This window comes from Suncus etruscus, chromosome 6 (assembly GCF_024139225.1).
Source record: "Suncus etruscus isolate mSunEtr1 chromosome 6, mSunEtr1.pri.cur, whole genome shotgun sequence".
NCBI lineage: Eukaryota > Metazoa > Chordata > Mammalia > Eulipotyphla > Soricidae > Suncus > Suncus etruscus.
In genome coordinates this window covers 110,024,556-110,085,503 of record NC_064853.1, presented here as the reverse complement: position 1 = coordinate 110,085,503, position 60,948 = coordinate 110,024,556, and the positions used below count along the sequence as shown (strand labels likewise).

At 33.8% G+C, this 60,948-nt stretch overlaps 1 protein-coding gene across 1 annotated transcript; it reads left to right on the top strand.

Moving 5' to 3' along the window:
- The first annotated feature begins 897 nt into the window (after positions 1-897).
- Positions 898-26,614, top strand: LOC126012158 (interleukin-1 receptor accessory protein-like). Its single transcript, XM_049775987.1, has 7 exons — positions 898-995; positions 3,523-3,594; positions 5,335-5,461; positions 7,680-7,828; positions 21,231-21,380; positions 22,719-22,862; positions 26,022-26,614. Exons 1-7 carry the CDS (start codon positions 908-910, stop codon positions 26,387-26,389), a joined length of 1,098 nt encoding a protein of 365 aa, XP_049631944.1. The 5' UTR covers positions 898-907; the 3' UTR covers positions 26,390-26,614.
- The last annotated feature ends 34,334 nt before the right edge of the window (positions 26,615-60,948 follow it).

The window sequence follows — 60,948 nt, the reverse complement described above, 5'->3', positions numbered from 1 at the left end:
AGGGTTACTAATAGTCCCATGACTAGAACCTTTCTCCCACTAAATTAAAAATCAAATTTATTTGAAAATGAAATTGGAGATAAATAATGAGTTGCTGATTTTATATTTATTTTAATTTGTTTTAGTTTTAATGTCTTTGAGGTCAGAGAAATAGCACAGCACTAGGGTGTTTGCCTTGCGCGAAGTTGATGCATAACGGTTGGTGAATTCTGCATCCCATATGGTTCCCTGTACCTGACAGGAGCAATTCCTGAGTGCAGATCCAGGAATAACCCCTGAGTGCCATAGGGGTGGACTTAAAAACGATATATATATTAGAATCTAACAAAATTAGAAATATATTATTTGGATTTATTCATATAGTTTCAACAGAATTTTCAAGAAACTCAAAAATTAGACACCTACATTTGATTAGTTTTTATCAAAATCTTGACAAGATTTCGAATTAAATATAATTAGCAGGAGGAAATGTGTATATATGTTTAATAACTAAGCAATGCTATTGCTATGCTCTTTTATTCAAAAAATAAGCCTTATGTCACAGTTAAATGTAAGAGTCTTAAAATTCAAAAGACTGAATCTAATATAGAAGCTAATATATTTAAAATTCATTTTCATTATAGTTTAGAAAGTATAATGAAATTACTACATTTAATCTTTGCAGAGCACTACAAAATACCTCATCAAAAGTAGTTTTGTGTGAGCTCAGCTATCTTAAATACCTGCATGTTCTGTGCAAAATTAGATGAGCGTGGATATCTTTGTATATTTTCAATAACAGACACCTAAATAATATTATTTTTCTTTTCATTTCTTGTAGGGATGTCATAAAATACAGATTTTTCATAATGTTTTAACCTGAAGGCATGCAATTGGTTTTTCTCACATTTCCCTTGGTTTTCAAACAATGGAGCTTACACATGTGGTTCATAACATATTCAGAAAAATGGGCGTATTTTCCATCTCACCAGAAACTCTGACTGTAAAGGTGGTAGGTAAAGAATGAAGCTATCGGATAATCACACATGTGAAATGAAATCGTTCTTGCTTCAATTCCAATATTTTCAAACAACTGTGTCAATTGATCAAAAGTAGTATGTGATACATATTCTTTTTATTTTATAACCTCTCAAGTTTTCATTGGTTTCCTTATACTAGAATAGTATAAGTTTGGTCTAATGAATGAATGAATATGTGAATGAATGAGGTAAAGACACTTAGTGAGCAGAAGTAGGTAGGAAGATCCATGTTTAAGTGATACCATTGATACCACTGCAAGTTATTAACAGCATGAATCTGATCAAGTCTCAGGCTTCTGCTTGTACTAAGATGATATTACCCAAGATAGTTGAAGGTATAAATGATACACATAATATGCTGATGAGGTTCCAGGCAAATAATATAGATTCGATGCATAGTAGCTTATATTTTGTCAAACATAAGTTTTTTTACTAAGCAAACTGTCCTCTTGTGCCTTTCTAAGAATATGCAACAGGGGGCTAGAGAAATAGTACAGTAGATAGGATACTTGCTTTGCATGAGCTGACCTGAGTTTGACATATGGTTTCCGAGTTGCCAGTTAATAATTTCTGAGTGCGTAGGAGTAAGCCACTGAGCACTTCTAAGGTATTATCTAAAATGAAAATAAAAAAAGCAGTAACAAAAATAAAAGCCCTACTACCCTAGGAACAAAATGCATATTCCAGAAATACTGGATTGATCTTGTAATTCATTTGCTAAGAGATATTGTTATCCATGTTTCAAGTTTTCCTTTTTTCTGAGAGCAAAGGATGAGAAAGGCAGAAATTGGAAAAGATAACATTTCAAGAAAGTCAATAGAGTCCTGTCAAAACTAAAAATGAAGGGAAACAGTAGAAGGTCGAAGAGTCCTAAAACATCTATAACTATCTACCACAATATAGTGTTCTTGAGCAGTAGCATATCAGGGCTGAAGTAAAAACATATGGTCCCATGAGCCTCACCAAGAGTGATTCCTGAGTACAGGGCCCGGGAGTAAGCTTGAGTGTCACTATGTTTGTACCACTCCTCCCCCTCTGAAGAAATAATTTTTAAAAAATAACAGTATATTAAAGTAATATTTTGTCCAAACTTATCACTTAATAGATAAAAACTTTAAGGCACCGTGATCAAAAGAAATCTTAGAGATACTCCATATGTAGTGAAATAAACAATTGTAGTCCCAAGGTTCTAGCTAGTTGCTTGAGATATATGTTTACACTAAATCTGTCTGTCATTAGATGTAATGTAATCTAAGAAAAGATAGCTTTGATCTAGTGGTCGATACAAATAAGTTTGTAAAGAACAGTTTAACTCATTCATCGAATATAAATCCATTTGAGATCACTTCTCTTTCTGTTTACTTCCAGAATAATCCAGAGTTTGTGATTAATTCAGAAATAAACTAAGACCAAATTTAGAAATTAGCATAAATGGATTTTTAAGTCATGTTTTATACACATATTGACAAGTTTTTTTGTTGTTATTTTGAGGCCACATCTTGGCCAGCGCTCAGAGGTTTACTCCTTGCTCTGTGCTTAGAAATCGCTCCTTGAGAGGCTCTAGGGACCAAAAGGAATGCTGGGAGATTGAACCCGAGTCCGATCCTGGGCGTTTGTGTTGCAAGGGAAAAGTCCCCTACTGTTGTGCTATCACTCTGCCCATGACAAGTTTTTTTTTTTAGAAGTAAACACACATATTTTTGAAAAATTGAAATCAGACTGCTTGCTTATCCTGATTTTATGAAAAGTGGATTAGCCCACTCTCAGACATTCCTAGTTTATTTTTTAAAGCTATGACTTGAATGCTTGTTATATATCAACAATGAATATTTTATAATGCATTTGTTAATTTGGTACTTATAATGAATCCATGAGGTAGTTTAATTATCATTTTAAAGTTTGGGATGATTTTCTTTCCAAAGACTTACTAAAAACAGACCATGTGATTAGTTTCTGATTCAGTCAAGATTGAACCTTGATCATTAGGTGGCTGAAGACCATACATTTAACTACTAAACTCTATGGTCCTTTAGGGACATTATTTTATTATAGGGATACAGACTACCATATAAAAAGCAATTACTACTAATGAACATTTTACTGATCTGTCAGTCTGACATTGTTGGTCTACAATTGTCATTTTAGGTTTTCTTATTCATTATTTAATGTTTAGGTAGTAAACACATAGGCATTTCGAATAGATATATAGTAACAATTAGTTAATCTTGAAAGAAATTAATTTTTAGGTTCTAGGTGAAGTCTACCCAAGTAATTTTTTGGAAAGGAAATACTTGGTTAAACATTCACTGGAGAATGCTAATTTATATTACAAATTTGAAATAATTGTAATTGTGCATATATTGAACTATAGGTCCCTTCGATAATTGGTGAACGATAACAGAAAGTAGGGCAAGGCTTTACAGATCATGTTTTTAAGGTGCTTTTTGTAAAATAAAGACAAAATAACTCAACATGATTTACCATGTCTTTTTCTTTCTCACAGGTTCTCCAACAAGGGCATTGCCCCCTCAATTCCGGTCACCTAATGATCATGTGATCTATGAAATAGAGCCTGGTAATTACTACTATGCTTCTGAATTTCAGTTTGGTTCTCTTAATTACAATAAGTAAAGTGTCATTGAACATAATAATAGAGGACAATGGAAAGCATGAGTTGAAACAAATGGATTGAATCTGCAGTGTCTGAAACTAAGGCAGCTATAGGAATGCGCAAAATTGTTCTTTCATCTCAAGAGCTGCTCAGGCATCATCTTTCTCTGGGAGTTGTTCTTCTCTATGACCATTAGTGGATTACTTCTCTAGTCAACTCTTTTTATTCAAATTTGACTTGTGTGAGACTTTCATTTTTCAAGGCTAGTTCATTTTAGTCTCTGCTTCACTAGAAACCGGCAGTGAGAACTCTCTAATTAAAACTGTATTGGGAGGTCAGTGTATGTCAAACCCTTGTCTGCCCCTTAAAAACTGGATGTAAAAGTGAAATATAATATCTTTGAGCTCCCTTTCATCAGCAAATTGTGATATATAAAAACTTCTACAAAAACATTTTATTTTTAAAATATTAAACAAAGCAAGTATTATATTTAAATATTTAGTGCAATGAATTATAGGTTTATCAGTGAATGTAGTCCTAAGGTAATGATATTGATGATGATGATGATGATGATGAGATGATAGGGACAGCAAAGACCAATTTTGCCTCGGTTCTACTTTGATATCCCTCTCAGGAGAATATCATGGAATTCTCTTTGGACAAATTCTTTTTAAAGTTATTGAATGCTTCCTCAGGGCATGAAAATGGCCTATCCTGCCATTTTCTGCTTCTTCCTAGGTCAAGGCACAAAGACTCAGTCATTATAATCTGTGATAGAAATAACAAAAGAGAAGATTAGAATGTGGAGATTTAGTGCTAAAAGAAATAATACTACAGGGGCCAGAGAGATAGCATGGAGGTAGGGAATTTGCCTTGCATCCAGAAGGACAGTGGTTTGAATCCCAGCATCCCATATGGTCCCCCTGAGCCTGCCAGGAGCAATTTTTGAGCATAGAGCCAGGAGTAACCCCTGAGCGCCGCTGCATGTGACCCCAAAACCAAAGAAAACTGCAGACTTATTATTTTGAAGAAACATTGTCATTTTAGGTTGTGCCATAGATAAAATTATAACTAAGGCTCTTAAATCAATTATATTCAGATACTATTTTTGCTTATTTTATAAAAAGTGCATGACCTATTTTTTCTTTTGTATTGGAATGACCTAACTATAAGTGCTCTGCCAACAAGTGAACCAATACATAATGAATTGCAGTCATCTTAAAAATAGTCGATTATGGGGCCAGACTGATAGCACAGTGGTTAATGCTTTTGCCTTGAGCTAGGCCAACCAGGATTCAATTTCTGGCATCTCATATGGTCCCTGGAGCAATACCAGAGTAATTTCTGAATGCAGAGCCAAAATAATTCCTGAGCACTATTGGGTGTGGGCCAACACAGAAAAGAAAAGAAATAAAATGGGAAATAAGGAAGGAAGGAAGGAAGGAAGGAAGGAAGGAAGGAAGGAAGGAAGGAAGGAAGGAAGGAAGGAAGGAAGGAAGGGAGGGAGGGAGGGAGGGAGGGAGGGAGGGAGGGAGGGAGGGAGGGAGGGAGGGAGAGAGGGAAGGAGGGAAGAAAGATCAAATATAGGGTTTAAGTATAAGTAATTATTGTTTGAATTTTTAAGTCTCAGTGAAGAATCAATATTATTCTATGAAGATTACAAACTAACGGTTTAAGTTGTTTTATTTTGCTGTTTGCTTTTAGGAGAAGAGTTACTCATTCCATGTATTGTCTTTTTTACTTTCCTGAATAATTCTCGCAATGAGGTTTGGTGGACCATTGATGGAAAAAAGCCAGAGGACACCTCTTTTGACGTAATTGCTAATGAAAGGTAAAGCTGACACCGTTTCAGGAGTAAATACCCATTGTATGAACATTTTGCCCCCCCACAAAATTTTCAGTCTTTAGTGTTCATCCAAGAATCACTTTTAATAAAATACCCAGAATTTAATGAGTTTATTTTGAGACTGGAAATCTACTTCAGAGACTGCCCATAGAGCACATCATAATGTTTTTTCTAAGCCCAGTAAGATTTATATACTGATACACTTAGAAGTATTTCCTGTAGACAAGTAGATGGGTTGATTATCCTATGTGAAAAACAAGTCACTATGAGAGGTTGTCACAATAGTGTATGTCAATGAGGCATTATTATTTTTCTCAAGTCTGAATCTGGACTTCTGATAAGGATAGTTCTTTCCTGTTTTACAGTGAGCTTGTGGTTCTTAGCTTACCCTCTTCCTGAATTCATGCAAGATATAAGCAACATTTAAAATAACATTATTTAAATATTTTCTAAATATAATCATGCTTTTAAGTTTTAATTTTAAAGTGTCTGGGATATAACAGTAGAGTTAAATGCAATAATTTAGTTAGATGGTATAATACATAACCTACTTATAACTTACAGTGATATATTGAAATAGTAAGCTGAATATTCTTATTCCGAAACAAGCATAATAAACATTGAAATGGAATATATCAGCAAGGTAACTATAGGTTTTCTAAATGCAAATGTTCTCTGTTAAAGGAAGCAGACCACCATAAAAGAACAGTTGATTTTCTGCAATAATTAATTTAAAAAGAATAGCAAACCATGACTTGACAAAATAGCCCAAGATCGTAAGCATGAAAACAATGTGAAAATGCTTTAAGATATCTAAATTTCTGGTATTCCAAAGATACATTTTTGTAGTAGTAATCTCAGATGATGCAGATTACAAAACATTAAATCTTCTTCAAGTACATGGTCTCTAACTAGAAAAATGTGATGAGTAACCAGTGATACAGATGGAATTTTAGTATTTTATGATAATGTAGTGACTGGTGTTTATTGGATGAGAAGAATAAAATTAGAGATTTTAGTTATTTTAGAAGATTAGAAAATGCTCTAATTGAAATGGTACTTATGTGATGCTATTAAGGATTTGTAAAATAAGCAAATAATATTCCGTAGAAGAATACTATGTGGAGAGGCTTACTGGTTAGAGAGCCAGAGGATATTAATAGGTAAGTATAGAAATATCTGAAATTGGAGTAGTTTCTGCAGAAAGCTTTGATGCATGATATAGCTGGAGGCATGGGGTCAATTTATTGATAATTTCACGAATTTTGAACATTGTGCTTCCTAACCTCTAAGAATAATGGATTTATAATAATGCAAGGCATATTATTCTTCCTTGCTGTTATTGAAATACATGCTCATTGTTCATAGTTGAGTAGTGCCAAATAAGTATAAGCTAAATTTTTCACAGCTGTTCATGAATTCTTATGACTTTGAGAGAGGTTCATCAGCATTAAAGAAGGTTTGTTTGATTTCTCTTTTGTACCCCCCCCAATAAGAGCTTCAAGAACTTGATTTTAGATCCAAAGACCTTAATTTCTTTCTTTCTCTTGTTGGGATTGAGATATATTTATTGAGATATATATATTGTTATTGTTTGCATGTTAGGAGTTTTTTCTTCTTTTTCTATGTTTGCCCTGTATTAAGAATTAATTAAGTATTGTGCATGTCTGAAGTGCATTCACTATTACAGTGGGATAATATTTATTATTTATCAAGTTGTTACCCAAAATCTGATTAAATCTTCAGAATTCTTGTTTGAAGTCAAAACAATAATTTATGATACAGGCAATTCTTTTTTTTAAAAGAAGCAAACTAATACATCAGAATATTATGCACTGTTCCCCAAATGAGTAGCTAATCAATGACAAAACACAGATCAAGACCCAAATATACTTGATATCAGAAATTTTTTTCCCATGCACACCAGCATCCTGGCTCAGAAGGAGGTAATCTGACAGACATGATCTATAAAGTAGTATTGTAATTTGACTTGGCCATGAGAGTTGTTTGTCCTAGAGACTATAACAGATAATATTTGAATTTAGAAACTATTCGTTTTAATTGATTAACAAGCAGCAGAGTATATCACTCCAATCTGCCCTCTCCCACAGCTTTAGCAATTGTTTTTTTTTTCCTATTTCAATCAGAGTACGCTATCTTTGAAGTTCACTATTGCTTTGTTTTATTTTTGCCTTATTTATAGTGTGAGTATTAATCAAATAGAAGAGGAAACTAGAACTCAGATTTTAATCATCAAGAAAGTTACTACTGAGGATCTCAAGCGCAACTATGTTTGTCACGCTAGAAATTCCAAAGGGGAGGCTGAAAAAACAGCCACGGTGAAACTTAAAGGTAATGAATGTATTCATCAGGCAAATCTGTGAATTCCAAATACATTATGGTGAACAAGGGAAAATGGGAACTTTATCAGAAGAACTCAAGAACAAGCAGAATGCTAAACAAGTATTCACATCTCAGTATTAAATGAAAAATTTGGACCAAAATTTTCAACTATTGAAAAATACTCAAGATATTGTTTCATATAATTTTAGCAATTTAGTATCCAAATATAGCTTAAAGCTGCATCCAATTGTAGTGATGAGACATGGAATCCTGTATAGTCATACAAATAAAAAAAGTATTCAAAGCACCAAAGATATAATAAAACTGCTATAGTAATGTATTGTTGCTTAGTTGTAAAGATTCTCTAATAAATCATTAAAGGCAACATTTGAGTCATAAAAATATTACTACATATGAGTTACTGCTTTTGGAATTTTTCCTAAACACAAATAACTTTAACAGAATGAGAACTGTGTACCCTTTGATATTCTTTTTGTTTTGTTTTTTCGGTTTTTTTGTTGTTGTTTATTTTAGGCCACACCCTTTGGTGCTCAGAGGTTGCTCCTGGCTAAAGCTAAGAAATTGCCCCTGGCTTAGGGGGACCATATGGGACACAAGGGGATCGAACCTCGGTCGTGATCTTTCCTTGGCTAGCGCTTGCAAGGCAGACACCTTACCTCTAGCGCCACCTCGCTGGCCCCACACATTGATATTCTTAGAAGCACTATCAATAATAATGAAGCACTATAAATAGCAACTGTGTATTTTATGTTTGTGATTAAGAAACAGTCTCAAAAAATAAAATTTCAAATTAAATATAAGTGCTACATATCAATAATTAGAAAATTTTATAATAAATTTATGCCAAACTTGTAAAATTAAAAATTCTATGTTGACATCACTATATATTCTATAATAAAAATACAAAGCTTTACTGTTTGAGCAATTGAAACACTGTGCCTTAAAATTTGAGGGCTGGAGGGTCTCTAATGTAACATTGAATGTCAGACAATTAATCTCCTGTGGGATGCTTTTAAATGATCTGGAGAAAGATAATGATGATTTATCACAGACACACTCAGCCATTTAGAATCATCCTGAATTCCATGGTCAGATACAGCCATAATTTTAAATCAATCGCTAAAAAATTAAATGTTGATCTATGACTATTTTATTTTATAACAGTATCAAAAATTTAAGCTGATAGAAATGCAGACATTTTATCATTTTTTTCAACTATATTGAAATAAACCTTAAAATTTAAATTCAATTTAGAGAGTAAAAGCAAAGGCCTGGTATTTGCATGTTAGTTCAATATAATTTCAGAAGTCATTCTGATTTAAGAAGATTAAAAATCTTGTTATAAAGTAGTGTTCCCATTACTAGTTCTTAATAATACTACAAAAATTCTTTAGGGTGTTAAAGTTCATTTTTATACATTAGACTCACATAGTCTAAGTTGGAAAACTGATTTCTATAATCTTGGAAAAGACACAAATTTATTGAGCTTTTGTTACTTTATATTTAATACAACAAAAGAATATTGCTACCTCATAAATATTTTAGTTATCTTTCAGTTACTGGAATATATATTTATTAAATCCTGAATAATATTAGCTTTATTTATTATGTTCGCAAGCTATCCATAGTTATTTGAAAAAAGTCAAGGATTAGGATAGAATAGACAAGATTTGGTCAAGACTATTTACCATAGAGTTTCATCTTCTAAGGTATATGCCAAGAATAATTCCTGACCTGAGAGTCAATGGGCGATAGAGAGAGAGAGAGAGAGAGAGAGAGAGAGAGAGAGAGAGAGAGAGAGAGAGAGAGAAAAGAGTGTTTGCCTTGCATGTGATTCCACCTAGCATTTGATATAGTCTTCCAAGCACCAGGATTATTCCCAATTATTCCAAATTATCAGGGGTAATTTCTAAATGCAAAGTTAGGAGTGACTTTTGAGCATATTCTGATATAATTCCCAAAACAAAAATAAATAAATAAAATATTTGACAGTATCACTGTAAGTTTACGTCAGTAGTTCTCTTCACAGAGAGCCCTGTTTGAATAATTTAATGCAAATGCCTATGATGTTAAGGAACAAGAGCATCTACCAAACCAGCTAACTGAGTGGAAAGGCAACATAATGCAGTGCAATTTGTGTCCATGCAATGGTTCCAGAAGATTTAGAGTTTATTTACTTGTCTATTGTTTTGTTTATTTATTATTATATTGAAAATAAGAGGCAAGCTCTCAGATCAGCTTTATTTATTATATATGTAGCTTTTTCTTCATTGACAAAGCATTTGTGCACTACATTGAGAAAATTATATAATGGAATTATTACCTAGAATGAAGAAAATTCATTGAGATAAATTTGTTGACAGTACAATTTCATGCTATTTCTTGATCAGGTCTATTGCTAAACTGGAGATGGGACTGTTCGTATTTGAGAAAGATGAGCTAAAAAAGTGATATCACAACCTCATATTTCAGGCAATGACTTTTCGTTTTCATGGGTTTATATAATCACTGTAAATTTTAATTATGAATGCATTGAAGCAGTATTATGATATTATGAATTGTGAATAGCACTATTGTTAAGAGGGCCTAGACACTGACCCAAGTTTCATAGATACTGATTCCTAGTAGCAGTTGTGATGTTGAAGTTGAGTGGCAGACCATGGCAGCATCTGGGACCTCATGGTTCTGAATGCCCTTAGAGCATGAGCTGCCTATGTAGCTACAAAGGAATTTACATTTGCCAGTGTCAGGCAACCACTGTAGTTCCAAGGTCAAGACAACCTGAATACATCCTGTGGAGTGATATTGGAAATCTGTGGCAACTCATTGTAGCAGGTCTAGACTGTAACCAAATATTGAAAATTAAATATGACTACAAGACATCCATGCAACAAATTTGAGTATACCTGGACAAAGAGTTTGAACTCACATATATCTGAAGGCCCCTCTGTATATAATATGAAAAAGAATGAAGACAGGTTTGTGTTCAAGGTTGCTAATGCCTATTTCACTTATACAAGAACTTTGAGCAGGACTGGATGAAAAACTCAGGTTATCTATGGCTATCCTCTGTCAAATTGATCACAATTCTTGGGGCAACCTAGTCATTAAGTTTCAGAGGGTCTAAAAACAGGATACAGAGTTTGAGTTCATGAGCTCTTGGTATAATCTGCATATTGAGTTTGCATATACCTTAAGGACAACCAAGTGTTCAAGATTCAAGGGTTGATAAATACTTACCTATCTTAGTACCAAGGATTCAAGGTAGCCAGTGTCAGGCTTGGTTATAATTGGGCAACTTGTATAAGGTGGGCTTACGTAGATACTGGGAGTGCAGTTACATAATATGCCAACTATATCTGAACAGGAATGCATTACTATAGAGGCCCCTTAGCTAAAGGAGTATAATTTAAAATGTCTGCAAAGTATTGATGGTAAGTGTGCTGCCTTTTTGCTAGCTGTCAAATATGGGATTCAGGGGAATGAGTCTTCTTTTTTTATTTCATTTGATAGGGTTTCATAAATAAAGCATTACAACCCCACATCCTCCTCTGGAGCAGTATTCCCTGCATTGGCTAAGCTCACTTTTGTTAGGCTAATTTTAATGATCTGTTGTCTTAGGCCATTTGCTTTTACCATGATATATTTCTTTGTATACCAGATATGAGAGACATCATGCTTTATTTTTATCCAACTTCACTCAACTTTCTAAATTCAATCTCACAGTAAAAAATTGCATGATTTTCTCTTATAGTCAAATAATATTCCACCATGTATATATGTATTATAGTTTCTTTATCTAGCCATTTGTTTTTAGACACTTGGATTGTTTCCAGACTGGCCATTGTGAACAGTGCTATTATGAATATAAGAGTGCAAATTCCTTTTCTGAATATTTTTTGCACTGTTGGGTTAGATGCCAAGAAGAATTGCTTGAGAATATAGAAATGCAATTCAGAATTTTTTGAATATTGTGTCCATATTGTTTATTTCGCAATTACACACATTTTGTTCTTCTAGTATAAATTTATGTAATTTATCCTTCAAAGAGGTTATTTTTTTTTACCAATTTTAGTATGTTTTAACATTGTTATGCATTTTTAAACAATGTTTCCTTATTAATATAGTGTATTTTTGCCATAAAATCTAAGCATTACCATGTTTACTAACATCTTTTTTTTTTTTTTTTTTTTTTTTTTGTTTGTTTTTGGGCCACACCCGGTGACGCTCAGGGGTTACTCCTGGCAATGCGCTCAGAAATTGCTCCTGGCTTGGGGGACCATATGGGACACCGGGGGATCGAACCACGGTCCATCCTAGGCTAGCGCAGGCAAGGCAGGCACCTTACCTCTAGCGCCACCGCCCGGCCCCTACTAACATCTTTTCATTAGCTTTTTGGAATTTAAATCTATTTTATATTTTACTCATCAAACTTGCAGCAGGGTGGGTTGGTTGGAAATTGACCCCAGGGCCATTATACATTTCAGTACAAGTGAAAATTTCATTCTATTACTGACAAATCCCAGCCATTATTTAGTTTTATTTATTCTCTTTCTCCCCTTTGATTCTTTCCATTTATTATTATTTTATTATTATATCATCCTAGCATAAAAGCTGCATTATCAACTTTATAAATTATTTTCCTATTAGTTAAAATTTCACTCATAAAAATGCTTTTCTCTTCTTTAAAACCATGGTTATAAAGTTGTTTATGATTGAGTTTCAGTCTTCCAATATACACCACTCACCCATGAACATTTCCCACCACCACTGTTCCAAAAATTAATTATTGCCTAAATATTTAATATATGTAATCAAAATTTTTTTATTTCTTTGTTTTTGGGCCACACCCATTGACAATCAGGATTTACTCTCGGCTATGCACTGAGAAATCGCTCCTGGATTGGGGGGACCATGTGGGACGCTGGGGGATTGAACTGTGGTTTGTCCTAGGCTAGCACTTGTAAGGCAGACACCTTACCTCTAGCACCACCGTTCCAGCCCCCAAATTTTATTATTTTTATTTTTTTGTTTTTATTTTCAACCACAATCGATAATGCTCAGGGGTTCCTTCTGGCTATGCGCTCAGAAATGTCTCCTGGCTTGAGGGACCATATGGGATGCTGTGGGATAGAACCATGGTTCAACCTAGGCTAGCTCACGCAAGGCAGGCAGACGCTTTATCACCTGCGCCACTGCTCCAGCCAGATGAGATCAGAATATTGACAATAAATTTTTTCTCCTCATAAAATATACTTAGTGATAAGTTTCTTAACTCAAATATAAAATTTGATTATTTTGAAAAATGAATAAATATAAAAATTGAAATATAATAGCCTATAAGGAGATATAGAATATCATTATCACCATAAAACATCTCTTTATTTGATTAATTTTTTACTATGATTTTTATACTCTCACTTTTGTCAGTTCATGCTATTTTAACTTCATTTCCTCAAAAACTGGTAAAGTAGCTGAATTTTTTGTCAGATATTTTTCCATATTCAAATTATATGCATATATTAACATTTAATGAACATTATAAGGATTTCTATTGTTTAATACATATACACATCTATTCTAGTCATGCTGGTGAAAGCATGTTATCTCATTGGGTTTAACTTGTCATTTTCCTGATGTAAAAAATGTTCTAAGTTATTTAATGAACTTATTTTATATTTACTTTTGTGATAAGTGCTTTAAATATTTTTCATTTATTAATAGGTTCCTTATGTATTAATTTTGACTCTTTATATTTGAAACATAGACAAAATATTTAAAGAACCATGAATAACCAAAAAATAACCAGTTATTCTTAATTGTGTTTTAGGCATATGCTGTTCCACTACCATTGTGCACTTCCCTCCACCAGTGTTCCAAAGTTCCTTCTTAAACTTACCCCTCCCAGTCTTCCATCTTGACAGGAAATTTTTTTTAAATTGGTGGTTAAAGTTTGTGTCTCTTGAGTTCAATGTTATTGACTCCATAGTTTGAAGATATAGCTCTCTGTCCTTCCTTGAAATTATCAATCTATGTGAATCCTTTGACTCCTGCCCTATTAATTCACATCTGTCTTTTATCCTCTCCACCCTATTTCTTTATTTCTCCTCAACCATACTTTGGGGATAAAAGTGTTCTAGTCAACCCTCTTTTAAACATTGCATTCCATTGTGCAATTGTTCTAAATATCACTTGTAAGTGATTTCATCCTGTAATTTATCCTTTTCAGGCTTCATTCGTTTAACATACCTTCCAATTCCATTCATCTTGTAGTGAATTGTATGAGTTCTTTGATTTTGAAATTTTTTGATTTTGAAGTTTTTTCAATGTCTGAAATGTCAGATCTTTAGTAGCATATTTTAATTAACAGAATTTTCATTATTGTGCTGTGCTATTTTTTAAACTTCTAATGGTTATTGAGTTTTGTGTTCTAAGAAAATTTTTTATGTCTCCAAAATATGCCTATTTACCTTTAGGCTTTAATTAATTGTCTAAAGTCAATTAAATTTATACCTAAAATCCTTGTCCAGCAGGTATCAATCACAGATAATAGATAATCAATATGGAGATAAACAAACACAGAAGGAGACAAACAAACATAGAGAGACAGTCCAAGTCATATGTCCCTTGGACAGCCATCAGTTGGCTCATAGATCAGTTAGTTACTTGATACAATATTGTTTTCTCCCTACTCCCCAATTACTAAGAGAGACATTAAGGAACATTAAGGAATATGTTAACATTCAGTAGGTACATGAAGAGAAGTTAAGGTATTTTACATAGCTATTAGAAGGCATCCTTAAAATATAGAGTAAGCTGGAGGAGAAAGGAGTACTGATTGGAAGTACCTACTACAGAGGCAGGCTGGGGAAGCTGATGGTAAATGAGGGCACTGGAGAAGGAAACTGGACACTGGTGAAGGGACAAATATTTGTTCATGTTATCATTTTATTTCAGAATTTCAGGTAAATTTAGGAGAAAATATTAATATAGAGTCAGTGAAAGTCTTTATATTTTAAACATTTTCTTTGTTTTAATTTGGAAAACACTAACCATTTCTATTCTGTTGTGTAAACTGCAGCATATTTAATTTCAAAATCACATTTTTCAGTTTTGATTTCCACTTCTCTATGAAACTGTCATTAAGTTTTCCTTTGTGCCCTCCATAATATTAATATTCTCTTTTAATTTTATGAGCATAATTATAATGCCCACCTTAATTTATACACTTATTTTATCAATTTTATTTTTAAATAATTTTATATACTTATTTATTGGATTTTTGGAAGCAACACCTGGAAGTGCTTAAGATTTACATCTGGCTCTGCTGCAGGGGTCATTCCTGGTGGATTTCTCTCTAATGATGACTTCTTTTTTTTCTTCATTTTTTTTGGTCTAGTTTTATTTTTAATTATATTCTGAACATTATGTATGTTACAATATAGAGTACATAAATTTTGTGAGTGCTATTTTTTTCTAACATTTAAAGTAACTACAGAACTGCTTTCTTTAAAAAAAATATGTCACTATCATATCACACCAATGAGAATGGCATATATCAAATTGACAACTAGTGTTTTGGAGGGTGTGGTTGGAAAATAATCTTTCCACTGTTGGTGGAGATTTTGCTGGTTCAGCCTTTATAAAATAAGTTTGGAGATTAAAAAAAAAACTAAGACTAAATTAGGTTACAGCAATAGTATAGAGAATAAGGTACCTGCCTTACTCTTGGCTAACCTGGGTTGGATTTTATACACTACATATGAACCCCTGAGCCCTCCGCAAGGTATCTCTGAGCACAGGGCCAGGAATAAGTCCTGTGCACTAATTGGTGTGGTAAAAACAAACAAAAAAAAACAAACAGAAACTTACTCCTTAAGAATACAACTTCCATATGACCCTGTGGTCCTATCTCTTCTCATCTATCTCAAAAATACAAAATCTTTAATTAGAATAGATATATGCACACTTACACTCATGGGATAATTTAATACAACAGCAAGGATGTCAAAACAGCCCAAATGTTTAACAAAAGATGAGTATATAAAGAAGTCGTAATTGAAATATACTATGTAGCTATATGAGAAGATGAAATCTTGCAATTTTCTGCAACTTAGAACTGGAGAGAGTTAAATATTAAATGTTAAGTGATAAAATCAAAATTTAAGGAAAAGTGCTGGATGATGTCACTTACATGTGGTATATTTAGAAACAAAGAAATAGAAAATATTGAATGTGGACAAACTCTTAACCTCTCCAAGATAAGGTAGAAGCTGTGTGTGAAGAGAATATGGGAGTGACAAACTAAAGGCGATAAAAGCTCCATGTGGTTTGTCAGGGCACTTTGGCAATAAAGATGCAGTGATTTTCATCTAGCCATAAACAGTTCAGACTATCAAGATTTTTTATTAAAATTACCATTTAATAAAGTGTATTTTTATTGAGGCCAGTGAGATATTACAGCAGATAGGGTGCTTTCCTTGTACATGGTTGACCCACTTCTATCCCCCAACACCCTATTTGTTTCCAGGAGAACCACCACAAATGACATCTGAAAATAAGGCTGAGAGTGTGAGCATCAATGCCCCCCCAATACACTAAGAAGTATATTTTGCATAAATAAATTTAGTATAAAATTTGTAATTTTTTTGTTTGTTTTTTGTTTTGGGGTCACACCCAGCAGCGCTCAAGGGTTACTCCTGGCTCCACGTTCAGAAATCGCTCCTGACAGGCAGGCTCCAGGGACCATATGGGATGCCGGGATTAGAACCACCGTCCTTCTGCATGAAAGGCAAAGGCCTTACCTCCATGCTATCTCTCCGGCCCCCAAAATTTGTAATTATTTAAGGCTAGATAAACTATTTCTAAGGCATAACCTATTTGGGATTTCCACTTAAATTGTGAAGTTAATTATTTTTCATCTAAACAGTCTTTTTTGGGGGGTGAATAGTGGGCACACTTGGCCCTGTTGGTGCTTTCTCTTAGCTCTGTGCTGAGGGATCATTTCTGGCAGTGCTCAAGGGATCACATATGCTGAGGTCTTTTGCTTGCAAGGCAAGCATCTTACCTGCTGTACTGTTTTTTGTTGTTTTGTTTTGTTTTTTTGGACATACCCGGTGACACTCAGGGGTTACTCCTGGCCCTGCGGTCAGAAAGCGCTCCTGGCTCGGGGTACCATGTTGGACACCTCAGTGCGCACAAGCCAGATGTCTTATAGCTTGTGCTACCGCTCCAGCCCCTGCTGTGCTTTTTCACCTTCCACCTGAGTGATCTTACCTCTTGTCTCTCAGCATAGAATTTTATCCTTTATTTTACTTGAACTGTCTGATCATTTTTAATTAATTTTATGGGTGGAATCATTTGTGAATTGTAAATATATAATATTTGCATTATTATATAATTATTATCCCTAAATATATACAAGGTTTATAGTTTCTCTACATTTGTGAAACCCATTGCAAATTTCCAAGTTACTTTTCTTATGCTCTTTTTTTTTTTTATTAATGAAACCTCTAGATTTAATCCAGCTTAATAGTGCTGAGCTCTGCTTTTCTCTCTTCAAGCTCAATATAACTACTGTACTTTGATTTTCTCCTCTCTATACTGCAAACCTAAAATACCTCAGGAAAAAAACAAAGTGATCAAGAGACTTACCTTGATTGAATAATTTCTTGTAAATCATATTTCAGTTCTATCTGTTGTCTAAATTTAAAAAAACTCTATTTCAGATATCAGAGAGGTTCGGTCCAGTATCAATTGCCCCTCTAAGGCCTAAAGCTGAAGTAAAAAATGCTTACATTTTAAAATGTCATGATAGCCACATAAACCAATTTCACTGTTAATTTACTCATATGTCTCTGGGGTACTATTACTTAAAGTATTCTCTGTTTGCTATTCAGGAAATTGGTCATTACCACAGACACAAGATCCCATTACAATAAAGAAAATAAAAAGAATGACTTAGGTTTTCACAGAGAACTTAGACTGCAGAACAAGAACTTAAATTGAGTTAAAGGGCAGAGATGCATTGCCCTCTTTTAACTATGTGTGGTTACCTGAAAATTTGACTTTTATAGTCAGTAATTACTATATAAACACAAAATGACTGGAGTATAACTACCCTTGGGTTTAATCCTGGTGTCCTCTAGCCTGCTAGGTCCATAAAGCACTGGAATGCTGGCCTCAGCTTTGAAAATCTGGTCCAACTAAATATTGCAGTGAGTGGCCCCCAAGACTTCTGAGAACTTCCTGGAATTTGCTTCCTGCAAAAGAATTACAATGTGTGGAAGAAATTCTAATTATTCTGATTCAAGGAACAATAATATAATTTAAGACTATATACATTCTCAATAACATTACCAAAGTAAAATTAAAGATAAGATTAGTTTAGAATTCCAATTTGGTCAAATTTCATCACCTCTTTTTGATTAGGAATCTTTGGAATGAGTTGCATTAGGGTTCAAGTAAAAACTTTAGAGGATGAACATACAGATGAGGCAGATGGAAAATGAGTTTAATCTAAATTATTTTTTATTTACAAGCCAGTTAAGCTTTATATAAAATTAGACTACTTGCATAGGAATCAAACCATTTTGTTCAGCTTTTGTTGTTAAAACAAAATTAAAAATGGGCTTATAATGCTGCCAGGGAGATGGTGCCATGACATGCTGGGAATATTGGTGACAAAGGTTGACACTGGTAGTGATGAGATTGGTCCTGAAACCTAACTATAATGAATTTCATAAAAAACAATGGTTCCAATAAATATAATCAGTTGTTAAGTGTCATTAGGTATGTTATGATATGATCAACAAAACTCCATGAAATACATTTTTAAATATGGTCATGCAATTATGTTATTTACAATTTGCAATTATTTACAAAACGTAAAAGCTCATTCAAGTAGGAAGCAATCCAATGAATGTATTGGATATAAGTTTTGAATCTTTTAGTTATTTAAAAATTTATTTATTGTAATTTTAATAAATCTATTGGTATTTTACAAAGTTCTGCATTTAATATTTTAAGAATTCCAGCCACCCAATATCCCTCACTCCCAAGTCCCTTCTTGCTTACTTAGAGTATCAAAAAAAAACCAAAAAACTGGTAAAATAACAACACCAACAACAACAAAAGAACTTGGCCGGAACAGTGATGCATCAGTAGGGCGTTTGCATTGTGGGCAGCTGACCTAGGATAGACCACGGTTTGATCCCCTGGAGTCCCATATGATCCCCCGAGCCTGCTAGGAGAGTAAGCCCTGTGCGTCACCGGATATGGTGCAAAAAACAAACCAACAAAACAAAAACTAACGGATAAAATACCAAGAATATTGATGAGAATTCTCTGTGCATTGATAACATGTACACAGAAATAACAAGGACTCAGTAAAATTTTTTGTTGTTTTTGCATTGTGACTCACACTCTGAAGTGCTCAGGTTTTTACTACCTCTGCACTGAGGGATCACTTCTGGTGGTGCTCAGGAGATAATAATTAAGACAAGTGCCCAGCTCTCTATCCTGTCTCTCTGCCATAGATATAGCAAATTTTGTGTCAGCTGCCTCAACTGATCTTATTAAAAATGTTTAATAAAATCTTTTTTAAGCAACATGATTGTTGTTTTTATAAACAGAACACCCCCTACACTGGTGCAACATTTCCACCACCAATGTCCTCCTTTCCTTCTCCCTCACCCCTGCCTATATTTGAGACAGGCATTCTACTTCTCTCACTCATTAACATTGTCATCTCTCTAACTACACTCACAAATTTCAGCAAATACAATGACATATCTTTTGACATGGTATGATTGAGTTTTTCCTACTTTAAAATGTCATTTAAATAGAAATTTACCTGGTAATAATTTTGTAATGTTGAATCCCTGACTCTGTTTCTGCTATCTCAAATTATTATCTTAAATTTAGGACAAAAACAAGACTCTACAATTTTTACTTTAGAGAATGTCATGCACAGATTCAAGCTGCTTACTGTTTCCCATAGAATAAATAATCTAGATAAGTGAGAGAAGTAGAATACCTGTCTTGAATACAGGCAGGGGTTGGGAAGTGGGGGGCATTGATGGTGGGAATGTTGCACTGGTGAAGGGGGGTGTTCTGTTTATGACTGAAACCCAACTATAATCATAATTGTAATGTGGTGCTCAAATAAAGATTTTATTAAAAAGAATAGATAATTATGAGTCTCTTACTTTATGATCAATAATTAAGTCCTCATGATAGCATTGTGGAAAGATATGTGGAATTTGAAGACCGAGAACCTCAAATCATAATCTTCTATCTATATATTATCTTAGCAAACTACTTAGCACACACAGTTAAATGTTCAAATAAATATTTTCTCTCCACTTCCCACAATACACTTTGCCTTGTCATTACCATCTTAGTTCTCTAGTTTATATTCATAATGAAACTGTCAGTGTCGAAAATTAATTTACTTTTATTTATTTACTTATATTAGAACACTGCACTAAATGGAGAGAAACCGCTTCTCTTATTCAGTACTGAGCCCCAATTTTTTGACAAATAATAGAAAATTAAAAATCAACAAGTAATTTGAAAATCAATAAGAAATAGGAAAATAAAGGAATATATAATTTCATATTATATTTTAGACTTAGAAATCCTTTATCCTGTCTTTGAACATTTAATTCTCTATAATACAGGGTAGAGTCCTAGCATATAAAATAAAACTATAGTGTAATGTTATGTTTCTTTTTGGATATAGCAATTCTGTCTTTCTAGTGTGTTCCATACTTTGAGCCTAGAAGATACTTTCAGAACTTAACCTTATTTAATATTTGATAGCTACTATCTATAAAAAATGTTTTTCCCCAACTAAATTTAAATGTTTGAATACAGTTTCTAAGTATAAAGAAAAAGGAATTAAATTTTTCCAAGTGTCACTAAATGAGAGGGTAAAATTAGGACTACGAGAAACACATAGAGTTTTTGTCCAATTTAATTTCTCCCATTATTACATTTTAATTTAGGAGTCAAGAAGTATTTCATTACAAGAGGTGACAGAGAACATATTTACACTTTTGAAAGTATTTTTTTGACAAGTCAGGAGTCAGACTGAATAAAACTGAGTGGCCATATTCTTCAAACTAAAACTCAATATTATTTTATTTTAAAAAATATCCAAATAATCAAAAAGCTAAAATTTTATTATCAGTAATCAAAAGATCAAGATACATGTGACAATTAGTATTAAGAATATAGTACTAATACCTTGCCATGTTTTCTCTTCTTGGTCGTATGTATGTCTGGTGCATGACTCAGCTATTTGACTTTTCCAGCTACATTTAAGTTAATGGTTCACTATGATCTTCATGTACAAATCAATTTGTTTCTTTGTTATTTATTCCAGTAACAGGACCAAGATACACGGTGGAATTGGCATGTGGTTTTGGGGCTACAGTCTTGCTGGTAGTGATTCTTATTGTTATTTACCATGTTTATTGGCTGGAGATGGTCCTATTTTATCGGGCTCACTTTGGAACAGATGAAACTATTTTAGGTGAGTATTGAAAAGATGATATAATACTCTTTTCTAAGCTTTAGCAAACTCTTATTTGATAAAACGTAAATTAATTAGAATATGCAATTAAACTAACTTTATTTCATTCTTTAGAAAATCTTTTTAGACACCAGAGAGTTAGTATAGCATGCCTTGCATATGCCTTACGCCTTGTGCATACCCAGGTTGATAGAATGAAAAAGACAAACATCTCATTCAATAGGTTTGTGAAATAAACACAAAATCTGCATTTATAATAAGAGGTTATTAATATAATTCAGCAACCTTGGAAAAGACTGGTTTATTTGACTCTAAATATATTTTAATTATAGTTTTTCAGATATAAATAAGTTAAACAACCCTGAAGTTTTGCTCAATTTATAATTCATCTATCAGTGAATGATCCACTGAGCTAGAACTAAGATTTTTCTATATATAATTTTCTTTGTGGTATACACCACACAGTACTCAGGAGTAACATCTGTTACTAAGTGAGCACTGTCACTCCTGGTGGCATTCAGGGAACCACACAGCGACAGGGATCTAACGTGAATCATTCACATGCAAAATGTGCACTTGGCCTATTGTGATCTCTCTCTCTGGTCCTATGCTTTCTATTAATTGTAAGCTGCCATGACTTAACTTTTGTGTTTAGAATAGTTAATTAATAGTTGTATGGACTAGAGCTCATTCATATCATTATAACAGTTAGATACAAGAAATAAGTGGAATTACCACAAATATCAATGAGTGTAGTAGAGTAGAGAAGATTTTACCATGACAACGATAGTTTGAAACATCACTCAGGACAATAATCCGATGCTAAAAGGGGAGAAAGTGTCATGCAATGCACCCCTCCATTAACAATAATGCAAACTATAATGTGAAAAATGAAAGAAAGCAAAAGAGATAGAGATAGAGATAAAGGAGAGAGAGAAGCAAATTGCCGGCCTAGCGACAGGCAGGAGTGGGGGTGGAGGTGGGAAGGAAATGGGAAAGATTAGTGGTGAGAATGGTGCACTGGAGAAAGGAGATGTACATTCTATGACTGTAATCCACAATTAACAATTTTTTATTTGCAATGCTTAAATAAAACAATTTAATGTGTGGAAAACACTACATGAAATTTGTAATTACGTTTTAATTACATCAAAACAGATATTTTGCCTTAGCATAGACAAGTGACAAATGAAATTAAAACCTATCATAAAGTATATACGTATAAAAATGAAACTAATATGCAAATTTTAGATGAAAAACCTTGCCTTAAATTGATTTAAGGATAAATGCTTTTTAGAAACTTTCCTAATTCATACTGAATCTATATTTTTTGGCTAGATGGAAAGGAATATGATATTTATGTGTCCTATGCAAGGAATGCAGAAGAAGAAGAATTCGTATTACTGACACTCCGTGGAGTTTTGGAGAATGAATTTGGGTACAAGTTGTGTATCTTCGACCGAGACAGTCTTCCTGGGGGAAGTAGGTATTTCAACTGAATATCAATAATGTCATCCTGAACACAAGATGATCTTTAGCTTTGCATCACATATGAGAGTTATGACATTCCTCTCCGGTGATGTCTTTGGATACTGATTTTACAAAGTGTAATATGATAGAGTAGACATACACTTCTCTAGGAATAAAAAACTTTTAAGAAATCTTCTATCCTACTGAAGTAAATAAGAATAGAATACTTTTCATTTTAATCTTTAAGAACCTGATGTCAGAAAAGCTTAAATTCATAGTGGATTATGCTGTATTAAATGTTAATTCACAATGGATTATTCTGTATCAAATGCTAAGTTTGAAATATCTTATTGACTTTCTATTTTTACAAAGACCAAATTTTAAAAATGTTTTATAAAAGTTAAAGCTCACTCAATTTTACTGCATCTTATTTAGAGATCCATAGAGAGGGTCTTTATTTTTATGAGCTACCTATACTAAATTATATTTCCCCAGACTGAAGGGAGTACAGCTAGAGCACTTGCATTGCATACAACCAAGCAGAATTCAAGGCCCATAACTTCATATGGTCTAAAGAGAAGTGATTTTTGAGTGCAGAGCCAGTAGTAGGCCTTGAACACCACTAGCTGTGGCCCCAAATTGGAAAAAGTAAAGAAGAATATATTCTTTATCATTGCTGATTTTCTTTGCTTTGATTTTGTTTTTAAGCAAACTAATGGTCCTCGAACTATACATTTCTATGGTTCTATTTGCTTCTAACAGGTAATAGATATGATTTTTTTTATTTTATAGAGGGTATAATGTCAGAGAGTATTTCAAAAACATAAATTTCTCAATACATTAAAATAAAAATGCAGCTCTAATTTTTATACCTATACAATAAAATACAAAGCAATATGCCATTTGAATTTGTTTTACTTAACACTTGATGACTTTCCTAAACCTACCACTAAACTTTGAGTGATTAAATTGCATGCATGTCTCTAATCTTGAACATAACAAATTAACCCTAATACTAAAATCCTATGTTCATATTTTTAAATGTTAAATGTGCAGTTTAAATATAAATCAGACTTAAAATTTCATTCTCATTTTTAAATAGAATAAAATTCTTATTCCATCTTTATAAGCATCACTCAAAAGTTATTGTGCTTGTTTTCTATGATCATGGCTCCTACAGTATAATTTTTTTAGAAAAATATGACTTAATTATACCATGGAAAAGGTAAAGGTTACTCTTTATCTATTTATCTACCTACCTACCTACCTACCTACCTACCTACCTACCTACCTACCTACCTATCTATCATCTATATATTTATCTATCATCTATTATCTACCTATGGTTTGGGGCCACACCTAGTGGTGCTCAGAGATTACTCTTGGTTCTGTACATAGAAGTCACTCCTGGCAGGCTCAGGGGACCATATAGGATGCTGGTGAACCATCCTGGGTCAGTCTAAAGTGGCTGTGTGCAAGGCAAATACCCTACCCACTGTGCTATTACTTGAGCCACAAGGTTACTCTTTAAAGCTGAAATCCTGAATCATTCATTCATTCATTAATATATTCATTTACTTAATAAATATTTTCTTCCCTGTGAAAATTATATCTACATATTGCCTAACAACAATATAAAACCCTCAAATAACAAGTGTTACCTATTACTCTTGCATCATAATTTTGAACTTTGATCCTTGGATCTTTTGTGTTCTCCTTGAAGTACCTCCTGCTGCTCTTTGACTCTGGGTCATTTTTTATACTTAAGCAGGGTCAGCTTCCAAATACATTTCTGCATAGTCTAAGTTACTTCCCAACTGCTTTATCACAGGATTTTACATGTGACTTTAATTCCAAGTCTCCACCACTGGCTCTGTACCTGCAACTCCTGCCCTCCCTCAAAAAAAAAAAAAAAAAAAAAAAAAAGAAACCTTTGCTCATTTTTCTAGACTGCTTATGGAACTAGAGAAAGTTATGGAAATAGTTGTTCACATCGTCAGTCTGTTTCTAGCACTGACTTTTTCCTGAAGCTCAGGTAAAGTCTTGTATAATCCTCAGTAAGTAAGCTGGTAGAGATGGATTGATCCCAAGAATTTAGTGACAGAAACTAATCAGAACAATTGACAAAAGAATAAAATTACACTGCATTACCATTTTCATTGCTTTTTCTTCCAGACCTGAAAAAAAGTCTTTGCTTTTTAGTGAAGGCAAACATATCAACCAGTAGCTGCCAAAACACATGACTTCATAGTGATGACAAGAGTGTTAAGAAGAGATAGCCAGGGAGTAATTTATGCTCCAGAGCAGAAAGCAGGATAGGAGCTAAGTGGAGAAAGTGATGCCAGCTAAAACTCTAATCAGCTGGCGAAAGTTTTTTGTGTTCTTATTCCAAGAATGTGTGATAATTGTTTGAATTTGGGATTTGTCTGGCATCAAAACAGGACTCAGAAAAAAAATGTTTCTGTATTCTAAAACACAGGCATCTTTTAAAAAAACACTGGCATTTGAGTTGAAACATAGATCTAATTGCTAAGAAGTAACTCTGTGGCCAAAGAGATAGCACAGCAGTAGGGCATTTTCCTTGAAAGCAGCCAACCCAGGACCTATATTGGTTCAAATCCCAGCATCCAATATGGTCTCCGGTGCCTGCCAGGAGAGATTTCTGAGCACAGAGCCAGGAGTAACTCCTGAGTGCCACCGAATGGAACCCAAAAACCAAACACCAAAAAATAAAATAAAATAAAGAAGTAACTTTGGCAATGATATAGTTGAAATACACATCACAACACGATTGAAAAAAAATTCTAACACAACTTCTCATGCTTGTAATAATACTTTTGAAGAGCAATATTTTAACAAGTACATTTTGACATTTTGGCTTCTTGTTTTTCTGGACTTACCTCAGTGGCTGACAATAAATCCACGCCCTCTTTTGGTAGCTATTTTCAGGCCAAAATAGTTACAGGTTGCCTTTTTTTTTTCCAAGATGAAAAGCACTTTAGTTATCAAAGTGATTTCATTTAAGGATTAAACTGTAGAGTGTTCTTTGTAAAGAGTCATCTCGATTTTCAGGCTGTAACCCTAAATTCTCTACACTTGTTCCTTCCTTAAGCCTCATGCTTTGGGGGAAGTCTTAGCCAACACTAATCCCCGTGGTGTTTTCTTTCCCAGTTGTCACAGATGAGACCTTGAGCTTCATTCAGAAAAGCAGACGCCTCCTGGTTGTCCTAAGCCCCAACTACGTGCTCCAGGGAACCCAAGCTCTCCTGGAGCTCAAGGCTGGCCTAGAAAACATGGCCTCTCGGGGTACCATCAACGTCATTTTAGTACAGTACAAAGCTGTGAAGGAAATGAAGGTGAAAGAGCTGAAGAGGGCTAAGACGGTGCTCACGGTCATTAAGTGGAAAGGGGAGAAATCCAAGTACCCACAGGGCAGGTTTTGGAAGCAGCTACAGGTGGCCATGCCAGTGAAGAAAAGTTCCAGGTGGTCTAGAGGTGGTGAGCAGGGCCTCTCCTATTCATCCTTGAAAAATGTATGAAAGGGACCATTGAAGGAGTAAAACAACTAAGGATACTTCTGGAAGGAAGTGTCTCCCTCTGTTAGTTGGGGACTAATGGCTTCACAGGGAAAAAAATCCAGTGAATTCTCTTCATAGGGATCAATTCAGGGTGATGACATCACCAGTTATTCTGCTTCCTAGGGCAATACTAAATGGTTTAGAAGGATAGTTCCGCAATTGCCAATAGTTTCTTAAATCACTCTCTTCTTTTCAGGCAAAGTCTTGGTTGATGTGATTTTTTTTTTCTTTAAACATTATATACCTTTGTCCCAGTGTTTTTTCATCTTATTCCTTTCTTGGGAGATTCGAACGGGTATCGAACAGCAATGGAGTTTACTGTGAATTTAAAAGCCCTAGTGCACTAATGGGGTTAATAGACCTTTTCAAGTATGGGTTTATTTTTATTTTCTTGTATCTATACTTATCCATTAAGAACATACCTAGTGTCGAAATTTCTTTTAGCTGAAGATTAAAGAAATCTTTTGCTCACTACTGTGTAATACCCCTTCACAAAAAAATAGACATCTCCTTAGAATTTCCACTAGCCAATAATATACCTGATTTTTTTTCATTTTAAGATATTTTAAAGGGATTGCTTGCAGTTCTACTGTACCCTATGCCCTTTATCTCAGGTAATTGATGTCATATTTGTCAACTTGAAGAAATAGATCACAATTTGTATCACAGTAAACTCCTGAGTATTGATTCATATTTATTATATTTTCTTATATACTGCGCTTTTTATAGTCAATAAGATTTTGTAAGTGGCTCCACACTTGGTTCAATTCCAAAGGAGCTTCTACTAAAGGTGCTAACAGAGAATAATAGGCTACCTGCATTCTGGTTTGTGAGGAAAAGCACAGAAAAGGGTGTTTTACAGTTTGTCTTTTGAACTCAGTTTTTCTAATGTACCTAGTAGGAAAGTGGTTTCTGCTTTTTTCTCTCTTCCATCTTATAACTATGGAAGTTTTACTTCCTCCCTCACAAAGATGTGACTTTCAAATTCCTTTGAGTATTAATATTCTGTGAAAATTAACTAGATACCCCTTCTTTAGTGTCCATATTTTGATCATTGGAACCATTTTTAATGAAACATACTTTAGGTAAAATTTTACTGTTATTAAGACTTGGAAAAGTGAAAACTAAGCCTAGATATTAAGGAGTCATGAATATATGTATGTTCATACATATTAATATATATGCGCACATATTAATTATATTGTATATGTACATATATACAGGCAAATTATATATGTGTGTTCATATATGTCTAAGCGTAAATATATACAATTCAAAAATGTTATGATGTCAACGTTATATATTTATATACACATGTTATATACACTTATATGTATATGCATATATATGTATATGATTTAAGTTTTGTCTTTGTCATTGTCATAATATTATGAACCACAGGATTTCCATATTAGATAAACCTGTAACTTTTGCCCAGTTTTGATTAAATTACATTTTGTGTTTTTAGGTACACTAGTACTTCTTACAGATTACAGCTACAAAAAGTTAGATGCTAGTTACCTTTCTTATATTCATATAAATTATTTAGTGCTGCTACAGTTAATTTTGTTGCAGTGGAATCTATTGTGCACAGAACTTAATGGCCATTGTTAAGTAGTAGCCCGTGCTCCGGCCATAACTGATCATCTACTATGTGCTCAGGCATAAGAGATGTCTTACTTGAAATGTTGAGTAATGAAAATAAATACCTAAAAATGAACCTGGGTACTTTATGAAAGAGCATAATCCATAATTAAAGAAACCCCCATTCAAAAGAATATATGCCGATAAGCAGTTCTCAATCTAATGCCTATGATCTCAGCAATATTAAAATATATCAAAACATTTCTTTATAGAGAGCTATTGATTGGGGCTTCTTGAATTCTTAGCTATAAAAAGTGGCATCAAGTCACATTTGTAAGTAATTATTTTTGACCTTATAAATGTTTTTCCTCATTATAACCATAGTTGCTTCATTTATTTACCCTTCACTCACAAAATCAGAAGATAGATGGCACCAGGTAACCTAAATATCATTCTTGATATAAATGATAATATCATTCTTGATATAAAATATTTTATATGGATTCTAGAGAATCCATTCTCTAGACAGTACTTCATTTTTCTTGCACTTTTGTATTCCACATTGTCCCCACATTATTGGGTATTCCTAAAAAATTCTTTGATTTTTTTTCTTATTTGTGTTTCTGTTTTAGGTACTAAACTTTTTAAACTAGTAAAATTTATGTCAAATCTAAATGACATGTCTCATCTTAGAATCATTTTAAGTATCATTTATATATAAAATCATTTATATATAAAGATTATTTTTATGTCTCAGAAGATATACAATACAGAGTGTTTGAGGGAGACAGAAAACATTATTTGCTTAGTAAGAAGAAAGTACTTTTTAATATTAAAATTATCTAATGTTTAAACAAGCCTTAAAGTATTAGATATGATATAAAGAACTTTGCACCCAATTTAACAAAAAAAATAATCTGTAGTATCTAATTAAACAATCATGTAAGATTGATTTGCTTTTATTCTGTGTTGTAATTTAAATGATTTCCTAGGTGTTTAATAAATTAGCACTTCATTGTACTGGAAACAAAAGCATCACTCCACTTGTTAATGTTCTATTTTTTTGTAGGTTTTAATATTTTGAGATTATATTTTATTTTATTCATAAGTGTTTGTATTTTTTCATTTTGCATTTGTTTTGTAAATTTGTTTATTTTAAAAATAAACCATTTATTTTTAACTTTGAATTTTATTTTGTGCATGTGTTTTGTCCTTGATGTCATGTTTGGGTATAAGAAATGAGAATAAAAAGCATGAGTATTACATTTGTGAAAGAATGCAAAGGTTACACTATGCTTGTCTTGTGAGAAATTTGAGAAACATGGGGACTTCATATTAATATGCTTCTCTAGATGAGTAAAAGAGCTAATGAAAGAATATTTAACTAGTATAGTAGGTATATGTGTGTAAATGGAGAAATAATGAGAGAATGAAAGAGAAGTTATCTTAAAGCAAATGCATAGATACTTTATTTTGTTCAACAAAATTCAACAATGCATAGACATTGTTTTTTTTGTTCAACTGGGAACTGGATCTGTTTACAGAAGTCACCTTTTTATAGACTTAATGAAACTCGCAGGAAATTGCTTTGGGATGAGATCAATAAAGCAATGCCCTGTCATTAGATGATAGATGTTAGTTGCAATAAAAAACACATTACTTTTTCCACAAATTTCAAATATATCACTGACAATTATTAGAAAATGAATTTGCTTTTGAGTTAATAATATAAAATCTATAACACTGGGAAACTTCCATTTTAAAAATTCTTATTTATTTTTCAAGAATATATAGTGGATCCTTTTAAAAGAAGTAGTGAATTACATTTAAAAAAACAATGCAACTGAAGACTTACCTTGCGTGACTATAGGTAGGCTTTAAAACCCCCAGCATTGCTTACTCTTTCCCCCAAATGCCACCAGGTGCACTCCTGAGCACTGAGTCACCTCTGGCCCTTGGGCACCATGGGTGTGGCCTAAACCCTCCCACACACCTTTCTTCTTCCCCTAGAAATTTTCTAACCAGTTTCCAAAGAGTTGACTCAGTAGTGATGTTAGAATTATAAGAAAGAAAGTTTCTATGCGGTTAGAAAAAAAAAAAAACTTTAAAGTTCAGGTGATCTCTATATCATTAATTTTAGTCTATACCTTTACCTAGAGGAAATCAGGCATTTTATAGTCATATTGATATTTCTGTATTAAACTCTGTGCATCAGATAGTAGTGATTAGTCTGAAGTTACTTGGAAGTTTGAGCAATTGAATAACTCCTAAGAACGGTGATGACTATTATTATTATTATTATTATTATTATTATTATTATTATTATTATTATCTCAGCAGTTTCTATAACAGTAGTTCAAACATTATTACTTTGTAGTATTTTTGGCAAATTAAACTTAGTTAAAACTTTGGACATTTTCTTCAAATAGCTATTAATGTCACAAGGCCTTTGACAGTAAATCCATAATCTAATGGAAAAGTCACATTCACTAATTTATCTATCAAATTTTTTTTTGGTACTTCAAATTTTAAGAAAGAAAGAAAATAGGGAAAAAATACACTTGCTGATCTTCCACACACCAATAAACTAACCAAAGAACAAAATTATAGTACAATTTTTCTAGGTTAATTCAAGGAAGCTTACGAATTTTAATATCTTAATTGTATTGATGAGTTCTACAACAGAAAATATGACCTCAACATAACTATTTTACATAGGAACACTTCATAATCAGAACCATAGTCTAATTTTTGAGACAGACTAACTTAATTTCTTATTCCCATTTCAAATAATATTCATCATTTAAAACAGTAATAGTTCACATCATCAAATAAAAATTAACATGTAAGATAAAATGAATATTTTATAAAAGATGTTTCTTTCAAAATACTATGTGGTATCCATAGATATAACCCAATCTCCCTCAAAGAAGCAGCTTCTATATCTATTTATTAGTGTCTAAAATTCATACCAATTTAACAGTGTTCCCTTTCAATTCCAAATCCTTATTTCCAACATTGGTACTATTAATTTTTATAAGGTAGAAAACCTAAGACTTAAATTTGGGCTCATACCTAGTAGTGATTAATGCTTACACTTGACTCCTTCTGTGCTCAGTGTTTAGATAATCATATGTATTGCCTAGATTACACCGAGATAGTTCACTGGCAAACAAATCCTCTAACCTACTGTAGAATATCTTCTTCTAACCCTAAAAATAGGTTTATATGGAGGATATAGAATGGTGTTTTATTTGCAACTAAGAAACCCTCATTGAACAGAACATATATTTACTAAAAATACTCAAAGTGAATTACACATGCAAACATGACGTACATATAAGTGAACATTTGTATTTATTTTTGAAAATTAAAATATAATAGACCACTATTTTTAAAACAATCAAAAATTCATAAAAATAGATCCTATGTCTCTTACAATTTCCCTTCAAATTCAAGTGAAACTCACTAATTGTAAAGAAGCAAAGTACCTTCATTCTATGTCAATTTTATAATTCAATTTCCTCTCAATTCTCTGTTTGTCTTAACATACAAATTCTCTGTTACAGTATTGTCCCTGACTCAAAATGTATAGATGGTTGACATCACGGTCTATATGCAGTACTTATTTTTAGACTTGTCAATTATTGTGAATCGCACATTTTGGAATCCTGTTTTTAAATACCTAAATATCACAGTGAATTATAAGATATTTATCTTAGGTGCATTTCATTCTAATCTTGCAAATCCTGCATTAACTATTAGAATGAAGCATTTTGCCATTGCTGTTGTTGTTGCCCCTTCAAAAGATTTGTAGACAAGGCTTGATGAACTCACACAATACAAATGCATAGGGACAGAGTAAAAGAGAAATGTTTCAAGTGATCAATGGAATAATATATCATACATATGGTACATGGTATTTTGTTTTATATATACCTATAAAGTGGAAGTATCATGTGGATGCTAGGAGGTGGTATGTTCTTTTATACTCTTTTATAGTTAAATTTTTATGAAGTTTTGTGTACACTCTTATCCTGGACTAATATATTTAGGAGGAACACATATAACTAATAGTATTAAGAAGAAAATGAATAACACTTACTGAATAGATGTTATACTATTTCTCATGGAAAATTGGGTAAAAATGGATAAGTAATGTGCATAATAGAGAAAACATAGTGAACTCATGGTAGTTGTAAAATATTACAAATATTTAAAGATGTCAGCTATGAATTCTTCAGATTGGAAGAATCTTTCAAAACAAAAAATTATAAACCTGAAATAAATGGTTTGGGAGGTGGTTAAAGCCTGTTGTCATTTCCTACCCTTTTTAGAATGGACCAAGATATTCATTCCTATACAGATCTTATGCAAGTTTTCATTAGGCATTGTCCTATCTTTCCATTTTCCTGTAGATACAGTGGAAGCAGTTTTTGACTTCATTCAAAGGAGCAGAAGGATGATTGTTGTTCTGAGCCCAGACTATGTGACAGAAAAGAGTATCAGCATGCTGGAGTTTAAACTGGGTGTCATGTGCCAAAACTCCATTGCCACCAAACTTATTGTTGTTGAATATCGTCCCCTTGAGCATCCACACCCAGGCATCTTGCAGCTAAAGGAGTCTGTGTCATTTGTGAGCTGGAAGGGAGAGAAATCCAAACATTCTGGTTCTAAATTCTGGAAGGCTTTGAGGTTGGCTCTTCCTCTGAGAAGTCTGAGTGCCAGCTCTGGCTGGAATGAAAGCTGCTCTTCCCAGTCTGACATCAGTCTGGACCATGTTCAAAGGAGAAGAAGCCATTTGAAAGAGTCCACTGAACTGCAGAGCTCAGCAAGGGGTGCTGGTTCCCCTCCAGCACCAGGCACACTGTCCAAGCACAGAGGGAAGCCCTCCGCAGCTTGCCGCTGCTGTGTCACCTACTGTGAAGGAGAGAATCATCTCAGGAGCAAGAACCGAGCAGAGATTCAGGCCCAACCCCAGTGGGAGACACACCTCTGTAAGCCTGTACCCCAAGAATCAGAAACACAGTGGATACAAAATGGTGCTAGATTTGAAACCCCTGCTCCCCAAATCTCAGCCCTGGCTTTTCACCATTTCACGGATTTATCCAATAACAATGACTTTTACATCCTATAATTGTTATATGTGGTGGGTGGTGTCTGATAACTCTTCAAAACCCTCTTATGGGAATAATTGACATTTTTATCACCTAATGGACTTTGAGAATGTGACCCCTTTTATTGATATTTTTTAAAAACTATTTATTTCTAGGAGACAAAGAACAGATGGACCAGAACTCCGAATTATTGCCTCTAATGGCCTCAGAAGAGCACACTCTTCTTGGGCCCTAGAAGGTCAGTATGTGAAAGTTGCCTAAAGTCTGATCCTCTATTTTTCCTAATGTTTAAGACTTAGTAAAGCATTTGAATTAGTTTCCTTTAAGTTTCTTCAATCTTCTTGACCAAGTCAATCTGGTACACTTGGGGTATGACAGTTAAAGATTCAGCATATCCCAATGGAAAGTTATGGAAAGGAGTTGATTCTGGTGGAAGCTTTAGGACTAAAATGAACAGGAAATCAACACACATATTTCCTGGAAAAACAACAAACCTGCCCAGGGTTACATGGTATTCTGTATTGCAATGTAACTATCGTTCTCTAAGATATTTAAAGTTGTCAGCATCAATAAAGTTCTATTTTTTGTCATTTTATTTGTACTAACAGATTTCTATCTCCCACTCTCCCTTCTCCTTTTGATGTATTTTTTAATTCTTACATGTAATATTATATTTCAGGGAATAAAGATTTAGTTTAGATATTAGCAAAGCCGGGTGGTTTTTTAGATTGTTTCTGATGTTCTTCATGGGATATCTGGAAAAGGACCAGAAGGGAGTAAGAAATTATTTCAAGAAATACAGAACTGGTACAAAAATCTTGTCATGTTTTGAGAAATGAGAATTTAAGAATTTAGTATATTTAGTGATTTAGGGTAGAATTTCCTGCATAAATTCTTTTTTCCCAATCAGGAATCTAAAATGGAATGTTCTTATTCAAATGTCTATATGGAACAGAAAATAGAACAATAATAAAGTAGGGTTAGAGAAATTTCTAATCACATGTTCTCTATCTACAATCAATCTGTACAGGGAAATTTGTCAGACAAGTATGCCTTTACTCCAAATATTTTGAGACCATCATATAAACATCAGAAAAAGAACATTAGACATGCAGGCAATTAAAGATCACATATTTCTCTGAAAGAAAGCAACTTTTACTCAGCTGCATTTTCTTCATGGTGATGAATTTACTTTCATTATTGGTTTACCTTACAACATTTAAGAGAAGTGTCAAATCACCTTGTTTTTTTTTTTCATTTACATTTCAAGTATGGTATAGCTCACAATTAGCAAATTGAAACACTGGCAAAAAAAAATGGAATGAACACAAACACAAAATACATATTCAGCTTTATGGACCAATTTTAGAACTAAAGTATTTACTTTCCAAAGCATAATATCCCATTCGAAATCTAGAGTAGAATCCTTGCTGTGACTAGAGAATATAGTCAGAAGGGCTTCACAGAAAATATTTATTTTTTTCTTGAATTAAAGACATCTAGAGGGGCCAGTGAGGTGGTGCTAGAGGTAAGGTGTCTGCCTTGCAAGTGCTAGCCAAGGAAGGACAGTGGTTCGATCCCCCGGCATCCCATATGGTCTTCCCAAGTCAGGGGCAATTTCTGAGCGCTTAGCCAGGAATAACCCCCCTGAGAATCAAATGGGTGTGATCTGAAAAACCAAAAATAGATAGATAAATAAATAAATAAATAAATAAATAAATAAATAAATAAATAAATAAATAAAGATATCTAGGGCTCTCAGAATAAGATTGACTGGACCTACCAATCCACAGAGGAAAAAAACATTTGAAAATAGTGTGCTTTTCAATTGTTCTGTAGAGGTTTCTTGCTTAATGAATTCACTCTAAGAAAGTTTGAAGAACAATATCACTCTTGAACAGAAAAAAAAGCCATACTTGTCAATGAGTAAAGCCCTTCAGTCCAGAAATTCTGGATATGAGCTATAGCTCATTTAATATGTGACTGCATTCTCTATGTCTCTTAGTCTCTAACTTTACTGTAGAGAGAAGACAGATGTTTTCTCACCCAATTCTTCTCTTGGAAAGTTAATAAGGAAAGCCCATTGCTGTTTAAAACTTATTATATGAATTCTCCTGTCACAAATAAGGTGATGAAGGAACTAGGGGCCCTCCAAGAACATGCAATTTGTCTTGGAACTTATCACTAAGAAATGGTAAATATCTGAATGGTGAATCCACTCTAACTAAATATCCAGCAGAAAGTTTTTGAGTACAACCCAGATTCTACAGTAGTTTTTGAATAGAGTAATATTTTCAATGCATGTGTAGGGACATAAATTTGGAAGAAAATTTCACTCTAAATCTGATAACCAGGGGCAATGCCAGTTCAAATCTTCTAAAAGTGGAGTCCAAGAGATAGTGCAGTAGAAAGAAAACTTGCCTTGCATTTGGATTTGATGCATGTGGACTTGATCCTCTCCCCAATATTGCCTCTCAAACATTACCTGAAGTGATCCCTGAGCACATATCCTGGGGTTAGTCTTCAGTATCATCAGATATAGCCCAAAGTCCAAAAAAAGAAACAAACACTGTAAAGGGAAAGAATACTTTTACATGTCATCAAGTCTTTTTTTTTTTTAGTTTTGGGCCACACCTGGTGACACTCAGGGGTTACTCCTGATTATGGGCTCAAAAATAGCCCCTGGCTTGCAGGACCAATGGGACACCAGGGGATTGAACCATGGTCGGTCCTAGGCTAGTTCATGCAAGGCATATATGCCTTACCACTTGCACCACCGCTCCAGCCCCAATAGTCTTTCTTTTTATTTGCTTCTTCCAGTTTTTCTTTGGGGAACACATCTGGCTATGCTTAGTGCTCAGTCCTCACTTTTGTTCAGTGACTGTGACTGTTAGTTATTAGGGAACATATATGGTACCAGGATCAAAATTGGGTCAATTGTGAGAAAGGCAAGGCCTTTACCTGCTATACTATCTCTCCTCCTTCATCGGTCACATTTTTTATTAGTACAATAAAAACTTGTTTCAAATAAATAAATATGGTAATTAAATTTAAAAAAGTTGAAAAACATTTTTATTTTAGAATTATTTTCTTAGTGAAGAAAATTAATTCAAACTACCAGTGATAGGCTTAGAATGTAAGTTCTTACTATGAGCCAGTAGGTAGCTAATTATAGCATACTCAAAAACTAATTTGGTCAGTAATGACAATATAAGTACAGTGTAAGCAATATTAAAAAAATCTAGTTTGTGGTATTAGGTATTGAGTGATAAGGAAAATTTGAGAAAGACTATGATATTTTTCTTCCCTGACCACACATGTTACAATAGAATAAAATATTTAGTGGTATGCATTTAAACCAGGCATATAAAAGTTCTTCATAATCATGCATATTCAAATATAGGTTGAGTGCATATGATTTTATAGAAATAATGTCTCTTTTAAAGCGTGAGTTTTAAATCAAGTAGAGAAAAAGAAAGACTTAAGTCCTGAGTATATGATGGATGTCTCTCTGGATATCAATTTTATGATATCTCTAGTAAGGATATCAATTAGATTTTGTGGGAAGTAGAAAAATAAAATTTATGTAAATGCACAGCACAATACCTGGAACTTTGTAAGTGCTCAATAAAGTTGTCATTATTATACTCATAACTTATTCTCATGTTAGAATAAGCAAATTTGCATAATTTGTGACTTAAAAATGGCTTCATATACACCATTCTTTTCACTACAAGGTGAACAAAACAGTACAAAATGAGAACCTTATTTTAATTAGGTTGATTTCCTAATAACATAATCATGTAGGAATATAATTGATCATCTAAGCTAGATTCTGTGCCACCTGATTCTGTTCTAAAATCTAGAACCCTTCCTATATGATTTACATGGAAGTATTTTTTTATAAAAAAAAAAGAAGTCCTTAACCTAAAAACTTAATCTGAGCCATATTAAATTCAAATAAAAAATACAAGTGATATGGGGCTGGAGCGGTGATGAGGTCTGGTAATGTGTCTGCCTTGCCTGCGCTAGCCTAGGGCGGACTGAGGTTCGATTCCCTGGCATTCCATATGGTTCCAAGCCAGGAGCGATTTCTGAGCGCATAGTCAGGAGTAAGCCCTTAGTGTCACCTGGTGTGGTGCAAAAACAAACAAACAAAAAAAAACAAGTGATGTAAACCACAGTTAATTAAATGTCATATCAAATGTCTATTGTCACACGACTTCTCATTTTATGATTTTCTATCATTATATTTCAGACTCTTCTAACATTCCTTTAAGAATATGTGTGTCATCTATAGTTTAGGATCTTGGTACAATTTTTCTCAAATTATTTATTTATATTATCGTAAAATAAAATTATTCACCATTATCTTGAAAAACAAGCTTTATTTTTCAGCATCTCTTCATTCTATAAATTATAGTTGTTTATGACTACTCAATTCCAGTAATAATGACTTACATTCAATGTGAAAATTTCAAGTGGTTGCTAAGTAATATTTTTGAACTATTCATTAAAAATAATGATAAATAAACTATAAATTATAGGACTAAACATTCTGAGGTTAAGGAATATTACAAAGTTTTGTGTGTCTAAAAACTGTTTAGTCATCTCATATTGTGAATACAAATTAGGCCCTCCACGGAGTTGTTAGGCATTAGGACATTGTTTATATATATGAATTCTGGAAGGCTTTTTTAAGGTCACATCCTATGGTACTTAGGGCTTATTCCTTGCTCTGCACACAAAGATCACTGCTTGCATGATTGGAGACTATATGGGCTGCTAAGTTCAAACTGAATCAGCTGCTTATAAGCCTAGCACCTTGCACACTGTACTATATCTCTGATCCCTACATGCATTTTCAAGTCATGTCTCTGATAGTACAGGTAAGTTCAATAATTATATATGACAATTCTTCCAAACATTTCCCAAAATTATTCCACTTTTATTTATGTCATAAAATGAAGAATGTTTCAAATAGTCTATGGATTCTCAAATCTTCTAAGTTTTTTTCTTAAAGCATCCATATTAGAATTATTTAGAGTTCATATAAAATTTATATTTGGGGGAATTTGTAAAATATCACAGTGGCTAGGGCACTTTGCTAGAACAATCTCTTGGCAATTTATTTATAGTGTAGTTTTGATATCCTGACACTTCATGGATAATATAGTCTTGATCTTTCAGAGTCCCATGTATAGTATAATTCCTGAAGCCCTGCCAGAAGTGAATCTCTGAGCCTGGAGTAAGCCCATACTACTGCCACGTGAAACTCCTCCCCACAAAAAACAAATAAATAAATAAAATAATGAAAAACAGAAAGGCATATTTCTTGACCCTATACAAGATTAACTAAATGAGAATGTCTGGGCCAGAATCTATATTAGATTCGTTTAGGCACTTGGCTGACCAGAGTCCAATTCCATGGCACCCCATATCTTTCCCTGAGCCAGCCAACCAGGAATAATTTATAATGCAAAGCCAGGAATAACTCCTGAGCACTGCAGGGTATGACCCCAAACCAAAAGAAAAATAATATCTAGAGTGAGAAAAATTGGAATTAGTATAGAGATCCCAGGTAATTCTGTTGCATAAATGTTGAAGAACCATTGTTTATTTATCTTTTAACTCCTCTTTTACCCCTTTAGGCTCCGAGTTACTTCAGCCAAGGAGAACAGAGCTTCATCCTTTAAAAAGGTGTTTACAGATAATAAGTGAAAATAGAGGGTGTGTTTAAACTTTGGAGTTGCATCAGCACAAGGAAAGATTTGAATAAGAGTATTAATATAGTGTGTTTCTAATATATAAAACTTTATGAACTGACTTTTGGGATAAATATATCTGGTTATATTGTTATAGTTATCACATGTATTAATCAGAATCATAGCAGCTATGCTAGACTAGCAAATAATACCCAAAATCAAAAGTTTCATACACCAAGATTTAGTTCTTGTTTATGCCATACATCCAGCACAGAAATTTACTTTTCTTATAGTCATGCATTTTGATGGGTGTGGTTTTCTATGGTTTTGCATTTCCTACTAAATAAAAATTTCCACTTAATCTCATTGACAATTTTCTATACCAAAGTAACTATAAATACATATGTAATCATAAGGAAGGCTGAGAAATACAATCCCCATGTGTTCCTATATGGCAAAAAAAAAAATGAAATGTACTTTGTGAGCATATTCTTTTTGATCTAAAATAAAAAGAGGTACTGAAACTGCCAGAAGAAACAGAACTTCAAAGTGAAATTTGTTTTATAATTTAATAATGAAGCTATAGAATAGAATGTCTTTGCTGCCAATGCCCCTTTGCAATTTGCCAAATTGTCTCTTGAAAACAAAATGAGTGCAGAAAATAGTACAGTGTTGAGAAGCGTTTCCCAAGAAAAACATTGATGAAATGCATAATACTGGGTTCAGAATCTGGTTAAAAGGATGCATCAAATATATGTGTAAAACTTCAGCTTCTAGTTAATTTCCATTCAGTAGCTTTAGTTAGTTCTTTAAGAATGCAATGCTCAAACTGTCTGCCAATGAGCCATTTAAATTTTGAATATCCAAAAGCCTCTGAAGAATTGAAGACATTTAGAACACAACAGAGCATGTAACATGGTCATTAGAAAGCATCACTTGATCCATTTATTTGACGAGCTAAATAGGGAATTTAAATGGAACATGTTAAAGTTCAGATGAAGGAAAAGACAACTGCTAATATAAACGTTATAAAGCTTGTCAATATACGCATATTCCATTTTCTCTATAGTTTTAATTATTTCTATAAAATATTTGAGATTTATACCTCTGTGTTGCTCAGTATTTTCTGATTTTGAAGAGAAGTTTTATTTAGGCTTATAAGAATCAGTGTTTAAGAAGACTTAATTTGTATTGATAAGTTAGAATATCAGACTTAACAGTTATTTCTAGTGTGCTGATAAAATTATTAATATCATAAAAATTCTTAAGATAGTGATAGTTTTCAGAAGTATCTTTTATGAGTGATTCAATATAATTAAGCACATCTAAACAGAAGTTTGACTATTTGAAAATAACTCATAAAAAGAGGCAGAAATATATAAATAAATTGAATTTATGTGTTATTTTATCCTAATTTAGTGATACTGATTTCAATTTTTCATTGTTTTCTTGAGACAATAGGCAAGAAAATCATATATGTATGTAGTTTTTATTTAAGATATAAAGACAAATATCATTGTTGTATTTTCAAAAATTTTGCCACAGTTTGAAGTTAATTTATGAGTATCATATTGTGAAACATTTTGGGCAAATTATTCTTATGCAGAATAGGACACAACATTTAAAACAAATTTAATATAATGCCATATATATATATATATATATATATATATATATATATATATATATATATATATATATATATATATATAGGCTTTTGGTTTTAGGAGCACACCCAGTGGCACTCAGAGGTTTCTCCTGGCTCTGTACTCAGAAATTGCTCCTGGCAAGCTCGGGGCCCATATGGGATGTGGGGAATCGAACCCGGGTCTGTCCCGAGTCGGTTGCCAAACACCCTATATCTGTGCTATCTCTCTGGCCCCTAATGTCATATCATATCTTTAACCTAGAGTTTGTTCTGAATTTCAATTTGAGATTTATAATCTCATTTTTTCTGTGTAAAGAACTAGAGGTCTGATGTTCTCTTTGAACTCTCTATCTCTCTCACTTTCTCTCTCTTTCTGTCTCTCACTCATTCTCTGACCCATTGCTCAAATTTCTCTAAAATTTTTTACATTATTAAAAAAGAAAACACATACTTGGTGCCCTCTTAAAACTAGTTAATCTGCAAAAGTGATTTAGTTTGATCCTTTTGTAAGGGATAACTGCCCTAAATATCCCTATAAAATTTACAAATATTTAAGAAATCATGATAAAATTTATAAATTTGGAGTAAAAAATATATTCTAACAACTTTTTTTTCTTAATGCTTAAGGATTTTTCCATGTAGGCATTCTAAACCATTGGCCTATCTTATGCTCTATACAACAACTTTAGATATTGAATGCACAGCTTTATGTTATATTCTATTTGTAAAATGTGCCTCTTGTAAACTAATTTTACCACAAAAAACTACATCCAATGACTCACTGCCAAATGCTTGAATTTAAATAATTTTATATCTTATCATGCAAATATATTATACAAAAATCAAAATACTCATAGTAAAATTATATTCAATCAACTGGACCAATCCAATCCAATATTATTCACTGGAGAGCCAATAGTGGTCATAGGTTTAGTATTTCTTACAGTTACATATTCATTTGTTTAAAATATGACAATGTGTGGGAAGAAATAACTTCAACAATAGGCAAAGACAATTCAATGACTTCTAAAAGAAAACAAAAAAAGGCCCACTCATTCATTTAAAGACACTTAGTAATATTAATGACAAGGGAAAGATATATAAAACTTCCAAATAATCTTACTTATAACTAAATTTTATTTGTTACTTTGATATCACAACTAAAATATGCTATTGATGTAAAGGTTTTGATAATAAAGTTGGGCAAACTTTTTATTATAAGAGATCTTGCTACAAAAAAGATTAGATTCAAAATTAGAGTACCAATGCTTCCATTAACTGTGACTTTCAATAGTATACTTTTGCTTGAAGTTTTTCAGTTTCTTTATGTATAAAGTAGGATAAAAGATTATCTACCTCACTAGATTGCTATACAGATAAAAGTACACAATAAATGTAAATCTGTAAAATTTGTACATTTATATGTTTAGTAGTGTCTTTGTTACTTTTACTATTATTATTTTATATAAAACAATGTAGGTAAAGAGGATCAATATAAGTTTCTTAACTTTTTGAATATTTGGATATTTTCCAGAATAAATGCTCTAACTATATTTTATATTGATCATTTAAAATATAGATAATATAAAATAAAATATATAATAGTATAATTGCAGATGACTAAAGATTGGGAACAACAATAGTCTTTGGTAATGGAAAGATATATATAAAAGCAAATATTTTATGTTTCCATATAACAACTTATCTCATTCAGTTTAAAATATATACTAATTACTTTAGGAATTTATTTGGCTAGATATTTTGGAGTTGCCTATCTGGGTGTTTTTTCCCCTTTTATATAAACACCATGGCTACGAAATTTTTCATGATTGAGTTTCTGTCTTAAAATATACACTAACCTTTACCAGCTTTACCAGTGTATATTTACTACCACCAATGGCTCTTGTTTCCCTCCCACCTCATCTCCTCTTGCTTTTGGGGCAGTCATTTATTTTCTGTTTCTGTCTCTATATCTGTCACTTTCTCCTGTTTTTCTTCCCCCCTTTTCTCCCCCTTTTAGACACTGTAGTTTGCACTATTGTTATGCAATATGATCTGATTATTGTTGTAGTGGTACCTACTGTAACTACACTGTTCAACTACTTGTGACAAGCTTCCTACCATGGACTGCCCCCCCCGTCCCATCTCTAATGTCTCTGGATATTACTACCTATTTTTTCTTTTATCCCACAGATGAGTGAGATTATTTTATGTCTATACCTCTCCCGCTGACTTTTCACTAAGCATAAAACCTGTTCATCCATCCATGTATAAGTAATTTTTATGACTTAATTTTTCCCAACAGCTACATAGTAATCTATTGTGGAGATGTATCACAATTTGTTTATTAACTCATCCATTCTCAGGCACTTGAGTTGTTTCCAGATTCTGGCTACTGTAAATAGTGCTGCAAAAAAACATACAAATGCAGAGGGCTTTTCTGCATTGTGTTTTAGAGTTCTAGAATATATCTCAAGAAATGGTATTGCTTGATCATATAAAAGCTCAATTTCTAGGATTTTGTTTTAGGAATATTCATATTGTTTTCCAAAAACACTGGACCGTTGGTCGTTCTTACTTGGGTATCCTGAATAAGATGCTTTAAACTTCTAGGAGAGCATGTGGTCCTTTGAATTCTTGATTTAGGCTCGTGAGAGGATCACTTCTAGGTTCAGCCACATGGATTATTAGTTCTTGCCATAGGGACATTCCCATAGTCCTGTCAAAATATTCATAAAACAAATTAAAACATTATGATTAAATTATTCTAGTATAGCTGAGAAATTTCTATGTAACCTAGTCTTCAAATTGCATTTTTGAAATACTGTGTTCTTTAGAATAGTCTTGGTCCCACTTTTTGAAGGAAGTAGTATCAACGAATTTGTGGTTCTATTTGATAAAGTCACACTATAAATAGATAGTCATGTGTTCTTTTGTTAAATAAATTGAAATCTGAAAAAGGAAAATGATAGGTCAACAACTTTGTTTAATTAAGCCTTAATATGGTAAACTAGCTGTCGTCATTCCACAGATATCAAGAAAAAGTAACAGTAAGAAAAATATGTAAATAAATAGAATAAATCAAACCTGCAAATAAAGTTATTGCATTTGCTCTGCCTGATGGAAGACTGTAGAATAATGAATCTGTTCTCAGTCCTGATTACTGTCTCTCTCCCATTCTCCCTTTCCATTTACCTTTATCCTCATCCCCTAGTCCCTCTACTAACTCTCCATTATCTCCCCATTTTCTATCCCTGTCTATTCCAAAGAGAAAACTGGTTCATGAAAGTGTAGGTAAATAGGAAGAATTGAACTAATAATCACATGCTTGATGTGGTTTTGATATTGAAAAGATCTTTTATTCTATGTCCAACTGAAAGATATGAGAGGTGAATTTTAATTTAAAGAGTAGTCACTCATAGAAGATTGAGATGAAAATTGTACTGACATCTGAGATTGTCATCTTAGTTCTAAACTAAACTAATGATTCAATTATTTATTAACACATACTTTCTCCTTTGCATCACAGTTTTTGAGTCCACAAAATAGAAGGACTTAGACTATATATCCTATAATGGGTTACAATTTTATACATCTTTGATATGCTGAGTAAAACTTATAAAACACCCTTCCTCTTCCTGCATATACAAATTAGTATCCAGGTTCCAGTGGTCTTTGGAATAATATATCAAAGATGCAAAATTTTTTACTATAGAATAATAAGCATCTATTTCAGTTATCTAGTTTCCATAAATGTATTTCTCACTTATAAAATAGCTAGTTATTGTATACTTCTATTATTTGTTATCTGTCACTGTTGTCTGTAGCTGGTAGCTATGAGAAGATATATTAAGTTTACATGGAGTCTGTTTAAAACTCAACTTTCAACTCAAATTTCCAAAATCAATTTTAATCTCACATATCAAAGTCCTTGTTTTGTGAATTAAGATGAAAAGTTTATATCTGTCATCTTAAGAACTACTGCATACCCACTATTTGAAAGATAGCACAGCAGTGTGGAGTGCTTACCTTATACACAGTTAAACAGGGGTTTATTACCAATATCCTATATGGTCCCTCAATCCCATTAGAGTGATCCTTGGGCACAGATCCAGGAATAAGCCCAGAAAACTGATGGATATGCTACCAAATAAAAAAAAAGCATTGACATAATACAATAAATAAAATTATATCACAATATGATTCTTAAGATTTTTATCTAAATAAATTGAGCCTAACTTTATAATAGCATAATATATAACAGTTATATACTTAAGCTAAGAGATCTGAGTTCTATTGCAAAATGAAGTTATTTTGCCATGAAATTCTAAGCATTAACTGTACTAGTTTTCATTTCAGTGAAACTCAAAGATGATTATATGTCTTTCCAAACATTCTATGAATTCCTGTGAAGTTGTAAATTATATTTTCATGTGAATTTAAAAGTACAATCAATAATTGATTTCAAGTATTCGAAAATGTATGGGATTTAAATCTTCATATATGCATAAACCACTGAGTTGAGCAAAGTTGAGTCTAGTCATAGATCTATTCTACTCATTCTGAGTCAATTTTTAAACAAATATTCATTCATCTCAAAAATATCTTAAAATATTGGCCCTTTTATTTTCATAAATTATTTAAAAATTAGGCTGTACGAACAATAATTATTGTACTTCCCAAAAAATAATGTAATTTTATGTTCTTTGTTCTTTCATTAATTTTATGTTAGGCCTCCTTTCCTGTAATAGAAGTGCTCTTTCAATGTTTAAAGTTAACTGTTCTTGAATTTATGAAACACTCTCAGGCAGAGTGGGTTGCTCCTTCTCTGTACTTGTAAAGAATTTTTCTGTTATTTGAGTGACAAATTTCTGTATATATGTTTTATGTGCTATCGTGTAAACTCCAGAGAATAGAAACTAGATATTAAGTCTCTAATTTGCAGACTGAGCATGATGACTAGCAATTAACAGTTTTTCTACAAGTATCTCTGAAAATAAATTGTTATGACCCTGATCACTAATAGCAATGTTTATAGTCTTGTCTCTTTCCTTCTGTCTCTTTATTATAGATGCATATTATACAAAAGTCACTATTCTAGGCTTTTGTTTGCTACTGTGCAAAATTAAATCCAATATTAGATTACATACCTCACACCATTAATTTTTTCCTTTATCTGTGCTTTAGGACAGATGACCTATAACCAAGTAACAGTAGGAAATATCCCAGCAATGCTACCCTCACACTGAGGACTCTCAAGTCTGCTTCACCAAAATCAGCACCATGTTCACTGGCAGATGTTCTCTTTAGTTACTTGCTTACCTGCTATTAAATATGGCCCAAAATAACATTACCCTAAGTTATTATAAACATTCCCTGTCTACACTGGGGAACACAGTGTAGAAATACCATGGAAAGGACAGTGATATAGTTTAAAGGACTAAAACACATGCTCTGCTCAAAGGAATTCTGGGTTTATGTGTCACTGCCCGCAAAAGGAAGCACTCACCAGATGTGGCTTTTGCTTTCCTGGTGCAGTGCCTAATTTTCCTCCCAAGAAATATCTGCCAGAAGGCCCATTTGGAGAACTCAATCATTGCCTCTTGAATGGATCACTGGTGATATTTCTGTCATACTTCTTACATGGTAGTGACTTAACATTTTCCTTTAATTCATTTCTGCTATACTACAGAAATTCGGCCTTAGCTATGCTGCAATCATTAAAAGAATTTTACTACCAAAGCAAACTGCTAAAAGTTCCCTGCTGGCTTAGTATATTTGCAACTCAAAACCCAGCCAGCTACCTCTCTTTCTGTCAGCCTTTTTTTTTTTTTACTTCCGAAGGCCAAGTCAAAGTCCTGAGGCATCTTTAGGACAATAGTCTTCTCTCCTTGCCTTTGAGCATCAAATGGAGATGATTTCTGCCTCAGGGACTCTCCCTGTCACTTTGAGTACCTGCTTTGGTCAGTGTAGAATTGGGCTATTTTGCTGGGTGTATTCTGTACCCCTTTCTTTAGTGTTATTCTCTTTCTATTACCAGATCATAGGAAGTGGGTCTTAGCCTCTAGCTAGAATACTATTTCCCTCAGAATAAAATTTGTTATCAGGAGTAAACCAGGATTCCTGCTATCTCTTGATTTACATCAGTGATGACACCTAGGGCCAGGAACTTCTTTGATATGTAAGAATTTAGTCTTCCTTTTATCTTCCAACTACTAACTGAAATCTATTCTATTCTAAGGTTACAAACCACCTAAAGCTATGTGTATTTGTTCTAAAATCAAACAATGTACATTGCATATTCCTTTCATGTTATGACTGCCTCTTTTTCCCCTTTATATACTCCCTTGCCTGAAGATTAAATTTGTTGCACTCCTGCCAGAGATGTGTTGATCCCACACATACTGCATGTGGTATCATTATTTTATATTTCATATTTTTCTGCTTCGTGTTCCCGCTTATTCCCAGCAAGGATTTACGGACCCCACTAAGCTCTTGCTGTGGACTCAGCATGCCTGCAGCATTTATGGCCTTTCACCTCTTGGTCCCGATTATCATCAGAGGATTGAAAGTAATATCCCAGCATATAACTGGAAGTATCCTCCAAGTACTATCAGTATGGCCAAAATCAATAAGAGAGTAAGAGAGAGGGAGAGAGGGAGGTAGAGAGGGAGAAAGAAAGAGAAAGAGAGAGAGCATGGGAGGATGAGAGGAGAGACAGAAAGAGAAAGAAAGGGAGAGAGGAGAGACATACAAAGATAATTAGAATTATTTCTGGCTGATGATTTTTGTTTGACTTTGGGGCCATAACAGCTGAGGTCAGTGATAACACCAGGGTATATACTCAGCATCACTCTCCTTGCAGGGTTCATATGGTATGCAGAGAACAAATGTAGGTCAGCAGCATGCAAGGCAAGTGCTAAATCTCTAGGTCCTGGAGAACAATTTTTTAAGGCAGGATAATGATTTTTTATTTACTCTTTGAAAGTCTATCTGAAATTAGAAAAATGGAATAAAATACCATTATTCACCATTAATTTATGATTAAAAGATCAATTCTTTCAAATAGTCTGAATATTTTTTGTTGTTGTTTTTTGTGGTTTTTGAGCCACACCAGGCAGTACTCAGGGGTTCCTCATGGCTCTATGATCAGAAATCGCTCCTGGCAGGCCTGGGGGATTATTTGGGATTGCCGGGATTTGAACCACCGTCCTTCTACATGCAAGGCAAATGTCCTACCTCCATGCTATCTCTCCGTCCCCTAAATATCTTTTCTTTTCAACTTTATGTATTGTTTGATTGATTGGTCTTTGGGCCACACCCAGCAGCGCTCAGTGGCTACTCCTGGCTCTGCACTCAGAAATCGCCTTGGAAGGCTGGAGGACCATATGGGATGCCAGGAATTGAACCGAGTCTCTATTGGGTTGGCCACATGCAAGGCAATTGTCCCAAATTCCCCAAATGTGCTATCTCTTCGACCCCTGAATATTTTTTCTTTAATGAGTTAATAAACTTACATGACAATACTTTGCTCAGCCCTTCTCTCCATGCTTTTACTGCTCCATGTTATGCTGGTTCAGCACCACTCCTAAAAGCTTTAGTATCTTTAATGATTAAGATCTCTCTTCTATGAACTCTTATATATACAATCATATAATTCAACTTTTCAGGATATGACACTAGTTCTGAGTCTTCAAGTTTCAATTTGTTTGCATTTATTCTATCCCATTGGAGCAAAATTCTTTTATCTATATTCAGCCAATTTATAGACAGGCACTTTATCCTATTTCCATATAAGCACTTAACATTCCAACTCAGACTTACTGTTTCTTGCATATTGTTCCATCAATGTGTCTTGTTCCATCTTATCCTGTCTATGAAACTCCTTGTATTCATCTCTCATGTCTGTTCTCTAGATGCATTTCAAATATCAAGTTGATGAAAGCCTAGATATATGTGAAATCATCTAGGTAGAAAGTGGAAGTTTTTTTTCCCAATAATACAGTATTTATAGCAACTGCAATGGTGCTGGTATAATAAATATGATATTGGTCATTGGGAAACTGTTGTTTTATGTTTTTATTATTTTAGAATTGGTATGCTAATTTTACAATTAGTAGATCATGAAACTTGAAGGATAAGCGACAATCTGAAAATAATGCAGGAAACATTAAAAATAACAGGAAATTTAAATTTTTGATTTAAATAATTGTGATTTGTGAAGTTAAATTCATAGTTGAGTTTTAGACATGCAATGTTTCTGCGCCAGTCCCACAACCAGTGTCAACATCCCTTCACCAATATTCTCAGAGTTCATCCCACATTTCACTCTATCCTATCATCATAAACTTGTGTTTAAGTTTGGTTATTAACGTTTGTGTCTCATTATCCATTGTTGTCAACTCTGCAACTTGGATATTTATTTCTGTCCTTTTTTAACCACACTAATGAATCTGTGTCTCCTTGGCCCTTTTCCTCCATTATTTTACATTTGACTTTTCCCCCCTCCTCTCAATTTCTTTCCTTATGATTATTGTACTCTGTGTCTAAGAGTGATCCTCAAACCTTCCATTTAAACCTCTGCATTCTCTCATAAAAATTAACAAAAACATTTTTAAATTCCAGATAATATTAAATTATTTAGGGGGTTAAAAAATTATGTTAAAAAATTGATGAGAGAGGAGCTGGAGTAATAAGGAGTAGGAGTTTGCCTTTCACAGTACTGACTTGGGTTTGATTTCTGATAATTCAAATGGTCCTCTGAGCTTTGCCAGATGTGATCCCTGAGTCAGGAGTAAACCATAAGCACCTTGAAGTGTGGTGCAAGAAATAGAAAATACAGAGAGAGAAAGAGAGAGAAAAAGAGTGTGAGAAAGAGAGATATTGGAAGGAGCAGAATGTGAAGATTATAACATAGGATAGGATGTGCTCTGGAAGTCTTAAATTCATGTATTACCAATAATAAAAATTGTTTAAAATAGCAGTTAAGAGAAAAATAGAATTCTGGATCAACTTAGATGGGGAGTAAACAAAAACCTAAAATTATTAATTATATATTTTATGAGTGCCTAGAGAACCTTCATTGTTATGTGGTCATAGGTGATACAAGTGTATACAGAAAATAAATGGATTGGTTATAAATTGTGTAGATAGAAAAAATTATGTTTGTGAGTTTGCAGTTTAAAAAAATATGTTTGTTTCCAGGACAATAAGTATTTCTAGAGTAATCCCTATCCTTGATGCTGACAGTGTAAGGATTTAGGACAAGCTGTTTTTATTTCTTGTCATGTGTAAGGTGGAATACTTCTATGATTCATAGAAAATGGTTAAGAATTCCTTGAAAGCATGATCATGTGGTTGCTGAATGTGTTTTTCAGTTCCTCTTTAAGTAATGATCTAGTTTTCCTCAGACAGTAATGAGCATTATTTTTTCTACTACACCCTACATTTATGTGCACTACGTATGTGCATATATATTTATATTTTTTGTTGAAATGGAAGAGACATGCCGTGATGTGCTCAGGGTTTATTCCTGGTGTTGTTCTCAGGGATCATAGCTGGCAGTGCATAGGGGAGCATTTGTAGATCAATCCTGAGTCAGAAACTAGTGAGACAAGTGTTTTATTAACTGCAATATCTCTCCAGTGTTCCATTATATATTTATATCTTAATTGCTTGGTTTTGGTAACCAGACCTGGATTATTAATTGGCATATTATATGCTCAAGGATCACTTCACCTGGTGAAGCTAGGGTGATGTGGTTCTAGGAATTCAGTATACATATATTCAGTATATATATTCAGTATATATATATATATATTCAGTATATATCTATTCAGTATATATATATTCAGTATGTATATATATATTTGCTATTTGGGCCACACCCTGTGATGCTCAGGGTTACTCCTGGACATGCGCTCAGAAATTGCTCCAGGCTAGGGGACCATATGGGACACCGGGGATCGACCAAGGTCCATCCTGGATCCACCGCATGCAAGGCAAACACCCTTACTGCTGTGCTATCGCTTCAGCCTGGAATCCAATATATTTTGATCCAATAAAGGGAAAACCTCTTCTCCACTGTATTTTTCTCCAAGTCTTTTATATATTTTGGTCTTGAAATTACTGGTGTTCTAAGTTTCTGGCATGCAAGTATCAAAATGGAACGGACTAGGTGCAAGGCAAACCCCTTAACCATTCCAACCCCTAATCATTATTTTTGACTCAAAAGAGATATCATATGCTTATAAGACTGTAAACAACTTTTCGTATTTTTGTAATGTTATCTTTATTTTCCCTTATCAGTTATAACATTCTTATTTATTTTTTAGGGTTTATGACTATTTTTATTCTCTAACTTTTTATGAGTAGTTACATACAAAGACACTACATGCCTAAAGTCCATCCAATTAATATTTTTCTGGCATTTTTATTTTGCTTGCATGAGAAATAGGTCCAAATAAATCCAAGCAGTTAAAATAGGAATAGTGATAGCACAGTGAGTAGGGCACTTTCTTCGTACATGTGTTATTGATATTTGATATTTATCATAAAATATGGTCTCCTCAGCCCTGATAAGGATGATTATAAAACTCAAGAATAATCTCTGAGCTCAGAGGAGTAAATCCTAAACACTGTGTTTTGAGGAACCAAAACCTAAAATGAAAGGAAGGAAAGAAGGAAGGAAGGAAGGAAGGAAGGAAGGAAGGAAGGAAGGAAGGAAGGAAGGAAGGAAGGAAGGAAGGAAGGAAGGAAGGAAGGAAGGAAGGAAGAAAGGAAGGAAGGAAGGAAGGAAGGAAGGAGGGAGGGAGGGAAGGAGGGAGGGAGGGAAGGAGGGAGGGAGGAAGGGAGGGAGGGATGGAGGAAGGGAGGGTGGGAGGGAGGAAGGAAGGAAGGAAGGAGGAAGGAAGAAAGGAAGGAAGGAGGAAGGAAGGAAGGAAGGAAAGAAGAAAGGAAGGAAGGAGGAAGGAGGGAGGCATAAATGAAAGAAAAGAAATAAAGTAAGAAAAAGAAAGAAGAATGAAAAAGAAAGAAAGAAAAAGAAAAAAGAAAGGAAGGAAGAAAAGGAATGAGTGAAGAAAGGATGGAAGGGAACAAAGGATTGAGTGAAGAGGGAGGGGAACAAAGAAAAAGCAAATGAAGATGGAAGGAAGGTATGAAGAAAGGAATGACAGAAGGAAATAATGAAGGAAGGAATAAAGAGAGAGGAAGAGAGAATGCATTTAAAAAGGGAGGGAGGGAGGAAAAAAGGAAGAGAGCAATGAAGGAAGGAAGTATAGAATTAAGGAAGGAAGGAAGGAAGGAAGGAAGGAAGAAGAAAGGAAAGAAAGAATCAAGTCTGCTATTAAAACTTTCAAGGAATAAAACGAATTTTTATAGTTACTAAGGAAACAGGTTGTGCTAATTCATTTTATCTCTGGAAAAATAATCACTGGGAAATGACACATAAATGAGTAAGGGGCACAACACAAGAAGGGAAAGAGATTGGAGAGAGATCACATTAAAAATGGTTGAAAAACACAATGAATCTAAGCATTTTTATTCTTGAAAATAATCATGAAACTAATAAATTTTCATTTTCCCTTTAAGACAGTTATAGTGGGGTATATTTCATTTCCAAATAGAGGATCCATAATTAATTTTCTAACAATAGGGGAAGAAGACCTTGTTTAAGATTGTTCTTAACTCCAACCATTTATGATTTCCATATGATGAATAACAGCAGTTAAACCAGTAATGCAGAAATAATTAGGCAAAGATAATTAAAGGGAAATTTTTCTTCCTTGTGAAAGCCACCCATAATCTACCATTAAATATTCATTTGATTATGACAGTGCCTATATTCAAAATAAGACACAGTCTGAAGACATATGAAAGAAGCTAAAGAAATCTTTAAATCAAACTATTTCAATGGCTTCCTGTTTTATTTTGTCAAACTGCTTACTTTCAGAAAAGCTTTCAATGTGCTTCTTTAGAAATTTCGTATTTGTTTTCAGAACTATAAATCAGTGTCGCTAACTTGGTCAAAACCTATAATAGAAATATTGTGCACAGGGGCCGGAGTGCCTTGCATGCGCTAACCTCGGAAGGACCACCATGGTTTGATCCTCCAGCATCACATATGGTTTCCCCAAGCTAGAAGCACTTTCTGAGCCAGGAGTAACCCCTTAGAGTGACTGGGTGTGGCCCAAAAACTAAAAGGGAAAAAAAAACAAAAAACAAACAAAAAAGTGTTGCATGATTATATAGCAGCTTTTATGACTTACAACATTGTTAATGATGTGATTTTATGCATACATTACTCCAATCCCATCCCTCCACAAAACTCTTTCCACCATATTAGCTTGTGTAAAACTTATTGTCTTTTGCAAGGTTTCTTTTTTTTCCCCAAGAAATAAAAAGAAGATAAAGCAGTCTTTCCCTCTTGTCTGTAACAATCATAATCTACAGTGTACTTAACACACTATATACTACTTGATATCCTATGCTAGATATACACATTCAAAGTTATTGAGGGTAATACATTAATAAATGAAACAAGCCACAGTGACTACGAATCAAATTAAATAACTATAGAAACTCCCTTTTAGTACATTTTAGGTAATTTCTGGTTATATACTGAATGATAAAACTCAACAGTGGTGTGGCTAATGTGAAAGTATAGTCATTTGCCTTGCATGCAGCTAACTTAGATTTGATCCCCACTAACCCATCTTGTTTCCTGAGCCCATCAAAATGGATCCATGAGCAGAGAGTCAGGAGTAATTCCTGAGCACTGCTGGGTGTAAAAACAAAACAAGTCATATTGATGTATTTATATAGTTGACTTATGGGTAGAATTATTTAAAAGTGTAAAATGCTGGGCCAGAATAATAGCTTAATTAGTTCAGCACATAATTTGCATGTAGGAATCCTAAGTTTAATTCCCAGGACCTCCTGAGAAATGCAGGACCACCTAAAAAATTATGTCTGAATACTGAAAGTAGTCCCTGACACTTACTGGTATCCATATCATCCCCTAGTGTAAAATATCCCCTTCCAAATATATAGTATTTTTTGATCTCTGATCTTGAAGTCTCCTTTAAGCATTATGTTATGAGGCAGCAGGTGGGTGATTGAAAGGGTATGAAATTAAAGCATGGGTAATAAGATTTGTCTACAATCACCTGCATATCTGATTTAATTTGGTCTTTCTAAGGATAATAATGCAGAAAAAATCATCCTCATTCCTAAACTTAGAAAACCAAATTTAAATAAGCTAAGTCATCAAATCAAATAATTTTAAAGTGACAAAACCAATACTTGAAAACTACAAAAATCTAGTACAAAAATTAAATTTCTTCACAAATAAGGCTGATTTGTAACATTACAAATTAATGCGTTCTTAAACTGTTTTATATTTTGGGCCTATTAACAAATTATTCAAAGAATTTCAGGAATAACTTTGTTACTATAAAGCTGTATTGTCATTAGATATGACAGATAATAATATAATTATGTAAATGGCCTTTAATGAAATATAAACTTGTTATATAAAAATTCCAAAAATTAATCAGATTTATAAAATATTTTAAAGTTCCTAGGTATTTTTAATACACTGACAGATAAAATAGGTAGAACCAACCTTATTTTCACTGTTTTAAAGTTGAGGAAATATGAGGAGATCCTATAGTGGGCAGGGTACTTGCTTTGCAACAGACTAACAAGAATTTGATCCCAGGCACCCCATATGGTTCCCTAGACTTCCTAGCAGTGATCCCCAAGCAGAGAGCCAGGAGCAAGCCCTGAGCACATCCAGATGTGGCCCCTTAAAAACAAAACAAAAGCCACAATATTTGGTATTCCATAAAGCAAGAAAGGAAAGCATCCAAATGATAAAATGTAAAGTGATTCCAGAGCCATGGCAAGGAATGAGCATCGAAGCCAGGTTTCCTTTAGGGCAGTAGCTTCACTTTTTGATGCTGCATGTACACTTTTTCTAACTTAAAGGTGCAGAGTTTTATAATACTGCTACTGTAGCATTTTATGACACATTTTCCTAGTGCCAGCCCCTCCCACAGAGCGTCTACTTCCCTTTCATATTATATACCCACTTCTGACCTCACTCCTCTATTCTTGGTTATAATAACCTGTTCTCAAGTTCTACTGAGTTTGTATATCTGTTATTTTCTTACTAGGACTGCACATGTGAGTTACTATTCTGTAATCTTTTCCTCTCCTAGCTCATTACTTTTAGTCTGATACTCTCCAATTATCTACATGTCAGTTCTTTTAAATATGAATAAACATATATGTCATTCAGTTACCAAATACCTCAGACTGAATTGAACTCAGTCTAAACTGGATAAAGAAAATCTGTAATGTTAGAGTTTCTTTAGAGGGAAGAGAGAAGTGAAATAAATAAATGCCATCTATTGTCCACTTTCAAAGGTGAGTAAATTTAAATTTTGTAGACTACATCTCTATTTAATTAGAATAGTAAACTATGGGCAGGAGCTATAGCACCGAGGATAGCGCATTTGCCTTGCACACAGCCAACCCAGGACCGACCCAAGTTTGATCCCTGGCGTTCCAAATGGTTCCCCGAGTCTGCCAGGAGAAGTTTCTGAGCCCAGAGTAATCACTGATCGCTGCCGTGTGTGGCCCAAAAACAAAAACCAAGATAAGAAAGAAATAGTAAATTATTTTTATTTGGAGGGTGGCACACCAGGTGACACTCAGTGGTTACTCCTGGCTATGCACTCAGAAATCGCTGCTGGCTTGGGGGACCATATGGGATGCGGGGGGATCGAACTCAGTCAGTACTAGGCTAGAGCAAGCAAGGCAGATAGCTACCTTATCACTTGCACCACTGCTCCGGCCCCAGAAATGGTAAACTCTTAACTGCAGGCTGATTAGGTGAAGGTGGTGAACTTCTGTTTCTGCTAGATGTTAATAGGTAACTGCATGCTAATAATCTCTCACAAACTGAATAAGATATATCAGGTTCCCTAGACACATTATTTACTGACATGTAGGTATAATTTAAATATCCATATAAAAATACCTAAAACATGAACTTTGGTAAAAAGAAAATCAGTAGTCTTCATAGTGGCTATACTTGACCCTAAGTTTGTTTTATTTATTTGTTTGTTTGTTTTGTGGATGGTTTTGGTCTTTGGGCTCAGGAGTTACATCTGGCTCTGCACCCTGGAATCAGTCATGGCGGGCTCAGGGGACCATATGGGATGCGGAGGATCAAACCTGGTCAGCCACATACAAGGCAAGAGCTCTACCTGCTGTGCTCAGGCCCCATTTGTTTAAATAATTGAAATGTTCCCAGTAAAAGTTTTGTCATAGTATTATTCATAAACTCAAATGCCTTGGAATATATTGATTGGGAACTAATTCTCAAATTATTACAGAATCAGATTCATTTTTCATATTATATTTAGTATTTTTATTGTTTGAAATAGTATGGATTTAAATACAAACACAGAAATTTAAATTAAAATTTGTTTAAACAATTAAGAAATAGACTCATTTCTGGAATTTGTTGCTGAAAGTTCAGACATGAGAAAGTATCTTGCACGATAATTATTTTCTATTAGTTTAAAAATGGGGATGGCTGTTTATCTCATCATCTTTTTACTCTATTGTTATAAGTATTGGTTTTAAATTTAAAAAGAAGTCCTCATTGATTAACAGAAATCAAGATTTATTTCTGCACATATTTCCATATAAAAACACCTAAAACATGAACTTTGGTAAAAAGCCATGTCCAGTCACTTCAGTTAAGCATCTAGAGAAATTTCTTTTTTATTTTTCTTAGAAGTACATATATTTGAGATCCTTATGCCTTCTTTTTTTTAATTTTTTTATTTTTAATTATAAGAACAAGGATGCAAAGAAAGAGGACAAGGTAAAGTTACAGTGGAAGGACAATCACCCATAACATAATTCTCAGAAGTCCCCTTGCTGATATCTTAACTTTGAAATTTCAGCCAAAGAACCAAAGAACATTAAGATAAATAAGACAGAATCCATGTACAATTACTTTGTCCCTCAAGTCCCCAGATTGTAACACATTATAATATTTCTTAACAGCATACAAGGCAATCTAAAGCCATACAACTTACATAATTCCTTAAACATTACAGGCATAGTATTTTTTTACATTTCCATATACATGCATATTAGCTTAAGTTAACCTCAAATTTTAAGTGGGTTCTTTTTAAGGATTAGAGTCAAAGGAGCACAGTAAAAATGGTGTTAGAGTGGCAATTGTTGTTTGCATAGGCCCATCAAAATATGAGGGACATGGAAAGAAATAACCTTGGCCTAAATACAAAGAGACCCGACCCCTGAAGTTTCCTGGCACAAGACCAACTCTAAGCTCCAGGCAAGCTAGATCGTCCAATCCAAGACATTGTCTGTAATGCCAACACACTTTTATTTTTCACACAGTCTCTGTTGTTGGTATCATGTTTCTGTATTAAAAATCCTGGAATCTGCACATCCTACATTGAAGTCAGAATGTGGAGCGTCCTCTCGTTTCACCTCACAATCAAAGGGCAATGCAGGGAGCCCTGTCCTGTAAGCAGGTCGTTGTTGTTGTTAAGTCTTCTCAGTGTTAAGGGAAGTCTCTTTTGAGCAGGTCAATGTCTGAGCATTGTAGGGTCTTCCATGGTAGAGGATTACTTCCAGGTGATGTTATAGACAAGCCTGGATGTTTCGTGGATGGCTTCCCTGGTTCAGGGGTGAATGGAAAATGCCCTTTCTTCTGAGGTCTGTGCCAGGTCAATGTTCAGGGTGTAAGATCCCTTTGCACTACAAGATTTGTGTGTTCCAATCTCTATTAGATAGGATCTTATTTGTATGTATAGTATTTTCCCATTTTAATGTGCCTATGCAAAAAAGGAGCAATGCCACGTGGTGTTATTGGCGCATATGGGGGCCATAGGAACAATTCCAACAATTTCCATGATATGGTTCAATCATAAGCATTAAACTGGGGGACTCTTTTACCAAAATTCCTTGTTAAACAGCTCAAAAAGAGAAGATAAAAAGTGGTTAGAATCATAACTGTATAAGACATTTAGTAAGAATTATAGCTGTCGGAGAAAAAACACAAAATATTCAAAAGAAATACGTGTCCATTTTATGTGTCTTGAAACAGTTTGGGGTTGTTACACACAATGCACGGCTTTGGTCTGTGATTAGGATTGTACACTACGGAAGTTAAAGAGAGTAATGTAGGTTAGTGACGTTTGGGGGGGTTAGAGAGTTAAGGAGTAAAAAAGAGCTTTGTAGGGGTGTGTGAAAGGGCAGAATAAAAAATGAACATTCTAGATATGCAAAACATACTCTCAATAAATGAAGTACGCGCGGTTTTGTAGTTTTTGGATGCATAGGGAGGAATTTCTCACCCCTCCCCCCAGAGCCCGATTAACCAGGCGTGGCCCTGAAGACCCGCCTGGTGTGGGGGGGGATCTTGTTCCCCTGGACTAAGTGGTCAGCCCAGGGGGCCTATGGCTAGCTGTCCTGCCCAGAGTCCCCGACATACCAGTCAAAGGCACCAGAAATCCTGGCATGCGGAGTGTTCTGAGCCCAGCCGTGCCTCTGTGGTTTTCGGATGCATAGGGAGGAATTTCTCACCCCCTCCCCCCAGGGCCCGATTATCCTTATGCCTTCTTAACTGTTTTTTTCTTATTTCAAATGCTCTTATTTATATTTAGTAATATCCTTAATTTTCATACTTTGATATTAATAGGCAATATTTTAGTTTGTGCTACATGATATATGGATGTTTTATAACTATTATTATTTAAACCAATCTGCTGTGCTCTGTGTTTTAATAACTTTACTATAGGGGCTAGAGAGATAGCACATAGCAGTAGAGCATTTGCTTTGCATGAAGCCGACTTGGATAGACCCGAGTTTGATTCCTGGCATCCTATATGGTCCTCTGAGCCTCACAGGAGCGATTTCTGAGTGCAAAGCTGGATTTCTGAGTACTGCTGGATGTGCCCCCCCCAAAAAAAAACCCAACAAACAAACGAAAAACTTTACTATAATTAGCTTATAATTGGTTTTGTTTCTGATAAAGTTTATTGGTATTTTCTTGTTCTTTAAATTAAAACCATTTTTAAATGTAATTAATGATATCATTCAATTTTTTCTTTACCCATTTGTTCTTTGCTGCTTTGTCCTCTCTCCTTTCTTTTGGGGAGGTGTGATTTTGATATTTTTGTATTTATTTTTGTTTTCTGATTTAATGTAATAGTTAAACATTTTATTCTATTTTAATTGTTGCATTAGATATTAATATATACATATTTTATGATGTTGGAACATACCTAGTAGTGCTCTGACAGCCATATATAGCGTCAGATATTGAACTATAGGTCATATACAATTATCTTTTTTTAATATTTTTATTTAAACACTTTGGTTACATACATGATTGTGGTTGGGTTTCAGTCATATAAGAGGACACCCCCCATCACCAGTGTAACATTCCCACCACCAATGTCCCAAATATCCCTCCTCCCCTCTCCACCCCCACCTGTACTCTAGACAGTCTTTCTATTTCCCTCATATATTCTCATTGTTAGGATAGTTCAAAATGTAGTTATTTCTCTAACTAAAATCATCACTCTTTGTGGTGAGGTTCATGAGGTGGGCTATAACGTCCAGCCCTCCTCTCTTTTGTCTTTGAAATGTTGAGAAATGTCTTTCATTTTTCTTAAAACCCATAGATGATTGAGACCATTCTGCATCTCTCTCTCTTTTTCTGACTTATTTAACGCAGCATGATAGATTCCATGTACATCCATGTATAGGAAAATGTCATGACTTCATCTCTCCTGATGGCTGCATAATATTCCATTGTGTATATGTACCACAGTTTCTTTAACCATTCATTTGTTGAAAGGCATCTTCCAACCTTTCTGAAGAGTGAATGGAGATTCCTCCAAAAACTGGAAATTGAGCTCCCATACGATCCAGCTATACCACTCCTAGGAATATACCCTAGGAACACAAAAATACAATACAAAAACCCCTTCCTAACACCTATAATTTTTGCAGCACTATTTATCATAGCAAGACTCTGGAAACAACCAAGATGCCCTTCAACATACAAGTATCTTAACCTTTGTTTTATGACCACTTAGGGTCATAAAATGAACATCTTTTAGCATTCAGTTTATATCTAAATACTGCAAATATCACTCTACTATCTAAAATCTTAGAATAATTTTTTAATTTTTGGTTTTAGAGAATACCTACCTGTGTTCAGGACTTACTTCTAGCTTTGTGCTTGGGAATTACTCCTGGTGGATCTCTGGAGATAATATAGGCCATGTGGCATTAAAACTGAATGGGTCAGATGCCAGGCAAGCATTCTACCCACTTACATTCTCTACAGCCCCAGAATCACTTCCTTTTGCCCCATCATAATCAAGTTATATTATATTTTCACACTAGATTTTATTATTTTGTTTTCAGTATCTAAAAGTATTTTAAATTTAAGCTGATATAAAAATAAGGCATTTTAAAAGCAACCCACCTTTATATCTACCAGATGGCTATCTAGTCTGATGGTTTGTATTTCTTCTGATTCACAGTTCCATCTGGTATCATTATTTTTTAGCCTGTATAAGTTCAGTTGGCATTTTAAAAGTCTTTATAGTGCAGCTCACCTAAATAATACTGTTCAGTTTTTCCTTTTAGAAAATGTCTCTTTTATGAAGCATGTATTACTGGCTATAATAATCAAGGTAGATACCTTTGTTTTAATAAATTTTTAACTTTTTTGTTTTGTTTTGTTTTGGGGCCACAGCTGATGGTGACCAGAGCTAACTCGTGGCTGTATATTTGGGGATTACTTCTGGTGGCTTCAGGGGTCCCATATTTAATACTGGGAATCATTTTCAGGATGGCTGCTGGCAAATGTTCTACTCACTATACTATTACTTTGACCCACAAATCCTTTATATTTAAGATTCCTAATTAGAGGTCAGCAGTCCTTTATACAGCTAATGTTCTCTATGCACTGCCTTTTCAATATGTAGCAATATGTATATATATCGAAATGTATTAGATATAATGTGCTTAAATTTAAATACTTCAACATAAACACATCTTATATATACATTAGAGTAAGTTTATGTACTATGTAAACTGTAGAATATTCTTATCTTTGTAGAAAGATTTCCTGTGCTCCTCAAATAAATTTGTACATACTGTTACTAAACACCACGTGTTTTGTTTTCAAACTATAGCACATACTTTTCCTTCTATATGACTTTTTATGCAAAATTGTGGACAGGAACTCAAACACATACTTGCATAAGATCTAATTAAATTATCTATCCGGTAACCAGAGAATCATTTATAGTGTGCACTCTAACACCATTCTTACTGTGCTCCTTTGACTCTAATCCTTAAAAAAACTCACTTAAAATTTGAGGTTAACTT

Excerpts from the sequence above, each read along its gene's own strand:
- LOC126012158 (XM_049775987.1), top strand. The coding sequence starts at position 908 with ATGGAGCTTACACATGTGGTTCATAACATATTCAGAAAAATGGGCGTA. Across the intron at positions 996-3,522 it reads TCTGACTGTAAAGGTGGTAG|GTTCTCCAACAAGGGCATTG; the intron begins GTAAAGAATGAA and ends TCTTTCTCACAG. Across the intron at positions 3,595-5,334 it reads GATCTATGAAATAGAGCCTG|GAGAAGAGTTACTCATTCCA; the intron begins GTAATTACTACT and ends GTTTGCTTTTAG.